We start from the raw sequence: 60,948 nt of genomic DNA on the forward strand, positions 1-60,948 counted from the left end.
TATTTCGCTAATTCATGCAAGAATCTCACTATAATGACACGAGATGTAATGAAGTAACCCTGTGATGTGTATCACGTCCCTAAAATGTTGCCATTGGGTTTCACACAGTATGGTAAACTTATTTGTTATACGTGTGTCATTGCTGAAGATGAAGACATATGGCTCTTTTAAAGCTGCTAACAATACCAATCAATAATCATGAATGTCTCAGTATTGTCATATTTCATAAATCAGCTCCATTGTTTCGGGATGACAGTGATCATTCTCTACAGAGTCACAGCATGAATGCATGCAAATAATCTTTATCTTGATCACAGTCGTCTGCTCTGACCACACTGACATCTATTACTTTATGAGGTCTAATGGTCCTGTAATCCTGTATCTGACATTTACGTTCTCGCAGTCTTTAGATGTGACTCTAGATGGTGAAATAATTCTTCACTACATGTGACAGGAACAGTTAAGAGGCTCACACTGAGATTGAGACACATTTCAGATTTACATGCATGTTAGAAACATTTTCAACCTGTTTGGCTCATCATTTACTCCCTTATGGTTAACCAAACACCAATCCAACATCCCTATAAGTGGTTTTTTTTATTCAGGCTACTTAGACCAACTTGTCTGCATGTCATGGAGCTACTATTTAGCACTAGATTTATGCTTAAGAGCACAGCAGGATAACCTGCTTGGCAAACTGTGTTGGTTCCCAGCCAAAGCTATCTGTAACAAAAGCTTTGAATCAGAGGAGCGGGCTGAATGAAAAAGAAAAGTCAGAGGTATTGTCACAAAGCATGTATTGTTTTGTACTAAATGAAGGAAATGCTCACATGGACGCAAACTGGCCCCTGTGCTGCATGAAAGCTGGGGCTTCCTCTCAAATACAGTAGGTGATGATGGACAAAAGTGAAAATGAATAGGCCTGTCGTGAAACACGAAACACCTCACGGACACATCCATACACCAAAAATAACAGAGAGGCTCTTCCTCGTGTTGCTACACAAAGCACAATTGAGAGTGATGTGTGCTGCAGTCAGGCAAAGGTTGAAGTACGTGGGAAAAAGCACAGGCACATAACCGCCGAGAGCGTTCAGCAGGAGAACGATCTGTCACTGGACTTTTTGCAGGGCTGTGACAGAGCAGCTAAAAATGACAATGTAATAGCTGGGATGACATTTTGTTTAAAAACCTGATGACAGAATGATCCCATGTCTCTGTAACTGTAGCTGCTGCCGGCCCAGAAGTCAGCCATTATTCTCTACTTAGCCACTGTCTGTCTTGGTGGTCACCGCGAGTGCTGCTTGTAATGCTATGATGAGTTTGTATGACTTATGATAGGATCTCCCATGTCAGCCCATGTCATGCAAATATTTATGTCAAGTAGAAGCACTTGAGTGTGCGAGCACATGCTCTGATAGATGTGAATTCCCTGTTGGTGCTGGAATGATAGAACATTTCTGAAGCAGTGGCCTACTTCCTCTCACACTCCCCAGGCCTGGCCACCAGCACTGTGCCAGGGCACTGCCCCCTCTTCCTCTGAGAGATCCTGTGATTGAGAGTGCTGAACATGGTGTTTACTTTGGCCGCACCTCAGAGAGAAGCAGATGGAGGGAAAGAGAGAGAGAGAGAGAGAGAGAGAGAGAGAGAGAGATGAGGGCAGAAAAAGACAGAGGAAGAGTGGAGCAAACAGGCAGCAACAATCTCAACATGTCATTTCTCAACAGGCAACAATCTTCTCTAATTTAAGCCGAAGCCATATTGTTGCGAAACCACATTCAAACGGTAAGCAAGTGGCCAAAAACATTTAGAGACATATTATGATATAATGGCCGCAAACACAGTTCTGGTTTGTGGGATTGTATGAGTCAGCTTATTGTATTCACTGTTGTAAGCAGCATTTAAAAGGGGAGTAATTTGAAGTGTGAGAGCTGATAAATACTAGTTGTGTCCCCCCCCCATTGTGAGGGAGCGGTCTAAGTGGTGAACTCTCTCTTTCATCCTCTTCCATTGCCTGTGGCTTTCTCAAGCGTCAACATTCTTCCACTTATCTTTATAGCCATTAGCGCTGTCAGCCTCCCTGCGTCTCTGCTCAGGCTCACTGTGAAACCCCTCGCCGAAATTCCATGAATATCAGTTGACAAGCGGGATGCCTTAAAAACGTAAGTCGCAAACAAATTGAGTTATTTGTGTTTCTTGAGGAGGAAACAATGAAGAACACGATCTGGAGAGAAGAGTGTGCTGGCCTTCGGTTACACCTTCGGCCTGGTAGAAAACACACACACACACACACACACACACACGTACACACACAAGCAAACAGTACAGCCTGAGTGTAAAAGTAAAGTGGCCTCTCAGTGTCACACCGAGGGCAAGTAGGAGGTGATGATGTTGGGAGGCTTCAGTGTGATGACACATAAGATAACGACATTTACTCTACTGGCTGACATTATAGATTTCATCATCATCTAAACATGGACTAAGTTGCCATGTTTTAGGTACACCTCGCTAAAGGTAATGCAGTCTCATACAATCCTATGATATCAAGAATGTACACTATGGTTTACATTATGCTGATTATTGTTTACATGCTAATAAATGTGTGTTTTTGTGATCTTAAATTATAGTAGAGCATAACATGGGATGTGCACCGAGTCGCTAGTTTATTAGGCACATCTCGCTAAAACATATACAGTTGAATAAGTCCTGCAATACATACTATCATGAACAATTTGGGGGATGTAGCTTGTGGTGTTTCTAATATGTTGTCCACCTCGTTCATATCAATGAAGATAGACTGAATATTATAGATATCTCTCTTAAGTTCAACAACAGAAACCACAAACTATAAACCATTTGCTTGAAATGTAAACAATACACGGCCAAAACCACATATTTGTTTTGGTATAAATTGAAATTCTTTATTAGGAATAACCCATTGAGATGTATCGTCTCGTTTTCATGACAATAATACAATATTAGCACAATTAGACAAAATATCTCACAAAAACACACAGAAACAAAAAGATAATCAGACGATACAAATGTGACAAAAACAAACAAATAAGCACAAAAAAATCTAATAATAAGACAAAGAAAATCAGGGGATCATCCAAGCAGAGCATGAAATGGGCTCATTCTTTTAAATATTATAGAAAAGCATAAAGTAATATGTTTCTATAATTTAAAGACAAAAAGGATATCCCCAATAACATATATATAAAAAAACACCCATTAATATATAAAAAAATAAGCCTGTATTGATCCCTTGAGGGGAAATTCAGAAGAAAAATGAATTTGTGCGAGTTCACATGTGAGTTTACACTCCTCATTGAAGTAGCAAAGTACTGGTGGAGTCCTATAGGGGGAGTCTGGCATCACCTCTGTGTGTCAGGAGGACACACACACACAGACACACACACACACACACACACACACACAGTGGACCACACACTGGACCACACACTGATGGAATGTGCAATCCTGTCATCATCTTGTAATTACAGACTTTAACCAGTTAAATCCAACCTTCAGAGTTGAGAGGGAAAAAAAGGTCTTCAGTTTCTGCCCGTGTGACGTCTTTCACACCAACCCACTGTTCACTGATTTCAGTGGAAAGTGGCACTCAAGCCTTTAATTTTACACTCTTTTGCGAAGCTTACAAGCTATTTAAAGTCCAATTAGAATGAGGAGAGCAGCACGTCTTTAACACCACTCACTTAACCCAGCTGCCTTCAGCTATTGTTGATAGTCTAATCCCTGGGTGTAATAGAGTTTGGGACAGACAACATGAGGATTTGGCTAATCCCCTATTAAGGACCACGGTAATCCTCTTGAAATCCTTTGTATATACACCAGGTTAAATACTGTAGCAACAGCAAAGGTCAAAAGGATTAACCTCACAGAAAGTGATCTGATGGTGTTTCTGGAAAGACAAAAGAGAACTAGTTCAAAGGTGATTCTTGGTGATAATGTTTAATAGCACCACTGCATATTACATAGAAGTTATGTCTGTCATAGTCCTACATACAGTGCGTGCAGATTGATTCGTAACAGATCAAATTGTATTATTCCAAAGCTTTTTCTTTTAATGTAAAAAAGATAAAGTGATTCAACACGACAACCAAACATAATGCAAACAGTGATACAGTTTAATTTAGGCCTAATTTGCATAATTACATTTTAATGTTTCTTTTTTTGTTTAATGGGCACATTTTTCTCCCATAATCTGCGATCATTGAGTAATCATATTATTATGACTGTTATTATTTTTTAATTCCTGTAACATAATTCCCTGTGCGATGGTAAAAGCCCCTGCGAATTCCTCTGTGGATGGAAAATGTATACGCTCCATATGCTCTCTGGCTACTGATGTCAAGGCAGAGTGATTAGGTGGAAGTGGAGTTTATGTAAGCAACGTTGAGCGCAAATCGGCCCCAGATCTCCTCACAAGATGCTCACACTCACTGAGCTCGCAGCACTTCACACAGAGGATTGAGATATGTGATATTAAGTAGACGGCCATAAAACCTTGTCTGGACCCATGTGGTCGACTACAAGTAATAGAGAACAGTCAAATATATATTCAAGTTTTCAATGAAGCCTGTTGAAAGTGTAATGATGTTAAAGTGCTGTCAGGGGAGTCCCGGCCTGATGTTTTATTGGCTGTTTATTTTATTGGACGACTAGCCATGAATCTAGGTAGCCTTCAGTGATATTGCCACAGCGTGGTTGAGCCCCTCAGTCTGCATGAGAGATTTTATTAGCCAAACATTTGTTTCTCCATTCGAAAAGCACTCAGGACTAGTCTTTCCAGTTCAATGGTGAAAATAGCAAACAGATGTGTGTGTTGGTCTTCAGACTCCTCTGCACATCAGTGTGTTACTGTGTTCTTTATGATGTTAAATTTATTTACAGTAAAATGCAAAAATATACTGCTACAACAAAAGTATAGGCCTCTATTTTTGCAGCAATTTTTGCCAAGCTAAAGAAATGAGTCAAATAAAATGTGCAGTTATGGTTAACGCAGCAAACACTCGCTGTACCAAGTGCAATTAATTCTTGGAATAACTGTACTGACGTCCAACCGGACCTGAGTTAATATCATAGCAGACATGAATTTCTGCTTGCATGGAAAGCTGTGTGGTTTATGAGTGTTTCAAAATAATAATTTTTACCACAGTGCAGAATGCCCACTTCCATAAATGCCGATGGGATGTTGGGCAATTTCTGTTTCATTTTCTCAGCTCACTAACTGTTGGCTACACTGCAATATGTGATAACTACGCCTGTAATATTTGGTCTATGGGACTAGAGCCATTACAATGAGCATTTGCATAATACAGAAGTGTCGTAGAACAAATGAGGAATATGTAATGATCCAATCTGTGTGGGACAGAATGAACGCTGCAAGTAAATATGTAATGATTTCCACATGGCTGCACATCGGACGAGAGAAACAAAATCCCTCACTGTGCTTTACAAATGACCCTGATCACACAGTTGTCATTCTGGTCAGCAGCATTAAATGTATTAATGACCTCACTACAGCTATTGGCAGGAAGTGCTATAAATTAGGTAAGCATCAGGTGTGCATCTTAAAGAGACCGGCCTTTGGCAAGTCAGTGCAGCACAGTACAGTGCAATAAATACTTACAAGCTGTTTGTGCAAACTGACAGGCCGGTGACTGATGTGGTTGCAAGAGAGTGGGCTGAATAGATGGCACAGATCAGCCCGATGAGGTCAGAAAGCAAAGCTCTTGCTGCATTTGGCCCAGCTGATCTCCAATTAAACAGGGCATTGACATCACACAACAGAGCAGCTCATGTGAGCAGACCTCTGCATCACTAGCCAAGACATGTCACACACACCCTCTTAGCTTTCACCGCAAGCTTGTGAAGGGAACAAAAACACTCACACAAGCAGCAGCGAAGAAGTGTTTGCACCTAATTTTGACTTTATATTCAGACCACTGGAAGCACAGTGGAGGTTCATCCCAGGAGTCTTCTGCTCTGATGTTGGCTACATGATCTAGTTTTATTTTTTGCAGGTCTGCACTGCTCAGGCAGCCGCTGTGGGGAGGGAATAGCCAAACCCTTTAAAGATTTCTTTGGCTATCACATTTCTGGGCTCAAAATACGGAGCCCCCCATTCAATATATCTATGACTATTATCTATCAATTAATACATCTGTCTCCATTGTAGGGGTCTACTGCCCTGCGAGCAGCCTGACCAGGCAGTGAACTCTTGCATTCCTAAAAAACACGGTCATCAAGCCTCTGTAATTTGTCATGTTAGAAGTTGACAGTAAAAGGTCATCCACTCACATCGCTGGAGGCAAGAAAAAGCACCAGGATGAAAGTGCACGTTCTGACGATGGCTATTGCTGGGCTCTCCCTATTTGTATAAGACTGGGAAGACACATACACACACAGCTTTATCTAATCTGGAACACCTATCTGTCTTCTACTTCCCACACTATCTGAAAGCAGAAGCATTAGAAGCTCCATTAAAAAAGCACTGCAGCGCCTAATAATCCTCCAATTATTATACGCTTTAACCTGAACAGGCAACTTTTGTGAAGAGTCATGTTTGTGACACATTTTGTAATGTGAGGAGAAAAGCGGCTCTTCTTTGCGACAAGTCACATTGTGAGTTCCTGAAAAACATCTGTTTGAAATTCAATATCTGCAGATTTTAGACTAGACACTTTCCAAAACACAAAATTAAATATATCCTTTCAGAGGCCAGTTGGAATTGAAGAAGGGACTATGTCGTACCACTCATCATATTCATGTGGATATCATGACATATCAGTAAGCTAACACCACCCTCGGCCAGCCGTAGATGTTCTGCTCAAGTATAGTTGCACATTTAGTTTCGAAGCCGACAAGCTATCCATTAAATCGGGCCACCTCTGACTCCACTCCAAAGAGAGGGCATGTCTGCCAACAGCTCATCCATCATGCACAATATCAATTGATTTCCAAACATAAACAGAACATCTCTGATACAAGGGACAGCTGGATCAGAGGGGGCACGGTGGAGGAAACGCACTTACAGGCATCACGGCCGAATAGTCTAGCTCCTGTCTGCTGCCCTCTCTCCCCCAGACGGGCATGATTTAACCGGGTCGCTCGCTTCCTGCAATTATTTTACTTCCGAAGCATAACACGGACAGAGCCTATAGCAGCATGACACTGTGGGGTTGACTCTAATGACTCCTCCAGTTCACCTATAGCTACTGTTAACCCATTACCTTCACTATAGTGCCCTCATAAAACAGCATACCTATGCAAAACAAAGTGTGCCGCTAATAGCACGGAGGTTAAAAAGGGCATACGTTTGAAGGAGCATGAACGACATGTAGGAGGACATTATGTACGTTTGAGAGGCCCATGTGCTACTGTGAGCATGTTAACACGATAAGAGTTTTCTAATCATGTCATTGGGGTAATAATGAGGAAGATGTGGAGAAACGGACAGGTCTGTGTGCAGCTTTTAACTTATTCTTAACACTGATATATTTCATTCATAAAAGCAGCAAGTAAAACAAACCTAATTTGTCATTGCAAGAGAACAAAATGGAGTACGGCCCGCACTTAAAGTGCTCATAACTTGAGTGTTTCGTTCATGGTCGGCATTTGTTTTATCCGGTGCTTCGGTCATTACTTCTAGCAGACTAACTTCCAATGCTCTTATCTTTCAATTAAGAAATGCGTGTATGTTTTATTTAACATTCATTGATAATCCTGCTAAACGGGATATGGAGCAATTCCGTTAAGCCACATTGAAATATTATCAATTATCGTGTTTTAATTCTTACCCAAGTGGCTCCCCTATCTCCACTTACATTACCCTCCTCTGCTGTTCCATGCAGCATTAGAGAGGCGTCATTAGGGAGGACCAGTGGGAAGGCTGCCCGCACTGGAGCAAATGGAAGTCGTAAAGCAGCACTGCTCATCGCATGGACATTACACACTGACCCTCCCAATCTCTCAGCTTCTGCAATTGGCTGACACTGTGCACCAATGACACGGTAAACCACAGGCTTTTCAAACTCAATTTAGTCCGGTATTAATTATTCCTCTAAGTATTCTACGCCCCCTGTTAATATTGAAATTCATAAATGTAGGTTAGCTGCAAGCATGTTGTGGTACACTTACCATTGTGATGATACAATTTCCATTAGATGGTAGCCACCTAATTAAGACTGACAAAATGTGTACTGCAAGACTCATATATCTTTGTTATAACAGACAAATACTCCCTTTGGTTCACGACCAGAACAAGTTCAGTGTTTTTTGATGACTTGAAACTTCCATTAACTTTCATTTCAAATGCACTCGCTACTGTATAAGGAACTACCATACGTCCATGTCCATCTAAATCTCCATATACCGGACAAAAATGAATTACCCTTGGTGCTAAATTGAATTTGTTGCAGCACAGCCTCAAATCCTCAGAATGTTTGGTGCCATAAGTGGATTAAAAATCTCTCCATGATGTAAAAATATTCAATACAACCAGAGGGTTGCTCGGTTTCAGGGAAACACTGCACTGCTGATGCACCATAGGTTTGTCATCTAAGGTGAGAAGGGTTCAAACTTTCCGCCCGAGGGCCCTGTTGTCCGTTTGAACCCTCGGCCTTCGGTCCAGGGTTCAGAGGTGCAGACTCTGCTCCAGCTCAGACAACCACAGCATTGCTCTGTATGCAAATGAGCTGATCTTGAGTATGAGTTAACTGTCTGCCATACTAACACTATATTCAGAATGGTAGGCAGGATTAAAGTGTATAGTCTAGATTCAAATTAAATCCAAACTTGTAATATAAAAGCATTATTTTCACTGTGGAGAAAACTCAGTCAGCATGTGGCTGGAATGAGCCCTAGCCGGTCTCAAACACACAGCAGTCTCTGCAAAGCTGCTGTTATTTATAGTATAATACAGTACAGCTGGTTCTTTTTACATGACCTTTTTTAGAATGGTTGAGCTTGATGACACAGAAGCTGCACGGCTCTGCGTTCAATCAGCTTCAATCTACATTTGATCAGAGCTCTGAGCAGATTACAGTGTGTACACAACGTGATTTAGTCCCTCACACAAGACAGCTTCCATCTAAGATTAAATATAATTTATCTTGATAAAGAAAACTGTAGATTTAGAGTCCCACAGCAGACTAGAGAAGTCTTTCGTATTAAGTCCGTCAATTTGTTAAATCAGAGTTAAAGTCCTCAGTAAGCCGAGAGTAATGTTTCATCAGATTCTGATGTAATGCACCCGTTTGGTGTGTTTTAGGTTTTACCTATGTAGGTCAAACACTGCAAGTGGAAGCAAGCGATGAACCTGAAGCACTGAAGCTATGTGTTTGTAATAATGTAGGAAAAATAGTACTTTCAGTCAAAGTGTTTGCTTTTTAATCTATTTTATATTATTACTTTAGATAGTTCTGGAAAATCGTACCTGTTGATGCAACTTTGTAGCACGTAAGAGTTACTGTACACGCTACCAAAACTCTTTGTATTTATTGTTGTAACAACGTTTTATGCTGGAATGAAATCTAAATGCATCAAGATGCTTATGCTCCAAATTAAGCGTTTGTCAGATGGTCGAACATTGTCTGAAATCTTCTTCCTCCCACAGGGTTTCGACATCAATATTCAGGAGGATGCACCCGACAATTTGAGTAACTTTCCGAAAAACAAACAATCCAATAATGATGCCTAATTCACACATCAATTAGTCAGGTGTGCGGAGGTAAGTCTTTCAGTCTTCACACAACTTCTTCTGTTACTTGCATCCGTTAGCCCCATATAAAGGTATAACGTCTCCCTCCCCACTCAATGACGACAGGCTTTTTTTGAACGTTCAATTTGATCGTTCTAAAAACTATAAACCCTTTCGCCCTCTGACGTGGTCTGACAACACTTTGCACAATCTAGTTTGTGTTTGCCTTAATCAAAGCAAACTAATTGTCTGAACCAATGCTTCACTTGTTAGTAGCACTCTGTTTTCTGGCCTTAAAATTCTGGTAGCTTACGTTCACTTAAGATACGACTGTAGGTGCATTGCATCTTATTATTTCTAAGGAGTTTTTTAAGGAGTCGAATAAGGTACAAAAGAGATGTTGAATCCCTTTCTTTCCACACAGTCTGTGGGGATCCTATTCTGCAATAATGGTGTAGGGCTTGTGACATTCACTGCTGATAGAGGACATCATTTCACAGGAGACCTCACAGAGCAGCTAGACCAGGAAGAATGTGGCCAGATGGAACTGGGCTGAATTGTCAACATTTCCCCGTTGACTAGCCAGCTAAGCAAGTTCTACAATGCAGGCAGATTTTTACATTCAGGAGGCAACAGACACCACACACACACACACACACACACACACACACACACACACACACACACACACACACACACACACACACACACACACACACACACACGCCTCCCAAAAAAAGCCACTAAAACCAAACTAAAGTGAGTACACAGAGCCTCCTGAGTGCCTCGTCTGAGAGGGAGAGGACAAAGGTGAGGACTGGCTGTAATAAAGCCGTATGCCCGCTGTTAAGAAATGAAATGTAAAGCCATCACCGTGATCCATCTTCATTAAACAATTTCCCCTCTCCCTTGCTTGCGAGGGTATCAGTTTCAAGGGGTCAGGTGCTATTTCTCCTCCTCTTGGGTGTCGGCATGTGTTTAAATATACTGTAGAGTGCAGCACCAGTGCAGTGCAGTGAAGCAGAGGAATGGGGGGCCATTGGTCCCGTGCCGATTGGCTGCCATTCAAGGTTACTCTTGGAGGGTTTCCCATCACCCCCCTCTAAGTGATACATTGCAATCTGACAAATGCAAACTGTGACATTTAGGAAAGCACTGGGAGAATTACTACTGTTGTGCTGTTAATGTGGGCTCCTCACTGCCAAATTAGATTGTTGGGCAGACAGCTTTACAAGCCTGATGTCCATTACACAGCCGGATCATTTCATAATTACACTGCATGGATCTTTCTCTTTTTTTCAGCCCACACCTCAAATATTTTAATAGTTTTATGACACAGAAATTACACTCTGAAGAACTGTAACCCGGAACACTGTATGTGTATTGGCTTACAGTTAAAGACAAAATAAAAATGTAACAGTGAGCAGATATTTAGTATTAAACTGTAATTCCACATTAAAAACCGACTTTAACATCTGTGCTACAGATTATTTGCTTTGGATGCAAAGTTCATGTTCTGCTTATAATTCAGGGAGCGAGTGGTGAGTGTGAAAAGTAGATTAATTAGGAGCATCTAAGCAGAGAATAAAGATGAAAGTACTTTTTTATAGATAAACAAAAGTGTGTGCGCAAAGATCAGATGTTGTTTTGACAACGTAATTACATGATTTATGCCCTTTTTTCTAATCTAAGTCAGGGATGGCCTCTCTATTTTTGCTGATTCATAGGGAAAATACACCAAGACAGATCAGATGAATTGCTTTTTTCTCCAAGTCGTGTTTGTCTAAATAACTCTGTGATCAATCTTCAGTCTTTCAGTTAAGTTTATTGTCTTGACTGGCTCCTCGTTGTCTGAGTAATAGCTCGGCATTTTCGAATAGCTGATTACCTCATCGCGCCGGGGCAAATCTGTTATAATTTGAGTGAGCAGGTACACATCTCACTGCCTCGTGCAGCCAAAATAAACAACTACACAAGATAAGACTTGTAAATCCTTTGGAATCTCTCAATATAATTCTATATGCAGAGATCTGTCAAACCATAAAAACCATGGCAGCAAAATCATATTGTATTAGGCTGACGAAATTACAGAAAGCAAAAGGGGAACCGGAGGACTCATGGGAGAAATTTCTCCCTTTTTGTTCCCAAATGCACTGAGAGCTGTTCTCCATGTATGGTTGCAAGGCATACATTAATTATACTGCTCACAGGAATTGCTCCGCTGCTATTGTCGCCGAATTACTGCCTTTCGCTACAGATCGGCTTCCTCTTCTTTAATGTGCCATTTAATGCAGTTTCTCCTAATCCAGTTCATAGATAGAGGTGAATGGAAATGGTGCTTCGTGTGTTTTATGCAAATTGCAAGACGAGGTGATTAATTTATAATGGGTTTCAGTGCAATTGAAGGCAGCGGGAACTGATCAAGGGCAAGGACATTATAGAATGGTACAGGCTGCATAGGGGTGGCTCTGCTTGTTCTGCACTGTACCACAGCATGACAGTATCTCATTACATCTAGACAAAACACCTCCCCCATTGATAATGAGCATTTTTCATGAGGAGGGACCATTTCGTCTCTTGCTGTATTTTCCTGCACTGAGCTGCACATCATTCTTCATCTAGCTAAATCATGTATTGATCCAGCAGTACATCTCATATCCATGCACTATAATGTGTTGTGTACTGTGCATGCAATGCACCAGAGCCTTTTGGAAATCAAGCCACTTCTTTTTTAATGTGGGTGCTACATAAGAACTGCAATGCATCACAATAGTCTTTACATTGGCTAACTAAAATGTGTTACATACTGACGTTGGCAAGCTCTTCGAAAATAAACCAAACACTCATGCACATAAACTGACATAGTTTTCCCTCACAGTCTCTTACTCTCTCGCTCACATGCATGCAGCCACTACTGTTAACGGAACGGCATAGGCTGCTGGATATAATTTCCTTGCCTGGGGAAATAAGACTGGAAAATTCTATGTATAAACTGTTTATATGTTTGATGCCATTCATTACTGATTGCAAACTGCTGTGCAGGCCTGGACAGATTCAGCAGTGTCAGTTGAGATTTTTGCTTTTGTCTGATGGTGTAGAAAACGTGCTGGCATTATCTGTATAATAACTCAAGTATACAGAATCTGATGGAGTGCCAACCAGCTTAAGATACAGTGTGTTAGTATTTAAAAACCCCAGGAGTCCATCTATTGATTTGTGGATACAGTGAGCATGTTTTATTTAACATAACTTTATTTATACATCATGTAGAGACAAGCTACAGAGAAAACCAGCTGAAAGCGCAGCTGTTGGGCTTTCACATCGCATCTATTTATATGTTTGAAATGTTGTACTATTTTCAGTTATTTACAGGCATACATTGACTTTCAGTAAATAAAGCAAAGAGTCATTTTGGATTAAACCACTTTACAAAAAAATATACTGTATTCTAGTTTTGCGTTTGTGTAATTTCTCCATGTATTTTGAGTTCCACACAGCTTAATGCGTTGGTAAATTGACTAAAGTCAGACTTAAAGCAGAGTTTGTGCTGAGAAGAACGTTACCATGCATGGAGGGGTGAGGATAGTTTCAAAGCAACGAAACAAAGATACAATTTAATGTATAGAAATATGCAAAAACAAAATAAACCTGGACTTCAAAGGGTTAAAATGGCTTTTTATGATTGGTCTGGAAAAACAAAAACTCGGTTATAGCCATTTTATAACATAAAGTACCGTAGAGGGAAAGAAAACTCCTTGTCCTACAAAGTGCAATTAAAACGGGGTTATTTGATGTAATTCCACTAGTGGCTAACTGTTCCTGCTGCTTTTTATGACTTTGTGTTAATAAATATTTACCAGTGCTTCAACAACGGTGAGACGATGGCATTTCGTAAGTGTTCCTTAAAGCAGTGTAACTTTGCTGCTGATGAGCTAAATGTTTGTCAGTCAACCAATAAGTCAACCAGTATAGTTTCCATTATTGTTTAATTACTTGACTGGCCTTGTGTTTTTGCACATATGTAAATGCAATTGCAAAAGCCCTACAATTTAAAAGCATGATTGTGATTAATTCCTCCTTGCTGCTTGGAGGGAAGGTGCATCGAATACTTTTTTTTTTTTTACTGAAGAGAGCAAGAGCCCTGAACAGCCCAAGAGGTTTAGCAGAGAGACACAAAGCAGCAGTGGCACCGTTCATACCTTCAGGTGACAGAGTGCTGATGATTATAGCAAGGACAATGCCCTGCATGTGTCAAACAATTGGCAAATAATTTATGTCATCTTTTCCACTGTTATTTCCGTGGAGGGCACTAACTGTGTTGCCAATATCAAACCTCCTGCAGAGCAGAGGCACAAAAAAAGGGGGACGTGCTACAAAAGACTGATGGAGGGAGAGAGGAAGAGGGAGCAAGAGGAGTGGATTGGGGGAGGGGAATAAGTGCCAGGCTCAGCTTTTTCCTGACTGAAGATGCACAGCCATCTGTGAGGAGACAAACACACGTATGGCCATCATTTGTCCAACATCTTACGTGATGTGAAGGCTTTTCACTCGCCATGCCAACCTGTGTGGCAGATGATGTATGTGTTTCTTCAGTCCCGTGATTACTAGCATGGAGCTGCAGAGCAATGCTCTTCACCTCATCAGTTCCACAGGCTGCGCTCCAAGGTGGGTGAGGGATTCGCTGCAAGATGGCTTCTGACACACAGCACAACCAAGGCGTACCAGCATGAATATTATACAGTGCATTTCACCACAACCACCCACTGTGAACAGATCAATCGAGGTGGATGAGGTGAATTAGAATTTTAATAGAGTGCCTGGATGCAGTAATTAAAAAGAATGATTATATTTTCCCTAAATATATGAAAAAATTGAATCCTTTGGGGCGGTGGTAGCTGCTTTGTTCTTATTTATACGATACATATATATCATATATATAGTGTACACAACCTATATCATATGCTCTTTGACGTAAACTTTTAAGTGACACTGGAATTAAAACAAGTAAAATAACGTGCAACTTTATTATTTCCTTTCTTTATTATAGTTTTCTTCCGTGTCTTTTTATATCCAATATTGTTCAGAAAATCAATGCTTTGTTTATCTACCATAAGCAGTTGACCTGTATGCACATAACATGTTTGCCTTGTCCGTTCGCAGCCATTAATAAGTGCCAGGATTTATACAAGAATTATTCAATTTCACTTCATTTAGAAAATTAAGCCCATTGCTCCTTTTGGTCTATAATTATCTTTCATGGCCGGTGGGTGATGCATAACAGGTTTATATACTAATACGGCACAACCGGAAAGGTGAACACAAAGAAGAGGAGGATGACAACAACACAGTGTCACCAGACAAGCGGGTGATAATTGTTGTGGGAGCCACGGGAGCAATAGGCTCTTTGAGAGAAAGGTAACAAACCAGCAAAGCAATAGAGATGAATCACAGAGGAGGTTCTGCTGCTGCAGTACCTTCCACTGAGGCCCCATTAGAGTCGGCTCACAAGCTTTATGTTTCAGCCACAGACTTGTAGTTACAGCTTTGAAAGCACAGGCTACAACTGAAACGTATTTTACAACAAATCCCTGCTTCGTTTTAGGTAAGGTAGGCTGGTGTTTTTTCTGAGAGGGATTAAGTATTACCTTTGTTGCTGTTGTTGTTTTAATCATTTACTCATCAAATACTTAATAATTGATCTCAATAGATGAGACAGTGACACATCATCTAACAGAACAGCAGGGCAGGAAGGATGTTATTGCTTTAAAGTTCACCACAAAATCTGCGAGACAAGTGAGCTCAGACTCAATTGGAGCACCATGGGCTGTCTGTCAACAAAAATATCGCCATTGTTCGGTGGCTTCAGTCAGTGAGAGAGCGATGTTTTTGTAGGGTGACCTGGGCAACTATGCTGTGTCAACTGGTGTCAGGCTACGAGTCCAATGCACCAGCTTCCCCGCAGGCTAAATCCCAAACGAGGCCCCTTGTGTCCCAAACAACACAACCAAAGATAAAGCTCCAAACCTCCTCCTTGACAAATGTTTCTGGTTGAAAGGACCAGAAGAGGCACACTGACTAGACAGGAAACCGTTCAGCCAACCTCTGTTTGGTATGTGAACAGATCACAGTTGAACTGCAGAGGGTGCAGGAACATGGGAGCAAAAAGAAGACACTTGAAGGGGTATCCTTATGAGGCGGTGCTAACAGTAGGATTTCACATCTAAAAGGATAATTCTCTAATGTGCGACAATGCCGAAGATTTGTTCATTTGTTCCTCCAGGGCAGAAGTCGAGGGCTCTCCTCTAATGGAACCCTGCACCACAGAGGAAGCTTTGTCTTACATCAAAGAAGAGGAAGTCCTCTGCTGCTGTAACTACGCCGTGCCCCTCAGAGTCCATGTTACAGACGATGCAGCATTTTTCATGTTCCAGTTAAGGGGAAGAGGGAACAAGTGAACAACCCAACCTTTAACCCTCACATGACTTTTCAGAGTATGTGGTGATTTGTCTAAAGTTTGAGCCCTCGGAAACAATGACCAATAATTCACTGACCGGAGCGGCAGGCCATAATGAATTCTTTTACTTGAATTTGGAAATGTGAAGATTTTCTGAGGGTCTAATTAATTTCCCATGACCAACGCAAGATTTTGCCTTTCGGATACAAACCAGGCCATCCAGTTCAGTGGTTCTCAAAATGGGACGCAGGAAAAACTCATTAGGTTTCCCCTCACCTCCCTCAGCTGTGGTTGAGCTACAGCAGGTTAAGTGTCACTCAGAAATTAGCGTTCTCCTGGTAGAGCAGTGGACGCCACATCAGCTGCTACCATTTTTGTAACTACATTAAACAAACCCTCTGAAGGCCTCAATGATGCATGCAATCTTAATTTTTATTACAGCAATTTATTATACACTCCCCAAGCTTATGACAGCCCCGACTGTCATTAACAGATTAATTATAATTTCCCACCGCGCTCAGGGTAACGTGAACACATACAGGCGCCCCTTAAAAACAATGAGAGTTGGGTAACCGTGTTTCATCTTTCCAGCGGCTTTACCCTTCACCCTTGCTGAAAGTAAATGAAATGAAGGAACCACGGGTCTGGCTCCTGATGTCCCCCGTGCAGCCACTGGGCATAACAAAGCACTCAGACACAACTGATGCACTTCAAAGAGGAGAATCTCTTCCTAGTTCATCATGTGCCAAGAAGGTTTTAACAGGGCAGACGTGAAAGCTGGTTCCATCTATACTCTATACTCCATCTGTGTCGGTGTCCAAAGAAACATGGCATTATCATGTACAGTACTAATTTTCATGAAGGGTTAGCCTGAATCCAATATCTTTGGTAAAGACTCTGCAAAAAACAAGTTCTCCTGGCTTCAGGTAGCTCCGAGCTATTTGCTGCCTCTCAACTGCACAACAGCCCAATTAAATTGTTTCCCAAGGCCACACCAGGCAGAACATAGAGCCTTGCTTTAAGTTAGTGTTCACAACGTTTTTAGTTATTTTTACAAACCTGAGAACATGAGAACAATAGACAGAATCTTACACTAGAATATGATTAAACATTTCCCTGTCACCTCATCATCATTATACCTCATTTACAATCAACTCAGATTAGATAAAGTTGAATTTACTCAGAGAAGGCGACAGCGACACACACACTCACAACAACTACATTCCCGAGGCAAACTTCTCAACAGCCACAGTGACTCTAGTGATGCTTCTTGCTAACATATCTGAAGATCTGTGTTTTTGTTGCCAGAGGTCAGCAGAAGTAGGTGCCTCATTTTCACAAATATTTACACATTTGCAAAACATCTTTTGCTCAGTCAGCTTTTTATGTGAAAGGACCAAAGTCCTGGAACTCGCTACCTGATCACTTCCCCCACTTCTTAAGAGAGCTACCAAAAACTCATGTTTATTTTTAAATGTAATGTTTTTAATGCGTTCTTTAACGCTGTAATCTCCTAGTTTCATAAAAGCATTCCTAGAGACAGGTGTTGCAAACGAGCATTCGCTATAAACACGACTTGTATCGGAAATATATTTTTAGTTTGACTATGTATTGTATCTGTCTCTCCCAAATAAACCATAAATAAATAACATCAAAAGTCGTACTGATGATATCTACAAGTTCGAACAAAGGGTAGCCATGATGTTGTAGCATCCCTGGCTGAATGATGGTCTAACTGTACAACTGATTGTTCACAAAATAATTTAGAATGAGTGCATATTTAACTTCAAATTAAATGATTAGTCACTTCTTTAAAACTAAAATCACATATTAAACATCACAATAACAGTCACATCACACATAAAATGGAGCTCCAAACATCCCAATTCAAGTATGCTTCATCCCATATACTGTAGCTACTGCAATAAACACTTTCATAGTAGTCTATAGTATTTCGAGGACTAGCCTAGCGAAGCCAAAGAATGCTAATTAATTGCTTAACATGACTGAAATTACTGTATAGCCAACATAGCTGCCTTGCTAGCTTTTATACACTCACCCAGTTAAGCAAAACTACACTCAATGTCACTCAATAATAATAGGAAATGAAACTTTGTGTCCTTATCAGCCAGGTGCTAAACAAACCAAAAGGTATGACACCCTCCTCCTCCTGGAAGACACACCTGCGTCATGTTTCTCCTACCGGCTTTAGTCTTTCAAAATAAAAGCATCAGCCTTCATGATAACGGGAAATAATTAAGAAAGACTTTTTTTAAAAACACAGAGGAAATGCACAAAAAGAAAAAACGACAGATGATCTAAGTATGGATCATATTTTTATTTACATAGGCCTACCGGTCACAAGCACACAAAGGTGCTGTTAACCAGTTAGTACCGTAGTCACCTGCAAATTAAAACAGGAACACTGAGACATTGAGGTCAGGGTAAGTTTAACTAATTTGTTATAAACGCTGTAAGTCATGAACATTAAGAAGCTAGTTGGGAGTAAGATAATAGCCCAATATTGGACAAAGGTGGGAATTAGACTCATTAGATCACCCTTAATCATCTCTAATGACCCTCACCTGTAATTTTCACCTCATAAAAGTTCTTCCAGCTCAGAATTCATCACCTTGGCTCACGCTGATGAATTTAAAAACACAGTGAGAATGAAGGAGAGTATGTCAACTCAGCAGTTTAACCACTGATCTAAATCAGTAGGTACAGTATGTATAGGTTTCCACTATAGACAACTTTTTAGAGGGGAATTTGAATGTATACCACCCCACCTTGCATTTCCAAAACTTCTTTATTGTCAAGTGTACAACAATTACAGAGAATTGTTGCCACTGAAACTCTTTTTCTGGCTCCCACCAACAAGGCTCATTATGTATTTTGTGGTAGGCAAAATGAATAAAGTGTAATGTAAGGATATAGAGGATGTTCTGTGTACATACAGGTAAAGCATCAGTATAAAGGAAGGAGGTGAGGCAGAGAGAATCATCGACATCAGTCTGGACAAAGACTGCAACGCAAGGACAGATGCAAACTAGTGAAGCTGGCATTGAATGAGTTAAGATGGGCAAGTATATACACTGCAAGGCTAATTATGGGAACGGGTAACAGGTGAGTAGGTGGGCGGGGACGGTCAGGTGATGGAAATGCTGGGAAAGGGGTTACTGCAGGGCAGGAGGGAGTGGCCTGATATGACAGGGAGAGTTAGTAGGGACAAAACAGCAGACAACAGAATGTAAACTACGAGCTGGCTGGAGTTGTGACAATATATCTTAACCCTAAGAACAGATAATGAGAGATTTCATTGAGTCACAGAAGCTCGTGGAACAGTGGCTGACCTGGAGGTGAGTCGGACTTTGGCTCAATAGTAAACAGCAAACAATGAAGTTTGTCTGTACCAGTCTGCTCCAGGCTACTTTATACATAAATTGTATCTTTCAATTGACCCTCAGCTGCACATTTTAGGCAACAGGAGTGGTTGTTAGAACCCGCATACAGTATTTCTCAAAATACATAATTCATACATCCACAATAGGGCACTCCAAAAAACAAAAATCCCTTGACTTTGAAAACTGCAGTAAATGCGTCCAGCAGTATTTTCAAAGGTACTGTTTGAGATGAGCTTTACCATTTGTTGCAGCAGGCTTAAATAAACAATGTATGGAGCACTGTGTGAGTAATGCTACAAAGTGCAATGTTTCATTTATGAGCTGCAAGACAAAATAGTAAAGAGAGCCACATTTCATTAAATTTTAATTAAGACAAATGATCTGAGAGGGCACAACATCTCTTAGGTAGCACTCCCACGTCACGTGACAAGCGCATGGACACAACCACTGAGAACGGAGAGAGGAGACACTGAGAGGAGGCAGTGCCGGCGACCCGCTAATGGATGACGATAAATTTGCACATATATACACCTCAAACTAAAACAGCAAAAACAGGGGAGGTTGTAATAGTTTAGTGTGAGGCAACATCCCTCTGGCAGGTGGTGTGATTTATGATGGGATGACTGTACTGAGAAAAGGTTAGCAACAGGTCATCAATGAGATTTCACAGTGCCAAAGTAAAGAGGCATCCCGAGTTGCTGTTCCCAGTTTGCAGTGATACTGTAGTCTTTATATTGATAATTAACGGCATGATTAACACGAGTGTAACTGTGACAGGCTTGTGATGCAATGTATGTAATTGCAGGCGCAGTTTCTGCTCAGGATTCATTATCTAGATTTGAAATGTGAAACACAAAACTGACATACATACATACAAGTAAAAATAGTCTCTGTCACAATTTGTCAGTTTTGATTGGTTGCCAAGTTTCAACAGGACGGGTCTTACCTAATATGAGCCTGAAGGGCAGACGTAGACAGCAGAGTATGGAGTACTGTATGGACACATGAGAGGATAGCAAGGAGCAACAACGCATGATAACCCTAACCCTAAAGTAATTTGGTTTTTAGTCTCTTTCTTGGTCTAGTTTTTTACCTAAATGATACGATACCAATGCCGAGCTCGGTGCATGGCGAGAGACGCTGCTGGGGAAGAGTGGATTGGCCGAACTCGCTTCAGCTAAGGCCTGTATAATGCAATCATGGCATTCAGTGTATGTCGTGGCCTGTTAGTAGCAAATACAGGCAAAAGCCTGAGTGGTAATTCAATCCACTAGACCACATTTAACCAGTACTATCTCTGCCATGACAATATGGGGAAGTTTATCATTCAATGGAGTTTGTGTTTCTGGTCACTTGATTAATGTAAGTCCAATATTCAATCTCCTTTTATCTCTGCTTTTGGTCTCCACGTTCAGCAGCTAATCGCTAACCGTCTGCTGTTTCAACGTGATCCCTTCCTTTCTCTTCATATTTCATGGGTAGAAGAACCTGGCTTCACTATAAGGATGTGCCTTTTGCATACTATCTTCAGACGCAGAAGGTTTGTGCATGGGTGACGTTATAACACATGACTTAGTGATGTTGCGTCACGTGACATAACGTCTTCTGACATCGTGCAAACCAGGCTGGTGCTGGGAAGCTACCTGCTGCATCTGAAAATGATGCTGAGGAGAGTGAAACCAAGCAAGTTGTTCAATATTAATTACATCAGCTTTAAGTAAGAGACACTAATGAAGTTAACGGTCATGTTTTTTGCAGCTTTTTCAACAATTTTACATATAAGAAGTCCGAAACACTCTGGTTGTCCTCTGTGGGAATTTAAAGCAGGTTCGATTCTGAATACATGGGGCGTGATAAAGTTATGCTCAATGAGACAAAATATTATGTGGCGTTGCTCTGTGCACAGATTCACTGTGAGGAAACTGCTCTGAACGTAAGTCACATTTGTAAAAAATCGCATTCCTCCAACCCTCGAAGTCTAATGTCAGCACTTCCCAAGAAGAAAATCACATCATTTATTTTCCTGTCAGTCAGACTTGACTAGGGTGATGTCAGTCACCATAAGCAAAAGAGCCATGAACACACTGCTCTGCTACCTACCATTAGGAACGGAAACACTCACATTTTCAAGAGTTACTGCCCCCAGGTTGTCAGCAACACATTTTTCATGAGCGAGCCTTTTGGACATAATCCAGCTTTCAACGCGTTGCTTCAGGACAAGAAGTCTGAGGATGTAGCATCGTGTGGGATCCTCAAGATTTGTACAAGACCTCGCGGCTGGAATAAGAAAGAGCTTAAAGCATTCACGGCAATAAGTAAAGCAATTTAGTACAAAATCCCTCTAGACAGATAATGTAGTTTACTATTATTTATACCAGGGTTTTCGTTCTGTTTTCTTTTAAGACACAGCTAATTTAATATCAGCAAAACTTAGAGAAGGTGGTTATGTTATGTATGCAGTCATTAGAGGCACTGTAGACCAGAAAGAGATTGATGGACTCGTGTGCAGTCTGTGCTGCCTGGTCATACTAAGGCGAGCTCCTTACAATGCTTTCCCCTGGGCTAGCGAGACTATTGGTCGAAGTTCAGATATAACTTCATTTTCTATGTGGATGAAATGCACCTTAAGGGCAGAGGCAGCGGGTGGAGGAGAGGAAAAGGCTGTGCAGAAACTGTGTTTCCAGCTCACACAGATGCTCGGTGAGAGTCAGAGGCTAGGGCATAAAAGAAATCCATTGTGGCTGTGGAGCCTGACTGCTGACAGAAATTAAATTGTGTCCACGGACTTTTCATATAACAACCCAAGGTCTATGTCAATAGTGCCAGAGTCTCAGTACCATTACTGAGCAGACAAAAAAAACCTTTTCTGTTTGTACTCCAAATGTCAACCTTTCAGTTTCCTTTATCTCTCTCTCACATGAGCAATTTCTAATAAAGCAAAAACGTTACAATTTCTTCTGTGAAACATCACTTCAGGACCATCAACGTTCCAACCTTTGTATTAACATCGAGTAGTATATGTGTTGTGTATTTTAGTTTTCTTTGTGATCACATGAAGGGTCCGCAAAAAGGTCTCTCGTCAAGTAACCAGCATGTTTAGTCAACAGAAATGGTGGAGAAAAAAAATATACCACGTCATGTATTTCCATTACAACGATGAGATGCTACTGAAATATGTAAGATTGGAAAGTAAATAGAAAATGATTATATTAGCATCAAAACAAGAAGGGCATTCAGAGAGCGCAGACCCTCCGCCAAGGCCGTTTCCATAAGTGAGAAATAATGCTTGTATCCACCCAACGATTTGGAGCCGCTCCAAAATGTAATGGGTTCTTCCTTGGTCAATGCTACACCCGTCCACCAAGTTTCATGAAAATCGGGGCAGTAGTTTTCCTTAATCCTGTCGACAAACAGACAAACAAACAATTGAAATATACCAAACCGAAGACATTACGTCCCTGGCAAAGGTAAAAATTAACTGCTTCAGTTTGGTCTCATGCTGTTCCCATGTTCTTTTTACTTGTCTACTTTTTCTTTAAAACACAACAAGTCCGATCCAACATACAACATCTTGTAGCTTTGATATAATGGGCACATTTGAATGGCTGGTAGTGCAGTACACCAGCATTATTTATCACAACTTCCAAAGGTAGTGCCATATTTGAATGCTGTTGTGTGTATACAGTATAAGAATCCCACAACAACATCATGGTAACATATCTAGTGGTAGCTCGGTCTGTATATTTAAGCTAGCTAACTTGCTACTCACCTAAACTAACATAAAACATGCTGATCTTATTTTTGAAGGAATCAAACATGTGCAGGAGAAACTGTCATCTCTGTCCCCTTCAAAGCCATAAAGAAATAGGTCTAATATTTTGTTAAATATGCCAAAAGTTTTATTAATTTAATAAATTTAGCCAGCAGCCTGTTAGCTTAGCATAAAGACCGGCCACATCTTAAGTGAACAATGTGTCATCGAAACTCCATTGTAGCTTTACTGGATACAGTATAGTTATAGGCAACAATAAGTTATATAATCAGATAAATAAACCACTGGAAGATAAAACTATTTAAAAATATATATATATGTTGTTAATATATAGGCCTGATTAAGTAACCCACAACAAGACATCTTCATGTTCTGTCAAAAAGCTGACTTTGATTGGATTACAATTTATCCTGATCAAATATGTAAAATGTACAGTATCTATATTATATATTTATGATTCTCATGAAAAAATAAAGGTTAGCCTTAGTTTTCTAATATAAAATTAATGCACAGCTGTTTTTACAATCATATCCACATCACTGAAAGCACTGTAGCTGTATTAAACACAAGATATACATCTTAACAGGTTGTGCAGTGAAATCTTGATTCAACAAGACAAGATAGTCATAACATTCCCAGCTCAGTCTTAGTCTCTATTGAATCTTTGGAGACAGATACAGTTCTCAAACGAATATCAGATTGACAGATTGATACATGAGGGTGCCGTACGTGTTGATAGTAGCAATCTGTATGAAACACAGGCCAGAGCAGTGAGGAGAAATTACTTATTTTTTTGATGCATGGATCCCACTGTTGAGCCTAGTTCATGGAAAGTTCAGTTGAGCAGCAGGCTCTGTCTTGGTCCTTTTTGAAAGGATTCACTCTTCACTATCTCTCTGGCAGGCCGAGGGTAATGGATGAGGTGCAAGGTTCCAACAAAAAGCACATCTGCATCCATGATAAAATGTCTCACAAAGGAGAGGCAAGGTTTCTTTGAACGGAGCTCCTCTTGGAGTTTCCCACACATGGTTCTCATAAACAGTTAAGTCCACAAGTTACCCAAATGTTACTCTTTTGAGATAGTCTGTTCAAAATGCATTCAACTACAGCTTTTTAAAAAACGCTACAAATGATCATGATATTGCAAGACATTTTCGCAAGCGACCACATGCGTTATATGACATAATGCAGCCTGGTCTCCAAAAGGTTAAGTTCCCACACAACAGAAATGCTTTGGGGATTATATTTTGAGGGAAACGTACTTTCTCCTGGATTTGGTTTGTCTTTGACATATCAGAAAACAAATGTCTAATGTCTCCAACAACAGTACTTTCACCCAGGAGATCGCTGTTTGTGTGAAACCAATATTCAACGCTCACTTAGTCTATAACTTAAATAACATAACACACATACCTATTTTAAGCGAAACCAAGATGTTTTACTCAACCTAACCAAGTAGCTTTGTTGTGTTTTTCTTTTCTTTTCTTTCAATTCACAACATTAACCACATGTTTAAAGCTGCGACTGTATTCTTGGAGAAAATACATTTCCCTCGAAGCATAATTAAGAATACAGTATAGTTATATGGGAATGTAATTTTGTAGGAGACAGGGTTGCATAATGATAATATCTGACCAAGAATATTCTAGTTATGGTGTGGTCATTGACGTAAACCGCTCAGATGTGTTTTCTTTTTGCCTTTGGTCCATTATTGAGCACATGCCATTGCTCAGGGTAGACAGTATTGTGTAATTGACTGGCTGGCCCTGAGGCAACTGGAGATGTTAGGCATCTCACTGGTCACACCTCAGTGCCTCACAGTTGGCAAGGCTGGGCTTGCAACAAATCACACTCGACTGACAGCCATGCTCGTCTTTCGCCGCTTGCATCCTGTGGAATTGCAGCAACAGCAACAAAAGGGTCTGGAAGCCAAGGGCAGCACATTTAAATATTACTCAGCACCAAAAGATTTAACCCAACTCTATCTGCAGCTCAGGACCAACTAGTTCCGACCAGAGAACTGTGAGCACACCGTGGAAGCGCTTACCCCGCTTGTTACCTTTTAGAAATGGCTAGGAAACCTCTGCTCCAGCAAATGGGAAGGTCTGGCGGGGGAAATGTATTGTCTGGGCACTCCGGAGAGAGAACAGATGGGGGACCTGCTCCGGTTGTTGGGCCAACAGGACACTCGAACAGGCAGATTGCACATTTACATCTACGCCTCAGAACTGGAGACATTACGAGCCGTCGCTTTATACAGCGTAACGTGCATCGTTGCATCCGACATGTATAGTCTAGGGGAGCAGATACACATAGCTGTCAGTGCATGAATGTATAAGTTTTCAATGCAGATATTAAACATATCAACATTGGAATGGTTGTATAAGAAATGTGATGATATTAAGCATTACTTGCAAACTGATCAATGTAAAAATCTGTTATTCTATTTGGGACAGGCAAGAGTCAGGGGAGACGAACAATTGCCAGCGTCATTCCTGGGGACACAAATGTATTCAGATTATGCCTGGTGGTCAGATTGCATCCCAAAAAACTCTAGTTTGATTGTATCCCATCTATCATTATTCTCTTTGGCAAACACAATGCCATTGGTTCCCAGAAGAATTATAGGGCAGCACTGCAGAAGACAAACAATTTACTGGCACTTTGCCTCACTGAACAGCACTGTCAGCCTGCCAGGAACCATCCATTTTAAACAATACATGTTTTAGTCACCAAGCTGCACATTTCTTGGACACAGTAACTCACAGTATTCATAGAACCATTGAAGTAAAGCCAACTACCTACAATTATAGCAGCTATTCAAACACTGTAAATGTGTACTGTCACCATACAGATTCCTTGTTATGCTTAATGCATGTAAATAAACAATAATTACATATCAAATAAGCAGACAGGATGTGCTGTAAAAACCCCTCTTTTCGATATATTGTGCTCTTTAAACTACCTCACCTTTTAAGAGGGAGAGTGGATAAGATTCTTCTTGGCAGGCTTTTCTGCATTAACTCCCTCTCCTAGCAGAGTGTAAATTAAGAGGGGAGCTAGTGCAGTGTGCCGAAGCAGGAATGCGGGCCTGAGGCAGAGCAGAGCCGAGCACCGGGATGCTCCAGGGGAGCCGGAGGCCACATTATGCTGCAGCACGGCCAGCGAGCTCAGTGTCTGACAGCCTCGCGCCCTCGGTGGACACACCAGGACCACTGCCACCATATTCTCAGGACATTTACATTATTCAAAGATAAATGCATTGTCAATTTTGTGTCTCCCAACACTAGATATGTGTGCCGCTTCACTCTTCCCGCAGCCAAAGGTTGGCTCACCTCCGCCCGCTGCAAGACACACTACAAATGAAATCAAATGTCTTTCTCAATGGTGCAGAATTACTTAACCCTGCACGCTGCCACTGCGCTCTTGGGTTTTAGATCGTGATGCAGAGGGCTGTAGGTAAGGAGAACAATAGAGGTAGGAAATGTGTCTTTGCATTTGGGTAGATTTAAAATGTAAGCATCACATTGTGGTGAAGCATGCTGAGATTTAACATTCAGAATGAGGACGGTTAGTGGCATAGCACCAAGAGGACAACTCTTCCTGTATGTTATTCTTACATAATGGAAGACTTGATCTTGTCAAAGCGAGAAATTAGATTACCAAAAGTGTCATCTGTTAAGTAGATGAAGATGAATTGGAAACTGTACTTGATACAAAACACAATACAATGTTACGTTTGTCTGATCAAGATATATACTTATAACTTCCTAATGATATGCTACTCAACTACTACTACTTGAAATTTGAAACTCAGAAGAGCTGTGTTAGTCAGACTTGTTTTAAAGATAAGATTTATATACATACTGTGTCACACTTAATATTTGTAATGTGCAATGTGTGCTCAACCAAAAACAAAGCCAAATTGCTCCTTCTTGATAAAGATACCTCTGTGATATTCTGTACTTTTATTATTGTCAACAAATCCCATGAAAGGACAAAAACCAACAACTAATTGAATCGACTAATGAGTTGTCCCCTTGTGCCCGATACATCTTATTCCTCTGTTGTTGTCCAAAAACTATTAAAAACACATCAGAGAGCCACACTGTTGCACTGGGTGACATGCTTGCTTCATTGCATGACCATTAGCTCCAGTTTAATTCAGTCAGTCCCACATACACCGTGCTATTGCTGTAAATACTTGCAAGAGCAAATGTGTATTATTTCAAAGTAGTCCCAAACAAATGTGCTGTTTGCTCCTGTTTTGAATAACGTTTGCTTAAACAAACAATGCCCAGCTGTGTTGGGAAATGATTTATCCCGTTATGAAATAAAACCACATATTTGTTTTTGTTATTTAAAGATGAACCACAGAAAGGGAAAGTCGAACATGTTTGATAGACGTACTAACACGTTGTCGGTTATGGTCTTTTAATGGGATTTGAGAAATAGAAAATATCAGCAGCCTCATCCTTTCCATGTGCTTTTCTATTGATTTACACGCCACACACTCCAAGTCATTTTTAATATTTCCGATATCATTTCTCTGCAGTGAATGTTTCTTCAAGATAATATTTCTGCTGTCCACAGCACACCATCCTGTAAAGATCCTGCGTGTCAGACTGATAGAGATCTACCTCACATCCTCAGCAGAGGTAAGACCTCCAACGAAGCAGAATGTAGTTTCTGTCCACTGTGAAGGAAAAGTTACACAGGACAGACTGCGGGATTGATGTTGAAACTTCCTTTCATGGATGAATTGTGAACTTTAATTCTAAAACTTATGAATATACTTATTCATTCAACAATCCATCTCTCATATCTAAAAGTCACAGACTATTTTACTGAAATAATGTGTCTGGGATTACAAATGAAAACCACACAGGATCATTCTTTATCCAGCAGACAGATTAAATTCCCAACCCTGTTACTGTAATAGGCACACTTGTAGCTTGCCATGAATTAGAGCTCTAATTATATTAGGTACTATTTTAAACAAAATAACACATTTCTTATGATCCATAGGTGTAATTTATAGCAAAGCCAGGTTCATTTTCCTGGGCAATCAATTTTGTGGTGTAGCAGAAGACTAATATAATTATGTAAAGCGCTGAGAGCTGAGTATCGCAGTCAGCACAGAAGGGCTTTTCGATGATAAATGAAGATGCAATTTATTCACTCATAATTTCATACAGAAAATGCCGTGAAAGAAATCCATATGAGCATCAGAAAAGGGTAGCGGTGCTAATACTTTTTGATATAGACTACCAGAGCATTGTAGTCAAGGCTCAGGTAATGTATGAGTTACTTCAGGTTTCCTCACATCAGTGAGCTATCTTTCACACGAAGAAGGAGGAGAAGAGCCTTTTGGCCAAGCCCTCTAAATCATACCCAGAGGAGCGAGTCATTTATTATAGTTACAATTATATCAATATCACTAACACATAAGAGCTGCGATAAATCCACGCACATCAGTTTCTGTGACAACATACGTGATCAATGTAGGGGGGGGGGCCTCAGCAACAGTTATTCTGAGCAGTTTGGTTTCAGGGTTTTATGAATCAGCAAGCCTACGTGCTCAACTCAAAACTCATTGTTTTAAAGTATAAGATTCAGATTTTTTCAGGTTCTAATCAATTCTTATCTTTCATCGTGGTTCCTCCTAATGTTTTGCATGCACTAACGCAAAAGCCTGCTGCTGTGGCAAAACAAAGGGGCCACCCACACTTCACTGGAAATCCATTTCAGTCAGCTGCAGGCCAGTTGCTGGAGAGTGTGGTGGGAGCTGGCAGGGGAATTATTCATTTTTTTAAAGCTTATAGGTGCTTGAGATGTAGATTGTACAAAATGGGGAACAACCTTACATCACTCAATTGTTCCTCAGTGGATGAAGTCCAGTCTTTAACAAACTATTTATGTAGTGATGCTTTCACTTTGCTTCATATGTGTGGACAGACTTTTCCCATGACACATTTCCCTCTTTAATTATATACAAACAGAAGGAAAGATTTAGCCCCCTGCAAAACAAATAATAAGTGTTCACACAGATGTGATGTAGCCCTGCACTAGTTGTGTATAGTCTGTTTATTTTCAGAAGGAAAAAATGCAGTGTAGGCTTTATGAGTTGGCAAAGAACACGGATGCCCCGACCATGAACAGAGTGTCTGCCTCCTCTGCTCATTCACCTCCACACTGTGTGGTGAATCCTTAACGACAGCAGAGGCCAGAGGACATGAAGGACTTGTGACAATGGTGTCCTCTAACATTCACATCTTCTATCAGAATGTGCAGATGGTCAGGGTGTGTGACACGGATCAGATGTCCTTCATGCTCGTGTCTGATACCAACAAATTACTGGACATCGACACAGAACGAGGACATAAATGAAATACTGTCAGTTTATTGGACTGAAAAATAAATAAGGGTGTAAAAAATGTATATATAAACTCTTTATATAAAGTGAAGGAGAAATGAGGAGAAAGATGGCACCTTCTTTACAATTTAAAACAAAAAGGCTCTTTTTGCACTCATAGTTTAGATGAGTGAAAGAGCATAGGATGAAAAAACACACAATTTTGATGCAAATTAAGTCCTTTATTTGAAGAAAAAAGTGGGTCTTTTAGATATTAATACATTCTATTTTATCAATACACAGTAACATTTTTAATGAATTCACTGGCAATTTCATTTAGCAACTCTTACATCACATAATGGCAAAATAACAGTGGGCACTCAATTGTATTCATATTAATATTAGCATCCTTTTATCCTTAGTAACATGTAGAAATGGAACTAAACACCAACTTAGTTGTTGAGTTAAGATTTTAATTGTTTTGTTGTTCGGACTAGAAGAGACGTAAAAGTATACAAATAAAAAGATTTAAGTGAATAAATAAATGTACACAGGTCCACAGCAATGTAATCTAACTTTTACATCATCATACAAAAGGTTGCAAATTATATTAAAGCACATTTCCCTGACACTGATTCTGCATTATAAGGAATTTAAGCTATCAGTTGCAACAATAATAAATCCTGCACTTTACAGTAAGTTTCCTCAAATCATCAGAGATGGAGTTTTGCACCACAGTTTGAGAGATAGCAGCAGAAATTCTCTCACGTCCTCTGCTCCATGCTTCTCTTTACATCTGAAACAGTCCTTCTAGCTTTTGTCACATTTAGTTGAGATCAAAAATCCTTTCTCTGTTCACTTCCGTCACCTGCTTCTGCTGTGAAATTCAGTCTTGATCCGATGATAATCCACAATAACTTCGCTCGATAGGACGCGTTAAATAAAACTCAAAATCCAGACATTTTCTTACTCATCTTAATTTCTTCTGCGACGTTTTCACAACTCCTGCACCCTCTTGTCTCCCCGAGCCAGCGCGTGTAAAAAATAAAAATAAAAAGCCCTCTTGGGATGGAGATGAATGCTGCTCACTTGCAGAAAGGAATCATCGCGATATGTTCAGTGCACACCAACTTTCTTCGAGGTCTGATAAAAGAATTGTCTCGTGTTGGTGCTGTGTGAATGGATATTTCTTCCTGCACACTATAAATTAATACAAGGAGCAGCCGTGACTGCACCTCTTTTATTATACTTCAGACACTTTGAATGCAACGCTGGCTCGCTGTAAGCTCTCTGTCCATCACACATAACAAAAGAATACCTATCAAAATGTTTTAATTAAATAACCGGCTGTCTCTATGCCCTGTGTATAGATGAGCCAATGGCTGTTAACACCTCTTGTTCTCATTAATAGTTAGCCTACAGTAGGGCTACTTCTCCACATGTAAATATTACCCCCAGGCGGAGCAGGCGTGGTCTGCTCCGCTTTTATCCAATCAGGAACACAAAATGAGCTCCCAGCTGCACTGCCTGCTCCAACAAAGCTTTCCTTGCTTTACTTATTTATGGCTATGATTCACTTGTTATTAAATTGCAAATCAAAATTTATGAATAACCTAAAACAAGTAAAGCATACTGCCAGCTCCTGCACTGTCAAATGTTATGTTTGTTTTCATGCAGAAAGATTACAACTCATTAATAGCAACAAAGGACTCTAAAGATGTGTTTTCATAGAGTTTTATAACCAGACTTTATGCAGAAGTCTTTTTTTTTGCAAAGCAGCTCTAATTAAAGGAACTATGCTGCTGCTAATTCTAAATGGGGTGGAACTCCTTTTTGTAAACTACATTGTTGAATTTGATCTCAGCTACACCCAATCAGTCAGGGGTGTGATATAGGATAGCATCTGAAACTCCATTTGCTCCATTTGGTGTTACAGCATGATATTTTGACTTGTATTATTTCAAAGTGTGATTGTCCCTGGAAGCCTATATCTATTTTGTCGTTAAAGAGTTTATAATCTTTATTTTCGTGTTCAAATTTTCAATCTAGCTCTTCTCCCGCCAGAAAGATGTTTTATGTTAAACAAATATATCATTTTCATTTGAATCGGTTATTTCTGTAGGAAAAATAATGCAGATTACATAAAATATTTTTTTATTATATTAAATTAAATTATTAATATCCACCTTGCTTTGGGAAAACATTTTTTTTGTACTTATTTGGGGGTCTCAATAAATGACTAGCGCGGTGCAGAAAGCTGCAGGGGAGTGTGTGTGTGTGTGGGGGGGGGGGGGGGGGGTGAAAGAAGAAAGAGCTCACCCAGGGTTAAAATGGCCGCCATCCACTGAATACTGAGTTGATTTGTGGCTATTAGTCGCTTATAGCCAAGATCCAGTAATACATTATGAAATCAGATGAAATCCATTTAAAAGCTATGTTGTTAAAGGATTTAGGATAATCCTTGCGTGCTGAGTCACATTCAGCTAAAAACTTTTTGGGACTAAAGTGGCTGTGGGACCTGCACGGATTCGGAGTCACTGATGATTATTTTATTTGCTTTGATGCGCTCTGAAATCCGAGGATGCATCATCTCAGAAAATGTGAACACAGTAGGTTTTTTTTTTTAACTCTCCCCCACCATTAAAGATTGAGGCTGCTCGGTTTGAAATGTGTTACTTGGATTTGGAATGCAAATGCTTTGTTCAGGAGGAGGAGGGATCAGCGAGGAGTCTGAAAGCGACGAGTTTTTGATTAATGAGCTTTGAAATGGCTCTCCAGGAGCAATAAAGGATGAACTGCTCTCTCCCTCTTTCTTTCTCTCTCTCTCTCTCTCTCTCTCTCTCTCTCTCTCTCTCTCTCACACACACACACACACACACACACACACACACACACACACACACACACACACACACACACACACACACACACACGCACACGCACAAGGAAAGAAATACACGCATATCCATCGTTGTATCATTTCCAATGTCAAAGCTTATTATTTCTTCGCTGTTATTGTCACTCCGCTCTGCCCAACCCATCAGTGAATGGACATTTCTATACTTGCAATTTTTAAAACTTTAAAAAAATGTTTTAGATGTGTACCAATCAATTAGACAGCCAGTGTTTAGGCTTTGCTGTAGGAAAATGCAGCTTATTCCCTTGTCCCAGCCGATATGAAGGTAATCATGTGGCCGAGTCTAAAAGATTATAAGTGACATGTGGAAGATGCAATAAGCCCATAGACTCACTTCCCTCATAACAATGAAACATCAATAATCTCCAGAGCCTTTTATCCTGCTGAAATGAACTTTGCATTGGAAGCATAGAGCCGTCTGATGAGTTTTAGATATCCTGGTGTCTAATTATTGATTGTCTCTCTCTGTTTGTACTGTACAGTAGAGCTGTGGAGTCAATAAGCCTCCTCGGTACTGTTACCTGACAGTTTCACTGGGAGGAATTAAAAATAATCAAACAGTGGGCGACCAGTGCTGCAGGGTTTGTTACAAAATGAACAAAATGCAATAAAAAATACAAGTTTGAGCACTTTATTTACAAAATGTTAAACACAATAAAATATAACATTTCAATATCATTAGGGTTTCATAAATTTATGGGTATCCAACTGAATGGAATAACAATGGAAGACAAATAAAAATAGTAATGGACTACACAAAATGACATGCTGGTGTGTATAATATTTCATACTTCGATAGTCTACGTTTTGCTTTAGGTTCGACACAAGATTAACCATGGACATATAAAGGTGTTTATACACTATCAAATGTCCCATTTATCCCAGATTTACAATTAGAAATGCTCGTTTTCAACAATACACTGCGAGTCATAGCATTTTTCAAACCCTGTTTTTCCAACACTTTCAAGTGCACTGATCTGTCCAATCTTACAAAAAACTCCACACTTATAAATACTCGCATATAAACGATAAATAATGTGCAATACAAAAGTAATTAAATAATAAATAGGCTATATGCTAGTACGAAAGATTATGCAACATAATACAAAATAAATAAATAGGATGCCCGTGAGGAGAGTGATATCCTACAAAACAGACGAAATTTTCCCTAAAAGTCCTTCTCTCTAAAGATGAGCTTCTACTTTCGTGATCTACAAGACTTACCTTCAAGTAACGGCATGAAATATTCAGTCAAAAATTGCGCATTGCACTTAAGAAAAAAACAAAACAAAGAAAAGGAACAACTGACAACCATAGTCTGCTTCTGCGCATCCCCAAATATTCAACAGAAATGGACAAAGCTGTATTATTTAGAAAATAGTTACACAATAGCATTAATAGTAATATCAATAATACTGTAATAATACACACGACTCGCTTGGAGTGTAGTTATTAGACTAGTGAGGTAATAAAAAGAGCGCAACATAATTTTGGCACACATACACACACGCACGCACACACACGCACACACACAGAAACCACATATTACAAATGCGTGAGTTTAGGCGCTTCCTGAATCCTTCCCTGAGACGCTTGGTGAGAGGTGAGGTCTGTGTATGTGGGATGGGGATCACAGGGTCCATGGTGGTGGTTTCCTGGGATCTGAGCGGCACAGCTGTAGTCCACACTGGTGGATGAGGGGTGGGGAAGATGGCCGAGGTTGAACATGGGGCCCGAGGCTGGCATGGAATCAACAAAATTCCCACCCACATAAACGGGGCTGCCTTGCAAATTGGCGTTGGCAAAGCTGCCGTTGCTCTGCATGCCGTGGTGCTCGTACTCTGGGCCCGGGTACCTCTTCTGTTGCGGGATGCAGCCACCCAAGGGTGCGGTGTACGCGGCCAAACCGTACATGTTTTGCTGGGGTTTGGCGAAGGACGGGGGCGAGGGCGCGTCATAGCTGAGGCTGTTCACGTTTTGGAGCTGGCCAGAGTATCCAATGTGATTTGGGCCACTCAGCGGCGGGCTTCTATCCGGGGAGTGTCCCAGGGGAGAGTGCGCGAGCCCTTTAGACTTCTGGTCCTTTTTGTATTTCATCCTCCTGTTTTGAAACCAGATCTTTATTTGACGCTCGGTGAGATTCAACAGATTCGCCATTTCCACTCTCCGTGGGCGACACAGATAGCGGTTAAAGTGAAACTCCTTCTCCAGCTCCACAAGTTGTGCGCTGGTGTAAGCAGTTCTGACCCGTTTGGAGGCTGGTCCTGGTGGGCTCTTCTCATCACTCACCTCTGTAAAGGAACCACAGCAACATCTTAGATTTTTTTTCCATACACTTTGTTACCAATGCAATCATAAACTGTAGGCACAACATGGCCCTATACCCCCCCAGCCCATCACCCCTCCCCCCATACAAACAAACACACGCACCATCATTGTCTATACCTCCACTGGTGCAGTTGCTGCCCTTCTGCTTTGAGTTCTGCCGGGTCTCCTTCATCCAAGGGAATATCTGCTTTGTGAGGGTTGGTGTGGCAGTACTGGACGTGCTGCTGGGTGGGGATTTCTTCTTCTGGGGTGCAGAGCTGTTGGGGCTGGGAGAGGATGCAGACAGTGGAGGTGCCTGCTGCTCCCCAATACTCGTGGCTTGGCTGCTGCTGTTGCTTTGAGTGCTGCCTTGTCGCATGCAGTCTCCGTTCAGGTCACTGTCTTTGAGGGTTGGTGGCCGGACAGCAGAGGTCTGGATGGGACACACTGAGGCCTGGTAGTCATTCTCAATGTTAGCAGCAGGGTAGGACTGATGAGCTGCGCCGTAGTTGTAAGAGTCTGGTTTGGGGAAGGTGTACCCCCCAAAAAGTCCAGAGTTATCGTAGTATGTTGCTTTCTGCATTTTGTGGATTCAAAGACAATGAGCCAGTGCAACTCTATCCAATGGCATGGATGTTGTTTATTCACGTGATTGGTGTTTCCCACCGTTGCTCCAGTCTGTGACCTACAAAGACAAATGTGTCAGACTCATAGGGGCACACATGAATAAGACCTACACTCATTAGAGCTGCATCCTCCTTAACATTATTCCAATGACTGTTTGAGATTCAGGGTTTAAACTCACAATAAAGCAGAAGAATCACTCTGCTTGGCCCAATGTTCATGCTGCTATAGGTTACATCAGCTATTAAATTAGAAATGACCAACTGTCTCTACAGTGTCTCTCACGGTGATGCACCTCCCAGCCCTAGATTGGAGCCATTCTGACTCAATTCTGGCACAAAACAGTTAAAGTTTAACTTGTGCTAAAAGGACCCTCTGGGAGGCTTTAGGAGTCCCTCAGAAATGAGCTGAATCAGCATTTGACACACATACACACAATACCCTTTTCACTAATCACAAGGCCTGACAAAGCCAGTCATGCATTGTTCCCTGCAGCAGAAATATAGCCCACTAGGGCCGCACACATGCGTTTGGATCACATGTTTACGCACAGAAGAAGCCACTGTTTGTTATTGTTAAATAAATGTTATTCATTTTAGATCAAATCGTAGTTGATATGGGTTTGTGTGAGTAACTCTGTGAGAGAGAGAGAGAGAGAGAGAGAGAGAGAGAGAGAGAGAGAGAGAGAGAGAGAGAGAGAGAGAGAGAGAGAGAGAGAGATAGAGTGATTTGGAGGATGGGGGTAGGAGGTAAATATGATATTAGCCTTTACACATGCCTGAACCCATATATTTTGGCTGCCTGTTTGGTTTTCTGGCTCTGACCCATTCATTCGAAATGTACCTTTAATTGAAAAATAATAATAACTCAGAAAATGTATGAAATATTCTGGGTATTTTTGCAGCTACATTTGTTTTAGAGAATAACAGAGCAACGCACGCCGGCAACTGAAGTTGAAACACAAACATCAAAGGGCCTTGTACTGTACGTTGGTGGCTTGAGGAGGTGCAGCCTACGCCGTGCATAACAATTGCACCTGTCAGTGAGGACCGCAGCAAAATTTATGACCGCAAATGTTATGGTCGTAAACGGCCTCAGCCAGTCCTCAAGACTCGCAGCCCTCAGAAGTGTAAAACTAAGCGTAGGAGGAAGGCAAGGGAAAGAATTTCATACTCGGCGACTTCTCCCATACTGAGGCTCAGTTTATAAACGATGCGTCCATTCTGGCTGAGCGCGAGTCTGCAGCCAAACACCGAGCTGAAAGACTGGAGAGAATGTGCTGGTTAAAAAGAGGCAGGGATATTACGCGTCGGTTACAATGAGAGAGTCGTGGAACGAAACGGTGAAACTCTTCCTGGTTTTACGTTTTATAATGTGCATGTTTTTTTTTGCTTTTTTTTTAAAATTAAAATGTAAACATAATTCATGTATTTTTATATGTTGTTTTCGTGTGGGAAAATAGTATTATGTTCGCTGTTGCAAACGTAGAATTGGGCTTTTCGGAATGGGACTCTGGCCTGTGCAAATAATTACTCGTACAGGCGAAGTTAAAGTCATCCCTCATGTCTGTGTTCGTGATTTAAGCCTCCTGTGAAACACTGTGAGCGTTAATATGTAGCCTAATAACAAATCACCCTTTCACCTTGTTAGCAGTTGGTCTGTGCTGTCCACTCCCTTCATTAAAGAAATGTTACTCACCGAAATCTGCGCAATTCTCTTTTATATCCCTCACGCATTCATCACTGCTCCCACCTCGACCTGGAGGAGAAATACAAAATGTTTCTTCACATTAGATATATTTTAAATCACAGTCAAATATGGGCTTGAAATTCGATGAATACACCAATATTTAATACAGAAATAAAGAATCAGGCCCAATTGTCTAAATACTTAAAAATACATATAAAATGATAGTATTTTTAATTTATTAAATCAGAAATACAATTTAATTCAAATGATTCCTGGACAATTAATTTTTTTTTTTTTTTGCCTGTTTAATTTATATAAATTGGAAGGCTAAATTGTCTTGACCAATAACCGCATATGACACTTTCTTTCAAGTCTTTGCTTGAAAGAGAAAAGTATTGCATGTGCACTTTTTACACAAAGAGCCTGCCCAAATATTTAGCAGTCATAAGCTTTTTTAGGTGACCTTTGGGTCATTCAGCATTTAGTCAAAGTTTAATGAACAACGAGCAGTTTGGCTTTAAGAAGACTCAACTCTCAGATACATTTAAAGCAGCTTTTCAGCGGGGACTGAAACAGAGGACTAGATGCTCGACCGACGGCAAGAAAGTAGAAATTAAACCTCAGGAAATTTCATTGAATTGTTTTGTTTTTGTACTGTGAGTGTGAAACCACCTCTGTTTCCCTGCTTGTATCTGAGGATTTATTACTTAAAATATTTTTTGATGCATTCCTTCGATGTGGAATATCTGTTAAAGCTGGTCGATAATCGGCGCCTGAAGTGCTTTTTGAGCACACTGGGCTACTAGTAGCAGACATGGTCCTCTTTTCAAACAGCAGTGTTTTTCGCCTACGCGTTGTTACGGTAAGTTTGCTTCACACAATGGGCCGGACTCAATGTGGAGTGCTATTATACCAGTTAGTCGTTTCTCCTGCTAGCCCTTCAAACTCTGCACATATTCAAGTTAAACAGCTTTTGAGAGGCAGTTTCTGTTATTGTTGGAAATGTTTGTTACATGCAAGAAATAACTGCATTTGTAATAATATTGTTTCTACTCGCTGTTGTTTGTAGAAAAATACAAGGTTTGTTTTTCTTGGAGAGAGATGCTCACAAAATGTGAAATCACCAGTTGCAGCAGAAGGTTTTGCTCGAAGGCTGCTTTTTTTGTTGATTTCGGTAGAAATTCAGAAGCTATTCTGCAACGACGCACAATCACGATAATATGTAAGGCTAGTGCACATAAATTAAACCTTAATCCATTGTAAAACAGTTAATAATTTGCAGAATATGAGAAAAATGGGGAATAATCAACATAAATAGGCTATACAATAAATAAGCTTTTATTGTCTTAGTGACTCAGGCCTATTTTTAAATTCCCAACTCCAAAGAAAAATAAAATCACATGAGTTACAATTAACCAAATACAAGTGAGCCAAAAACGTATACAAATAGTAGAAACATTAAGTATTTGCCTTTATCCTTGTTCACTATCCAGCCCGGTAATCCTTCAAAACATCCAATATGAATTCATGTATAATATAACGTTGCAGGTTAACAAAGCCATATAGTTGAAACCACATAAATCAAGGCAAACGCCAGTGTGACGATAAGACAACAAATTAATGTGATTTACGATCCAAGAGTCAAAAAGAAAAGTTCCTCTCCTACTTCTTCCCTCCGAGACGGTTTTCATCGAAACGTGAAATCAGCTGAAAAGCAGCAGGGCAGCTCGAGCTCAATCTGTCGATAATATTTGAACGCGCTTTTAAAAAATATATATATATATATATGAATGTGCTTTTGAGGAGGTAGCTGTGGACTACATATCCGTACGGTCGCCGGCGAGAGCGACATTAACAAGCATCACCTCCTTGAGTGGAATAAATCATATATATTTCCTTGCATTATATTAACCCGTGGTTAAAGGTTGCTTTCTGCCATGCGATTGCTTACCTGAGAATCAATTCATCATAAACCAGCTTCCCTCTCAGTCTCAGTTCCTTTCCACGCAGTCTCTAGAATAAATCCTTCACCCTTTGTCTGTAGACAATGCTGTCCTAAACCTGATCTTGCTGTTTTTCAGACATTTCCATATACCAATGGAGACAGTATTCCCGAAAGAATGGAAGGACTCGCATTCAACTACCAATAAAAAGCGAACAAGGTATCCTTATTCCAGAAAAAAAAAATCCCTGGCAATCAATCACCCATTGAAATATACAAGAATTCAGAAACGTTAGGCCTTGTACACATTTGGAGCTAACAGTAGGATTTTGGGGTGTTTCGGAAGCTATGTGATGACAAATAAAGGCGCTGCCTTAAGATACAAGCATATTTGTTCACGTGATTGTTCTCTTCTACAACCGAGCCTTACCTCACCAATCCATTTTGATAAAGGGTGGCGTTTATTTCCTCATCTGAACTGTGTGAAAATGTTGCACTGCCTATTTCTTTTCATCTCCTGCTGAATTACAACTCGCCTGCACTCCAGTGTTTAAACACAAGCATTATATCATATGTTATTGTTAAGGTATTAATAATAAAGATTTGCACATTCTCCTGCTCTATCAGAGCAGTAGTTGCAGCATATGCAGTGTAGTGTGTTTGTTTTACGTTATTAAAATGATCTTCTGTGCATTTAATATATTACAGCAGCTTTGAAATGTACAACCTTGTGTGGATTTTTTTCCCACACTTGTTCCTAAAAATGTTTTACAATAAAATGTCCAAAGTGGGCCGTAAACGCACCACAGTTGAGTATTTTGGTTAATATTGTAAAACAATACTATTATACTTCCTATCGATGTCCTATTTAGTCGACCAGGAACTGCGATTATGTGGGATATGCATTTTGAAAATGATTTATGAAATCCACAACATATGGGTTTCTTCTTCCAGCTGGGACTGGATTGTATTCAAATAAACCACATTATCATCTTTTGTTTGTTGTGTCTGTCTTCACACACTGATCTAACACAAAGAATGAGGGAGCCATGTCTTCTCCTGCATTGTTTTCAATATCAATCACAGAAAGAAAAGAAATAATGGCACGGCTTGAAAACCAATAAATAAATATATTGGAAAAGACCAGAGTGGATTGGAAGAAGAAGATTTGGAGCCGCAGAGAGCGTCGGCTGCTCCAGCTGTGGGTTATCTTTGCTGAGAAGAAGAACACGAAGAGATGCAGGACTGGAAGCGTCGCAGCATATGTTCAGAGGGTAATAAAAGTGAAAGATTTACAGTTTTCGCCCGGCCCCCCAACAGCCTCGAACCCTTTCAGGAATTACTGAGAATGATTTACAAGGAGGCAGAACTGTCAGCCTGCCCAAACTTCCAAGACTTCTTAGAAATCAAAATCAAATCAGCCCCCACTAACAATAAAACAGAGTAGAAACCCACCACTGTCCTCGCGAGCAAAAGTAAAAGTGAAGATAAATAAAATATTATTTATCTTAGGTTGAAAACGTGGACTATAAATCAAGATATGTTTATTTTTACTTAGCAGTGTATACTTCTAAAGAGGTTTCCTTTTGTTTTAAATATTTAGTTCCTTTTTTTTTTTTTTTGCACTAAGTTGGTCAAAATCAGAATTAGATTCAGAATAAAGAACTAGTGGGCCCTGTGAAGGGGCCACACTGAGCTGTGTCCGAAAGAGCATTTATTCACAGCGAGCCCCCATAAATACATGTCACTGCCCTTTAGTTTTTACCATTTCTCCTATCAATCCATTTGAAGATAAATGCGTAAACAGCCCACCGTCAACCATTTCGAACATATTTGATAAAAGAAGACATGCATACAGCGACCAACACAGCATATACAATCCTGCTCAGAGCGCATACATCAAAGGCAGCAATTTATCAAATATCACGACATTTGATATCGTCATTTACCAGATCGGGCAACATGAAAAATGCTGAAATATTTACCTACCCAAGCATCCATTGGTTCGGATGTGTAGCTGGTGTGTCGCTAAAGTGCGGGGCTACGGTTGAGCCCGGTATCGGATATTATTTTTCTTGGGGGATCTCTTCAGTTTTCAAGTCTGATAGAGTCCTTGCGATTAATGACGACGCCGTGTTTCTAGGGGGACGTGCTGCATTAATTATTTAGACAATCACGTGGTCGAGAATAGAGAGCGGAGTGGTATAGTCTCTGGATTATATCTCTGAATGCAGACAGCGCACTTTAATATATCTTAGGGGGGTTGTCTGGCTCGGAGAGTCTTCTGCGAAAAAACAGCTGGAAATCAAATATGGCCGGATGGAGAGCAACGACGTTGTATTCCTGCACTGGGTGCAGTGTCATTGAAAATGGCACTGCCTTTGGCTCCCATTTATTGCAGCTCAGACATGTAGGTCAGTGTGGCTACACACTGTACGTTGTAGTAGGCTGCTCTGACCTGATAATTGCTAGGGTGTAAACTGTGTTGTGTGGTTTAATTTTAATTCATGTTTTAATACCAGGAGTTCAAACAAGTCATGTTTGATATTAATAGGCTTTAAAAAATATATATATTTAAAGCAATCAATAGTTATCTTAAAGAACTAGTAATGTATATTAGGTAGGTTAGTTGTCCAATTGTGCTAATAACACCCCCCCCCCCCCCCTCCCCTCCCCTCCCCCCACTCCTCTCTTCTCCCCCTCTCTCGCTCATCCTTTCTTCAGCATCTATGTGCAGATCATTTATGGCAGGATGGTGGATTGGTTGCATCACTTTGTCTCAGCTTCTCTCTGAATCTATATGACACACTCGTGTATTTTACACATACACAAACATATAAGAGCCATGTGCACGCCGGTAGGCCCGCGTGCACTCAGCGGGGATGAGACGGTGGTCACTGGGGATGAAAACACTGCTGAGTGACTGAAGATTGTCTTTCCACATGTCCGTTTATGACCACTTTTGTTTGTATCAGCACTGATGCTGCAGTGTGGAGGGTCGGAGGTCAGTGTAGCAGTGGGTCATTTTCAATAAAGGCACAGCTCGTAAAGCAGGAGGGGGTTTAATATCAATATATAGTAGTTAATAAAGTGTGTATGCTTACATTCTGTAAAATGTTAGTGGTGTTTGGGGAGGTTTCTGGTTTTGGAGTAGGACAACCGGCTTTGGATAAGTTTATTTGTCAGTTTGAATTTACCAGGCCAGTAAACTTCATGTGTGTTTCTGTTCTGTAATAAAGACTCATGTAACTAACAAATATTTTTGCAATAAAGATTCAAGTCAAATAACCTCACGCAGTTTTTATTGAGTGAAATTACCTTGAAAAGCTCCACAAAGAGCTCGTGAGGAGGTCTTTGCGCAATCGCTCCTCTCGATAAGAGCTAATGAGCGAAAATTAAGACACACCAGAATAAAAACTCGTTCTTTAACATGTTTTTTTCCCCAAAATATATGCTACACTTCTACACACTACAGACCAATGATGTATTTATGCTCGATAATTTCACGCTTGACAGGAGAAGAGGCTGAATCTTCCCATGCAGCGCACATTTGGTGTGCTTGTGGATGTTTTGTAAAAGGGGGCTCGAGGTCCATATGGCTCCACACGCTTGTTGCCACTAAAGAAAAACTCGTTTCCCACCAAAAGTGATCCTTTTTTAAATTGAAAAAAACGAATAACACTAAAATAACCGCATTAAAATGAAAATGAGGTTTTGAGCAATAAGGAAAAAGTAATTCAGTATGCCCGGGAAAATCTACCTCTAAATCTAAATATTTCTCGAGTGGATAAAAACAATTAGAAATCGCAACAAAATGCACGATGAAATGATGTAAATGCATAATCAGTAGAAATCTTTATTTTTCCAATATACTTCTCGCATCTCAATGCACAATACAAGGTAAAAAGCATGTACAAAAATAAAACCAAAAATATTGCATATTGACATGAGGAGACAAATGCACAAATCAGAAGCTTCTGGGGGCTGATTTAAATAGGCCTACTGATAAAAACACGTGTACAAACTATGGAATTTAAGCCCTGACTCGTTGAATACTTTGGCTTTTTAAGTTTGGAAAAACCCTCCAAACCAAAGCGAAGAGCGCCTGGGAGAGAAAATACTGCTTGTCCGGCGGGTCAGAGGTGTTGGGGTCAGTCCTTGCGGCTGAAATGTGTCCCCTGGATGAACCTGCCACTGCTGCTTTTGTCGACCTTCGGTTGAAATACCTTTTCAAGCCTCTCATCGTGAAGACTTCACAGAGAAGTCTTCTTCGTACTGGGAGAGCTTCTGGGCTTTTTTGTCCGAAGACAATGAGGGTATAAAACAAGAAATAGCTGTCTTGAAATGTGACGTGAAAGCCCCCCTCGGTTAGCTCGGTGTAAATGAAAAACTAGAAGATTCCCACATCAACTAAAGACTAAAACTCTGCATAAAGCCATGCTAATAATCCACAAGAGTTCAAACATATTTTAGATTAATTAAAGTTTAACGAATACTTTTAATTAAAATAGTATGTGTGCAATACGAAAATGTACACGTTTTGTAACAAATAAATAATGACGTAAAAAATAATATCGAGAAGAAACAAACAATTAAATTCCTAAAATAATCTGGATTTGATTATTTCCGATGAGAAACATCCAATATCAATTTGATGCCATGCAGGAACAAATGATCTTTCATAGTAAGACTTTCAAATGGCACGAGAGAGCCTCTGAAAATGTACACTGTTTACAAAAGATGTCAAGAGAGATTTATAAGGGCACTCAAAATAGTATGCACACAGGAATGTCTTGCGTTTGGGAATAATATTTAGGCTAAGAAAATTTCAAAGCTTTATTGTACAAAATAAGTTAAAACATATACGAGTCACAAAGAAACGTGGAACTAAGAGATTCAACGGGGTTTTTGCAACTTACGAAAGTAGGTTGTGTTTGGCGTGCTCTATGTAAATAATAGTTCCTTCAAGTATATATATATAGGCTATTTATATATTGTGCGTTTAATGTGAGGTTTGAATAGAAAGAAAAACAGAAATAACCTTTGTGTGTGTGCGTGTAATTTGAACCAAGGAATTCCCTGTTCTGAATAAAGAGATTTCAATCTTTAGAGCCAGCGTGAATCCAAATGAGAAGCGCTGGAACACTTCGTTTAAATCCATGAAATCAGCTGAAGTTGCTCATTAAATATCCTCAGGTAGGTAACGTCCACAAAAAAAAAAGAAGAATGAAAAGAAAAGTTTGTTTCGATGTTTTTGTGTCTCTTTGAGCTTTCAAACCTCTCACTTATAAAGACTGATTTTCTGACTCAGTCTTGAGTCAACACTGCTAGGGTCTTTTTCGTTAAATAAAAAAATGGCTAAAAACAACACCAGTCCATGCAAAAGTCAGATGCAACCTCTGTCTTTTTTATGTACAGTTTATTTCTTTAAAAAAAAAAAAGGTGAGACACCTTCCTCTTCTCTTATAATGATGTGATATCAGTCTGGTTATCCTTCTGGATGCTTTGCAGATGGCTGGAGGCTGGTGCAGATCTGCCCTTGGTGTTGGGTAGTTTGTGATCTTTCTTCCATTTCATCCGTCTATTTTGAAACCATATTTTGATTTGCCTTTCGGAGAGACAAAGAGTGTGGGCTATCTCAATCCGTCGCCGCCTCGTCAGATACCTGTTAAAATGAAACTCCTTTTCAAGCTCCAAAACCTGCTGCCGTGTGTAAGCTGTTCTAGACCGTTTGGGCTCAGGTCCTGTGTAATCCGGGTTCACTAGGAGAAAGAAAACAAACAGGAAAAAAAGTCACCAAATGTGGCCAATGCAGCATGCAGGAAAAAAAACAATACAACAAGAGGAGACTCTCTTTACCCGAGGCGCTCAAACTTTAACAACATTCACAGGGAACCGAGAGCAGGAAGCGATAGCAGGAAATAATGAATGATTTTTAACTGAATTTAAGCAGATTTGCGGCCCATTTTAGCAGCAGTACAGCCGGTCAATATCTGTTTTCAGTAGCTTCCAGGCGCTCACCTAGCGGCCTATTTCCTGAGCTATAAAAATTTATGACTTGTGTAATTGGCGAGGCCTTTCAAAGACTCCCATAAATATTACACTGAATGATTTCTAAAGTACAGGTCTCAGTTGGTCCATAAGAGAACAAGAAGAAGAAGAAGAAGAAGAAAAAGAAGAAGAAAAAGAAGAAGAAGAAGAAAAAAGAAGAAGAAGAAGAAGAAGAAGAAGAAGAAGAAGAAGAAGAAGAAGAAGAAGAAGAAGAAGAAGAAGAAGAAGAAGAAGAAGAAGAAGAAGAAGAAGTGCAGGTCTTACCATTAGTTACGTGGACTTTCTTCATCCAGGGGTAAACTACAGCAGGCTGCTTGGACTGTATCCCATTTGGGCTCTTTGTGTTTTGCTGCTGTCCACAAGTCCGGGGTCCTGGCACTTGGACCGGGGGGGCCTGCTCAGTCTGTTCGCTGAAATTGCTCGAGCGGCTGGATCTCTCTTGCACATGACCCCGTGGCTGCACTGTGGAGTCCTGCCCAGTGTTGCAGCTGAAGGGCTCCTCCGTATAGTTTGACCGTGGGTAGATCCCTGGATGCTGAAAGTCTGTGTCCTGCGATGGACTGAAGAATTCCGTGCCCTGGTCAGGTATATAGTTATTTTGTGAATATTCCTCGCAGGGAGGAAATTTGGGATCCACATACTTAGAGTTCACCATATACGAACTCATGGCCATTAATTTCTGAAGGTAGAAAATACTAATTTTTCTCGAGTTGTCTTTTTTTTCCTCCCTCCATAAAGCCCTCCTACTTGGTGTCAACTGAATAAAGTTAGCGAACCATGTGACCAGAGCGGCCAATAGAGGTGATGCTGGTCCATGAACGGGTAAACACACAACGAAAAGCAATTGTATTTAACATAAGATACACCAAAATATTGCACTGAAATATGAGCATGCACATTTGGATAATAAAAAGACATGCGTGAAAAAAAAAAAAAAAAAAAAACATAATTCCAACCTTATATCAATAATAATTACTTTTTAAATTATAAATTATATATTATACAGAAATAGGATTCGCTGACTGTGCATGGGGTTGTTTAATCCAAGTAGATATAAAAAATATTTCAGTTTCTAAAGTCTAACTTGAAGACATGGTTCAACAGAGAAACCAACAAAAGATACAAAAAGCCCCTCGGCATAAAAGCAGCGAATAATGACTGAGGACAATTGATGGACACTGTCTTTGTCAAGAAGGGGTCATCCAAAAGTTACACGAATCTCATCACTTCATCTGCTCCCATCCCTTTGAAAAAAAACTGTCTCATGAGCCTATTGGCCAGCAGCAGCAGCCTCTGGGAATCAATAATGTAGAAACACAAGCGACCCACAGGAGGAAGAAGCTGCAGCTGGAGTGTGCTGTGACTTTCTTTAAGTAAGTCCATTTGGTATTTCAGTCCAACACACTGAGCTAATAAATAAATACTGATTATTTTTGTTTTCATGTGAAACATTTTGCGTCAGATTTCCTTTAAGCCTATAGAGCTTCAGCATGCCCCGAGAGCTTCTTGTGAAGTATGTGGTGTTGTCAGATTTACTCTCATTCATTCACTGGATCATCTGACAGCATGTCAGGCAGCAAACCCTTGATAATAAGATGGCAACTAGTCGTTGAATCGAAGTTTTTTCATCGACCATATACTCCCCTAGAATCGAATCTGTGATTGTGGTTTTATCACACAAATTCGGTTCTACAGGGTATATATAGACGACGGCAAGCAAGCGACACTGCCCACTTTCAGCAGCCCTATAACCACACCACCTTATTTGTAGAGTCCTTAAGCCAAACACAAAGTGGCTCACAGAAACTATTTACAATAAGGAATAAGAGGCAAAAAAACACTATATAGAAGTCCTATTAGTGGTTTTAATCAGAGTGTCAAATTCTAATCAGTTTCAACTTTTAACTCATTGAAGCAGCCTTTCCTCTCGTTTTGATGATTTCCTTTAAATGTATTTATCTAGTAAAAGCATCTCCTTGATTTTAAGTCAAAAGTCAAGCTTCTAAAAATTAGAAAACTGTAGGCCTACTTCTGCCCAGGCATATTCATTTCAATTTAAGCAGCAAAGGACAACAAAGGACACTGAACGAAACAAAATCAGGCAGTAGGCTATCTGAGGTCAACCCAGGTTTCTGTGCAGTAGGTCCTCCTCCCTCCATCATAGTCCAAGTTCATCATTAGAAAAAAACACCTTCTTTAAATAATATAAAGGACTTCACTTTTACAAGCTGTCAGCTCGTAATCAAAGATAAGCTTTGGTTAAATAACGCAGTGACACTATGAACTCACCAACAGATAACTGTTAAATACTTGCTGGCTAATAGAGGCAGCTTATCAACACTGGCCCGAGAGATGAGGCGAGAGGCCACGGAGGTCAAACAAAATCATTTACAAACTTCTCAAAAAGTTCAATTATTTTCAGTCCTGGTGACAGCTCAAAGGGTCCAAAAGTTTTTAAATTCCGCGTCAGCCATTAACCAAACCGCCATACTGCAAGTCCTTCTGAGACATCCTAGACATCCTTACAAATGAATTAAAGCTGAGAATGGTGAAGACATGCTTGTTAGTTTCCAAAAATCAGCTAAATATTTTTTTTCCAAACACACAAAATTAATATTATAATAATAGGATGTAATTGATTCCAAATATGTCGCCTTATATCAAGCTGAGAGTTTATAACAAAAACAGTCCGACATTCGTATGGCACCTACATGACGCTTTGAGTGTCAGATTTAAACAATTTAATTATTATTAAACATTTGTTTTGAAGCACATTTGGCCAAACTGGGTTCATGTGTCAGTTCTGGAAAAAGCTTGAATAAAGATTGGGCCGGACCATATGTTCTTCTTTAATAAGAAAAAAGGCATGTATGCATATTTATACTAACTGATTATTTACTGGATGTTGCATTAAGTTGTTTAGTTTAATGTAGCAGTATGGCTACAGTTAAAATGTCAGCTTGATTCATGTTGACAAGTTGAAAGTTACAATACAGGCCTTCAAAACGGGACAATAAAACCAAAATCAGTCGACTCAACGCTTATTTCTACATCTTTTATATGAAATAAAATAACGCATAGAGAAGCTTTTATCTCCATTCTCAAAATGTACATTCAAATTTCAATTTAAAAAACGTGACATATTCGTTTTAACCACAGTTAAAAGATAAATGATAGAATCGGGTGGAAAAATCGTTCTTGCACTTCACATTTCAATATTAGTGAGACAGCCTGACCTGTCTTTCACCTCCTCTGCTCGTCCTTCAGACGGGTCAAAGCCGAGAATCACAACAAAAGAATGATAAAGTCAGCGTTTCCTGGCAGCTTGTGTTAAACGGAGTGTTAACTAGTTCAGCTCGACTCTCTTTTTCAGTACAATTTGCAGCTTTTTCTATCAAAAAGCTGCAAATTAAATGTTAGGGAGCAACAAAAGACACGAGGCCTATTTAATGTAGGGGAGCGTTCTTTGACTGATAATAATACAAAATAAAGGTTTTAATTCCCTTTCAACTTTGCATGAAATAGTATTTCATTATTATTAGACTGGATTTCTAACAGTGACATTTAAAGCCTGCCTAATAAATACATGAGGCCCACAGGGAATCAAGCAGCAGCTACACAATATAAAAAAGAGAAAACAAATGTATTATTGTAACCTAAATGCCATAGTTTATTAATTTCAACCTGGTTAACATTGAAGCCAATGTTGTCGCCCAAACGAATTGTGAATTATAAAAAATATAATTGTAATACAATGACGCCACATAAACGTGTATCGTTTTAATTAGGCCTTCAACACATTTCTCCTAATTCTTCAGGGATCTTCAACAACTCTGGTGACAACAGGTTGATTTCTCCGCCTCCTAGCAAATAAGAAGCCCAATGCTATCAAGCAACTACATCATGCAGCAGTGAATCAGACCAACAACATGAATAACACCAGGCGGAAAAGCATCGATTGAGTCTTGAGAAGTTAAAACCCAAACCAGGCTCAGTAATAAGATTAAACACGATTTCCATTCCAGCATCATCGAACTCTCTCTGCTCGTCTAGGGCGCGCACTGTTGCCGCTTTTAGAGGCAGGAAACAGTGCAGCCTGAGCACTGAGTGTGACATCACACGCCCATACCACGAGCATAATGATAAAACACAGCTTACCACAGAGACTGCAACACATGGCACACCGTGGAACAAACACATCCATGCTGAAGGAAAAGTCAGCCTGGTACAAGCGCCCTGCCAATTCAAGCTTTTCAACCCATCTGGACGGTCTTACTAATACACAATGAGAATTATATTTTGGCTTGTCAAGTCCCGGGCCATAAAACAAACTTTAATGGCATCACGTGTTTCCTCACAGCCACTCACAACACCGCGCACGCTCATAAATAATCCTCAAAGTTGCACTTACTCAATAACGGCGATTACACTGATGTGCACTGAGGAAAAGTCGTAGAAAGGAGGAAGCTGGGAGGATGTAACTGCCATGATAGAAATGGGAACAGAGAAGCACTGGGAGAAAATAGAAAATGTTTTTTTTGTATTGGTTTTGTAGTTATTTGCAGGCCTATTACTTACTAATGCAATGATTGAACAAGCAGCAAGTGTGATAACTGGGTCTCTGACCATTAATATTAATATTATGATGTCCTCCAGTTATTTAATTCAAGATGTTCTATTCATTTAGCTCCTTGTTGGACAGAACCGATTATAGCTTTTTTACTGAAGCCTCTTGACCTCTGAAGTGTTGACAAAACAGCAAACATGCATCACTGATTTGTTCTCAAATACATTTTTCTCCCCGATGGACCTGACACAATAAGACTGACGTAATTCATTCTTCCGGACCAATCCCAGAGTGGAGAGCAGCTTTGCTCCTCCTCCTTTTCCTGTGCCCAGGGGCTGATGCTGTTGAGGTTTGGATGGCTGCCACTGTGGGGCAGGTATGATAAATGGAGGGACATCAAATCAGAGGCTTGTCACTTTTTACATGCATGTTCTCATAAAAAGTTATTTCCCTCGACATAATTTGAGAATAAAAACCCTGCATGACCTCCTGGGTGTTTTAGAAGAATCTGCAGGCACATGTTTCCTGCTGTTAGTTGATACTATGTTTCCTATGGTTTTAATGACTTGCATGCAGTTTTATGCATGTGAATTAGGCTTTCTTTAAGACCATTTCCATCAACATCATCATCATCATGGGGAGCATTTCATGCACAACTCTCAATATTCTGTGTGAAAGTGTTCAAACAGTTGCTGTCAATGAAGCTACAAGTTTGTTCAACACCTTTAACTGAAGTGGTCTCGGGTTACAAAGCACACACTGTGCTGTCTAATAACAATAAACAACTGTTTTCTAATAGCTGTAATACACTTTATGGCTTTGTTGATCCCACACAGCACCAACAGCAGGAGCTGATATCATTTGTTACCAATAAGAAGGTGAATTTTCTTCCACGCGGTACTCCAAAACAACTTTCAAAAATGAACCAGATCACATGACCACGTGTCTCAGCCAATCACCGTGCTCGGAAACTTGCGAGTAAATGTCTGCTGAATGGGAGCAGAGAGGCTGACTGTTGGGCAACAGCGCCTTCTGCTGGCATTTTAACGACCTCCCGCCTTTTCCACTGCAAAAATGTAATTGTAACGAGTAATTTCACCTAATCTTATGTTTGATGAAAATGATACAGCTGTGCAAGAAGGGGAAAGAAATTGCTGATTGAAAATGCAAATGAGTGTATTCCAGTGTCCGTTTAAATAAGTGTGAAGGTCTTTCAGAGCAAATGGGCTGATAACACTTGATTTAAGACTTTTTTAATTAAGTTTTTGAAACCAATTAAACTGCATTTGACACAAGAAGATTAATCTCAGTCTTTTGCAAAATTGTCCTGCTTGATTTTTGGAATTGTATTTGTAGATATGTAGACTGAATCTGAAACGGGAATATGGGCATGTTTTTTTTTTATATCATTACGTATTAAGCAGATAAAGCGAATCAAACGTAAATGCTCGTGATGATGTTGATAATGATACAAAACAATAATAATAATTTTTATTTTATCTAAGTAGAGAACGAAAAATAAATAAATAACAGCTATTGTACCTTTTAGTTTTCATATAAGTTGATATGAAGAAAGTATTTGTTTACAAAGATCTTACTATGTCACACTATAAATATAAAACAGTCTAATATTAGACTGGACTGAATCTCTGGGGAGATTTAAATAAGACTGAACAGGGGAAACCACTTCCATTCATGGAAACTGCTATCTGCTTAAATGTGTTTCTGGGCCTGCGGTCTGACATTGTCCTAAATAATTACATATAACAAACACAGAAATTATGCAAGTTATACACATTGTCGAAATAGAAAAACACAAAGTGAACCCTGTCCAATTTTTTCAGGCTTCTACTTGTGCCTGTGTTCTAGGGTCCATTTTGCCGCATTGCAGTAAGGTTGTAAATACTTTCGCAGCTGCCTGTCAGGCAACAGTGAAATACTGTCTTTGTTCAGTTGGCCCCATCTCCAGGCAGCTGAAAACGGCCAGTAAAACTCATCTTCTACTGCCAGGCTTGTATATGTAGAATATAGCAAAGCAGATTTGTTCTGTATCGCATTTTAACACATGAACAGCTTGTTAACTTATAGTGGTGTTCATTAGATCAATGCAGTTTTGTCTGGTAGCTGAAGAAATGCAAAATAATGTAACATTGGTTTCATAAACTGAGGAATAAGAGGCTTGTCGTTGAGCAATAAGCTGCTCCAAACTGAAAACGAAATGGAGAAGGTTTGGTTCAATTCATGACGCTGTTTTCTAATTCATGGGGGAAATGACTGCAGTCAGTTATGTGCATCCAAAGACACTGCTACCAACATTACCGACTTTAAACACGAGCTATATTCTGCAGAATAATCTTGAAATAGAAGGTAAGAGCCACAATGAATACATATCCAAGAAACATTTAATAATCTAGTTGATTATTTCTTAAAATATTCATCTTTTGATTCATGCAGCAGAGTAGCAGTACATTTTCATTTTTCATTTTCATCAATACTGACATCATTACTCACATTCTCTGCGTTTAAAGTATATATTTATTTATTTCAACACATCTAGCAACATGTGAAACTACCTAATTACCCTGCTGCTAATTTACATGACTAATAAAAACAGGAAGCTGTCAAACTTCACATGCAGACAGCGTTATTAAAGTCCATTATCACACAGAAAGCTTACCTATAGCCGGGAGGTAATCCATGTTTATTCTTGGAGGTTTACCTTTGCGGTGCATTTTGATAAAGCAGTGAATAGCCAGGGCTGCTGTGTGTATGGAGGAGGTTAGATGTGTAGAAAGTTGAAATGCTCCTCTTGTCATCCAGGAGAATGAGTAGCACAGTGTCGCAAATATGCTGATCAAACGTTTATGAAACGAATGTAATATTTAAGAAAGCCGACCGTGGCGTATCGGTTTGAACGCCATAGACGCAGAATGCAGTGGGAAAAAAATCGCCTGGGAAATCAGGAAAAGAGCCATGAAGACGTTTGCCTCTCACACATGACCAGTGGCATCCAATGACAGGCGATGGAGGCACATAAAAAAGTCTATTACCAAGTTGTAAATTGTCCTCTCACAAAAAGGAATTTCGACTGCAGCAGTTCTCCCCATCTTTGCGCATAATAGCAGAAGCCCCTCCACGTCCTCTGGAGAAAAACAAGAGGGGTTTCCCCCCCTGTTTTTTGTTTCTATTACTCAACCATAAAATGTTGCATCTTAAAGAGATGCAAAAGAGCAGTTAAACAAGTTTTAGCTTCAACAGAAAGCAAATTCGTTAGTATAATAAAAACAAATATATATATTAATGTCAAATGTAGGCAAAATCATGTAACGCTTTAATAATCATGTTTGCTTTACTCAAAATGAAACGTTTCTGTTTAACTTTAATTTAAGAAATATATATATATATTAGAGGGGACGGTTTCTGTACGGTTTTTGTGTCAAACGGAAGTTTTTTGCAGCAATAAAAGGACAAAATCATGAGTTATACAGGGTTATTTTCAGTAAGCGGCCTATGCACCAACTGTTAACAACATGTCATAAGATAAAGCCAGCTGGTTTATTAGGCTCAATTACATATAATAATGGTGTGTACATAAAGCAAATAGTCTAAAATGTATCTTCAAATAGTAAACTATTATGACATTGGCCTTTTACATGTTGATGTTCAACAGTTACTGTTTAAGACGAGAAAATGTGTTTTGAAGTGTGTGCCTGCACATATCCTCTCTACGCCCTCTAACAGGCCTGCTGCTATTCATAAATATGAAGTTAAAACAAATAAAAGCTGGCATATGACACTTCTTTTATGCTTCTGACCCTCAAGATTTAAATGCTAAATATTGCAAACTGTTGTCACGTCCATGTGCATAATTCTAAAGCAAAAAGGAATTTCTTTCATTTCATTCTTGCTCATCTGGTGGCATGCCAGAGTCAGCACTGTGCGATTTATAGTCAGGCTATGGCTCTGTCTGGTTTCCTGTCTTATAGCTCTGCGTGTGCGTGTATGTGTGTGTGTGTGTGTGCGCGCGCATGTGTGCATGTGTAATCCAAGAGATTGCATTACACAAGGCCATTCTATTAGAGAGAGAAAACAATCTCTTATCATCGTTTTAGTCTCGGTGCAGAGACTGTAGAGATACAGCACTATTTGTCTGCTCATTGTTCTTACATGATGTTTTATTTGATGTTACTAATGGTAACAGAGTGGCCACGTTGCACTGGATGAACGGTATTAGCGTCAGTATGTGATACGGTGGTGGTACCAGTGTATGTTAAATGAATGATGGAGCGCCAAAGACAAATCTAGCGCGCTCATATTGACCACATTGCCATTTCCTTTGATGAGGGAAAACAAATGGTGTCTGCAACAAGCCAATTAGATAGTAAGCGCTGCACAAATCAAAGAGTTAAACGCACTAGAAATACAAAACCAACCCAGAGTTAGTTGATAGAGAAGAGAAAAAAGAAACATGGGGATGGTGGTGGAGGTGGTAAGCTACACACACAGCTGCAACATTGTTGGACACCACAGGACTAATAAAGATGTGGCAACAACAAGGACAGCACGGTTTACAGTGTCAGCTGGGCTCTTCTTTCGTTCTGTTAACTATTGTATGCGTAATGTTGTAACGTGTTTAAATGTCCATATACCCTAAGGCTTGTTTTTTAGTAAATCATTTTAAACATAAACAATATTGTCCCTATATTGTTGCCTAAATCTGCTAAGAAATTTGGCACGTGCTTAAAGAAAGAGGTGCCTTACAGGAACATATATGTTATGGTAATGTGACTTTATCTATGATCAAATGATATGCTTCACTTTCATCACAAAGCTCTGATTGTTCTTTCTGCGTGGCCTGATTATTTGGCGATTAACCAAAATATGCAAGTTTCTTTACATCATGTTTGCTTATACTAAACACATGGATTTACAACTTTGAACAATAGTATCAAAGACGACTGATACATGCTGAACTTGGGTCGTTATTACTAAGCAGAGTACTGATGATTGTATCAGTTTTTATGACGTTTTTACGCAGATCCGCAGACCGCAGAGCCATTAAAAATCTCCCCACCCATGCATTCCATACTAATGAAACATTGTTGCATTGATGTTCCATGCTGTGTGTGTGTGTGTGTGTGTGTGTGTGTGTGTGTGTGTGTGTGTGTGTGTGTGTGTGTGTGTGTGTGTGTGTGTGTGTGTGTGTGTGTGTGTGTGTGTGTGTGTGTGTGTCTCTATAAAACTTATAGAATACCTGCTGGTCAAATTACGTCAACTGTTTTACAGTTATTGTGGTGTGTGTTAGTGGGTTGGTATAGACACAATACAGAGAATATTTAATGCACTCTGCAGGTAGTGTGGTTGAGTGTAACGAAAGTACATTTACTCAAATACTGTTATTTAGTACACATTTGAGGTACGTCTATACTTTATTTGATATATGTATGGTTTAGAGAAATATTGCACTTCTTATCCAACTACAGTATCTGAATGCTTTAGTTACTTAAGATTTTACTTGATGCATTGTTATCATGTTTTATAAATTCATAATGTAAAAAAAAATGAAACTACCTAACAGTAGAATTGTTCAAATAGTTACATATATATGCATCAGTAATAATAATGCAACATGACTTGTGATACTTTAATTAGCCTACATGTTGCTGATAATTCGTAGGGCCTACTTGTATTTCTAATGCAGGACTTTCTTTCTTTTTTACAGTCTGGTATAGATACTGTTATTTCTTCCACCGGTCTTTGTGCTTGACAGGAACGATTAATTTAAGGCTACACACACATGCACGCGCATGCACACACACACACACACACACACACACACACACACACACACACACACACACACACACACACACACACACACACACATGAGCATGGCTATAACCAGGTTAACTTCTTTCATATGTCCATTGATTGTCTGTGACTTTGATGGTAGCATATCATATAGGCTATAAGTGTTCCGTACTTTAGCCCACAGCTCATTTTCACAGCTCTTACTTTGATACAGCTTCCACGGAAATAACACTGGACAGTGTGACTATGGAACACAGCACGGGGTGTAACATGACTTTAGCTAATGACCAGAGTGACCCCCACTCATGACCTGTAGAGGAAGTGACACATGACTATCTATATGGGTACTGAACAGTAAGGATGGAATAGGCATGTTGACATAAATCCCCCCCCCTCCTCCTCCTCCTCCTCCTCTCCCCTATAACTGTATCTTTCTCGTTTTCAAAGAAATTGTTTGATCCCGTTATTGTGTGCGTGTAAACAGCGTTCAAACATGTAGTTGTAATTTTAAATCAAGAAGCTGAACATAGTCTTTCCGGGGTCAAGTTTTCAGCCAGTCCACTCTACTTATCACACATGTTGCACAAGACGCTAAACAATCCATTCAACATTTCCTGTAATTGCTTCAATATTTTTCTTTTCATCGAGTTGCTGTCTGAGCGCTGCCATTTACTGTCATTGTTTGGATACGTTGAACAACTCGTGAAAAACACTTTTTATGGTGACGACTGAAGTAAAGGCCCCTCTAACTCTCCCACTGCAGACTGAATAAAAACACATCAGCAAGAGAAAGAAAAGCAGCACCGCTGCATTTTCATCGAGTAAAATATGCTACATAACAAGACAGTGTTTAGTAAATCCTCAGCCCTGACGCTTCATGTTCAGGTTTCGCATCAGAATGGAAATAAGTACATTCAGGGGCCTAAAGTTTGTTTGTACTACTAAGTTGTAGGGTCACAGAAACCTCCATTATAGCCTATTTTAATATTTATTTCTCAAATGTATTGTATTTGATTATTCTAAACATGATTACGTGTCGTACTTGAGGTAATTGTTTATAGGTTTGAATCATGTTGTTACACGGATAGGCTTTTTTTTAATATATTTTAAATATATTTAAATATTTACGCTTTGTTTATGTCAGTGATTTAAACACAATACTTAAGTATGACAGTTGAATTTGAGCATTGTACTGGGAAAAACAGCACACGGTACAGTGTCTCTGAGTGTCTAGTACCTCCAGAGTCACTACTGAGCTTTCATTAAATATTAGTCTGTCATCAACATTTTCATTTCCTCACACTACAAGGACAACAACAGACTTCTTCGTTGCACCGTCATTTAAAATACAAATAAAGGGGGGTGTGGCCTTAGAGCAGGAATGCATTCCTTAAAGTTGACTATACTGGTTCCTGTATTCATCTGTAAAAAGATGCACTGAGGCTTCTCCTTTTCTGAACCGATTAAAATCGGCTGCTGCTTTGTGCAAATGTAGACCTGTAACATATCGCTGGGATGTGTGGTTTGAATAATATCACGAGATTACAATAAAAACCCTGCAATAGGCTATTAAAAAACATTCAGATGTTCAAATGTGCAACTGTTAAAAAAGCGTGCTATTTTGTTTTTCCCCCAATAACAACAGATTTCGATTCAAAACGGTAAATTGTGTTATTATCATTGCCACTGCTTTAAAATGTCCACACTTTTAGATGTTCACAAACCGACATCCTCCAGTTGTATAAAGGATGTTCAGAGATAAAGACATCAATTATTAGTTTTCTTTCAGAACAGCTTTTCTTATATATAAATGAATAAACCATGAATGCATGCTGTATGGCTCATGTGTTGCCTGCATGTTCCAGCTGTGAATGCATTGCTGTAACTGAGACTAAAAGACCAATATCGCCCTCTAGCGCTCTCATTACTTCCCCAATGAAGCCTACTGCTCCAGCAGAGGTATTTAGTTTAGTAATTCAGGGTTTTTTTTGCATTTGATTTGACTAGTTCCGTTACAAATGTTATCATTAATTAATTTACACACATTTCTAACAGCATCCATAACGATCATGGTCTAATTTTGTTTCCTCTGTTGCAGCCTGTGTAAGTTAAACATTAGGACACATTGCCTGGTTTTACATTTCAGTATAAAATAAACTAACCAGAAGGAAAAACTGCATCGGACATCAGTCAAAGTTAAGTTTTTTTTCCCATCGGTGGGAAGTGCAGTTGGTGAATAAACGTGACCATTAAGGTGGGGGTGATTTCCTCTAAAACAATTCATCGACCAGACACCCTGTGGAAAAGTGTCTACATTCTGTTTGTCAGCAACAGACGCAAAGGCCCGAGATAAAGAGAGTTTCAAAGGAGAGTGTAATTACTGGCCAGCACCATAAACTCATTTAGGCCAGACGTCTAGCCATTTCTATAGCTTTATTGGACCACGTTTCTTCCTGCTTTAAAGTAATTATTCGTACAAGTTGAACAATAAATTGGAAATCCGCCGCAACACCTCTCCCAATCGTAAACACTTTTGTTCTTCTACGTTTCAAATCCACGGTTTAAAACCATTTTAAACAGTAGGCCTATGTAAGAGAATGTAAGGGTGATTTGAGTACATTTCTCTGCAGCGTATCGATCACTATCGACTGCTTATCACTTATAACTGCAAACAAGAAAATTGTAAAATCTATCAAACACTGACTATTGTGTTAAATGTTGAGTTGCATGCTAAAAATGTGCTGCTGTAAAACATTTTACTGCAGTAGCAGTCTGACCAAAAACAAGGCTTCAGGGTTTTATTTAATTCTATTTATTTATATTAAAAAATCTAATATGTCTACTTAAATGAAATCACCCACCAGCATGCCACAACCGTGTAAAGTTGTTAAATAAATTAAAGGAAAACATGTTAATCTACTCATTGTTGTCTGAAGTAAAAAATATATTTTTTAAAGGATCATTTGTTATGGTTTGTGAGAAAGCAAAACGCACGCGCCTAGATGTTTAATTCACACACCTTATGGGCCACAATTTAAAAGTCTTTGTGAAAATGGTTCAATGCACGCTTACTGACGCAGTATCTCATCGTGTGTGTACCGACAACAGACAGCAGTCAAGTACTTGAGCTGTGAAAATGTTTTATATACAACTACAAATTCTTAACTATAAGCAATACACATAGGCACGTTTCCTACTGAAGGAGGGGGGGGGGGGGGGGGCTCAACAAATCTGACAAACTGCTCGCCTGCTTGTGTGTAAATTGTAAAACAGAAACTATTACATGAAACAGTATTTGACGGATCCTGTCTGAATCTCACTAAGACAAATTCCTGCACATGTGATTTTCATGTAGCCTATATCCGTCCAACACGTTATGACACTGACACGCAATATTACACTATAGCTAGAGGATCTAAAAATGAAAATGGCTACCGAGGCTCCTACCAAAATGAATTTAATTGTTCAGATGGCTTCATTGGTACAAATGTGTCAAATGGCTGTGATTTCATAGGTGATCCTTGCCGCTCCTCTCTCTGTTCATCTTCTTCATTTTCATCCTCCTGTTCTGGAACCAGATCTTCACTTGTCTCTCGGTTAAAGTGAGTATGCGGGCCACTTCATAGCGTCGGTCTCTTGTCAAATACATGTTGAACAGGAACTCTTTCTCCAGCTCTAAAGTCTGATATTTTGTGTACGGGCATCGCTTCTTTCTCGTGGAGCGTGCGTGAATCCAGTTTGCTGCAGGGTTGCCTGAAAAACAGATGTATATGAAGTAAAGACACATGTGATGGGGATGTTTTTATTTATTTTAAACTTCAAATAAATGGTTCCTAAATTGTGATTCGGGGACTTGTAAGGACACTGGTGTGGTTGCAGAAAAGTAAAAGCAAAATGAGAAATTGTTTAATGTGTTGGACAATGCGCAAAGACGACTATTTCCATTACATGTGTTCCTGTTTGTACTGGTAGGTAAAATAACATAACAAAGAAAATAGCATATCTATATATATATATCCCTAAAGTCTAACTCAGGTAAAATCTCAAATAAAGGAGCAATATTGCTATTTTGGGCGTCCTGTGACATGAACAACTTTTGGATTCCCTGTAATAACCCGAGCAGGGCGGGTTTTTTTCCCTTTCGGAGCCGAGGTATAGTACGAGACACTTTTATAGGTTAGTAAAACCTCCAGTTTTACACACCCAGCTCATACAGTTCTTAGGGTTGTAAATCAGGATTGGCTATTTCGTTTACTTACTTGGGTCAAGTTGTTGTTGTTTCTCCTCTTTGGGCTCGCTGTGGCTCGAAAGCTCACTTCCACTGTGCTCTTTGGTCGCTTTTTCTGGACACTCCGATACTCCACAAGCGAATTCACCGGCGAGCGGCCGAGCCTCTGCCTCCAACGTGTCGCACTCTGTAGCTTTCGGTGGCAAGACCTCTGGCTTTGTCCCGTACGGACGACTGCTGGAGTGAAATCCGGCGAACGAAACGTGGTTGGAGATGGGGTCCATCCAGGAGCGAACGCCGACATATCTACCGTCCGAGGCGGGGAGGTGGGACTGGTGGTGGTGGTGGTGGTGCACATACGGATGATAAATCCCCTGCGGGTGAACCGAGGACCAAGACGACGAGAAAACGGCGGACTTTGGTGCAAAATTGCAAGAGGAGAAGTCTGCGTTGTCCCCAGCACCTGGCGGCCTCGGGGTCACCGTGTGTGGAGCCTGAATAAAGCGAGCACCGTACACATCCTCCGGCTCCTGCCCCATTATAGCGTCCACATAGCAGTTACTGAGAGTGCCACTGGAAGACATTTTTGATCTCTTCCTACTCATATAATAAGGGTTGCACTGTTACGGGAAGCTTCCCTCTATGAACAATCATAGTATTTTTGCTGGCCTGCATCTACAGGGATTGGTTACATGGATCACGTGGTCATATTTACCAATACAGCGAGTAAATCAATCCTGCCCTTGCTCTCTTTTTTTTTTCCTCGTCAGGTTTAATTTAGCTTTTCATTTCACAAATAATAAAAAGCCCCATCAGATGTGACTGGAGGGAGAAAGCAACCGCTCAAATGAATGCAAATGATTTTTTTTCAACAATACAAGCAGCTCAAAAAAAAAAAAGAATAAGACATATTTCCCCCCCCCCCCACACACACACACACACACACACACACTTGCACAGTACACAAACACTCCGTGTCTTAATGTTGGAGAAAAGTCTTCTAATATTGTCCTGATACCCTCAATGCTAGTTAAATGCTTTATAGACTTACAGAGTCCTCGTAAAATAGATGTAATAACATGTTGTAAAATAACAGACGCCAT

General features: G+C 40.0%; 3 protein-coding genes across 4 annotated transcripts; all 3 read right to left on the reverse strand.

Moving 5' to 3' along the window:
• Positions 1–34,095: 34,095 nt before the first annotated feature.
• On the reverse strand, positions 34,096–35,516 carry hoxd3a (homeobox D3a). Its single transcript, XM_029458768.1, has 2 exons — positions 35,072–35,516; positions 34,096–34,917 (listed from the first exon to the last, which is right to left on the reverse strand). The coding sequence occupies exons 1-2, from the start codon at positions 35,514–35,516 to the stop codon at positions 34,172–34,174; spliced, it is 1,191 nt and encodes a 396-aa protein (XP_029314628.1). The 3' UTR covers positions 34,096–34,171.
• Positions 35,517–43,030: 7,514 nt separating this feature from the next.
• On the reverse strand, positions 43,031–49,531 carry hoxd4a (homeobox D4a). Of its 2 annotated transcripts, XM_029458770.1 has the most exons (3): positions 49,398–49,531; positions 45,504–45,816; positions 43,031–44,950 (listed from the first exon to the last, which is right to left on the reverse strand). In XM_029458770.1, exons 1-3 carry the CDS (start codon positions 49,437–49,439, stop codon positions 44,652–44,654), a joined length of 654 nt encoding a protein of 217 aa, XP_029314630.1. In that variant the 5' UTR covers positions 49,440–49,531; the 3' UTR covers positions 43,031–44,651. The 2 variants fall into 2 exon arrangements, with proteins under 2 accessions (XP_029314630.1, XP_029314629.1); XM_029458769.1 differs by lacking the exon at positions 49,398–49,531 and having other exon boundaries at positions 45,504–46,000.
• A 9,526-nt stretch (positions 49,532–59,057) lies between these two features.
• Positions 59,058–60,492, reverse strand: hoxd9a (homeobox D9a). The gene is made up of 2 exons (XM_029459165.1): positions 59,877–60,492; positions 59,058–59,370 (listed from the first exon to the last, which is right to left on the reverse strand). The coding sequence occupies exons 1-2, from the start codon at positions 60,448–60,450 to the stop codon at positions 59,126–59,128; spliced, it is 819 nt and encodes a 272-aa protein (XP_029315025.1). The 5' UTR covers positions 60,451–60,492; the 3' UTR covers positions 59,058–59,125.
• Positions 60,493–60,948: the final 456 nt, after the last annotated feature.

The sequence above is a fragment of the Cottoperca gobio genome, chromosome 21 (genome assembly GCF_900634415.1).
Source record: "Cottoperca gobio chromosome 21, fCotGob3.1, whole genome shotgun sequence".
NCBI lineage: Eukaryota > Metazoa > Chordata > Actinopteri > Perciformes > Bovichtidae > Cottoperca > Cottoperca gobio.

Excerpts from the sequence above, each read along its gene's own strand:
- hoxd3a (XM_029458768.1), bottom strand. The coding sequence starts at position 35,516 with ATGCAGAAAGCAACATACTACGATAACTCTGGACTTTTTGGGGGGTAC. Across the intron at positions 34,918-35,071 it reads CAGCAACTGCACCAGTGGAG|AGGTGAGTGATGAGAAGAGC; the intron begins GTATAGACAATG and ends GTTCCTTTACAG.
- hoxd4a (XM_029458769.1), bottom strand. The coding sequence starts at position 45,912 with ATGGCCATGAGTTCGTATATGGTGAACTCTAAGTATGTGGATCCCAAA. Across the intron at positions 44,951-45,503 it reads GAAAGTCCACGTAACTAATG|TGAACCCGGATTACACAGGA; the intron begins GTAAGACCTGCA and ends TCTTTCTCCTAG.
- hoxd9a (XM_029459165.1), bottom strand. The coding sequence starts at position 60,450 with ATGAGTAGGAAGAGATCAAAAATGTCTTCCAGTGGCACTCTCAGTAAC. Across the intron at positions 59,371-59,876 it reads ACAACAACAACTTGACCCAA|GCAACCCTGCAGCAAACTGG; the intron begins GTAAGTAAACGA and ends TCTGTTTTTCAG.